Genomic DNA, 72,089 nt, shown 5'->3' with positions numbered 1-72,089 from the left:
GAGGGTGTATGTTCTAAGACCCGAAACACCCAGTGACTCCTGGAAACAACACTGATGATGTGTCCAAGGTTGTGCATCAGAGGATGTTTCTGTAAACTGATTTTATATTTAGGCATATACAAAAGCAGATTGCCGTTTTTGCTGCATTTGAATATATGATAAAGTATTTCTATGAAATATGAGACATTGTCTGTTCCTGAAACTCCTGTTTAAATGGGAGAAAAATGATGTGGAATATCTCGTGCTTTTCCGAATTAGCCATCAAAGCATTCCCGGTTTGTTAATAATAGCCTCTGCTACTTTATTTAACTTTAATAATACACCGCACATAACTTCCTAAATCAGCCATAGCTATAATCAAATGTGGACACAATGAAAGCTTTATGCAAATATTCAATTACAAGCTACCCTAAAAAATGAGATTTAAGGTAAGATTTAAAAATGCTAAGAGATTTGTGACAAGTGCTGAATATATAGACATTCAATAGGCCTACTATTCAATATTCAGTCAAATACTATACTTGCAGTGCATACAGAATACAATATGTTCACCTTATCAGTTGCAATTACTAGACTTTTTATTTAATTGCAAAAAAATTTGTTTACTGCATACAATATTATTGTTTTCTGTAATGTTCTGGATGCTGTTTTCTAATCTGTTGTCTAATGGATAATCTGTGGTGCTTATTTTATTGACTGGTGTGTGTATGATCTGAAAGCATTGAGTCATTGGTTTTGTGAGTTTAGTTGAACATTTGGATTTGTGGTTACAGTTTTCCTGAATTGCTAAAACACTAAATCCCATTTCTCTGAACCAGGAATCTGTTACTTTCACTGACATCTTTTTCTATTGGCTTATTATTCAGGTTATCTCCTCCAGGGAACAGAACGATGCAGAACTGAGCAGCTCTTGGACTAAAGATCTTCTTTATCAGATCTACTGTGTCCATCTTCTCTCTTGTACATCTCCCCAAACTCAACACAATGATGAACACATGAGGTCCAGGTGACAACATGGAAATACATTTCAATATTTATTTATTATTTATACAAACTCATCTCTTCCCAGAATACTGTTTCCTGTGGCACTCTTCCCACTTCCTGTCTTCCCGATCAGAGCAATCCTCAGACACTCCTGATCATCTCGTTCATCTTCAGCAAACGGTAGAAAGAAAACTTGTGAAATGAAGTAGAGATGTTCCGATACCCTTTTTCCCTTCCCGATACCGGGACTCTGGGTACCGGCCGATACCGAGTACTGATCCGATACCTGGGTGTGTATCTATACAGCTGCAATTCATACTAGCCCTGTATGAATTTATATAATTGTTTTATGGTGTGCTTCAGACTTATCCCTTAATAAAACATGAACAAATACATACAGTGAACTAGGGTATTTTTATTATCTGACATACATATCACAGCAATATATTATTAATTTTTCTTAAGTGAAAAAGAACTTCGTCAGGGTGTCCAGTGCCACCCCGGACACTCATCTGGCAAGAAATAAACTACAATTAAAGCTGCAGATTCAACATTAATCAAAGAAAATGTACTAGATGGTGCATTTAGACTGAGCATTCAGACGAAAATCCTACGATCCTTTTAAAATAATTTCTGTCCGATTCTCTGAAGAATGTGGACATTGAGGAGGCTGTGGGTTTGGGAGGCCCTAGGAGAGAGTTCCTCAGCTTGCTCATGGAAGCGATTGAAAAATCTGCACTGCTCCGGTGGAAGGGAAAACCTTGCTCTGGACTCCATTTAATTTGACGTTTTTCAATCACACATTTGTTTTTACAACCTTGTAATAATTGTCACTTTTCCACTCCAGCTTTCAGAGAAGACAGATACTAACTTGTTACCCACTGCGCAATGTGGCGTCGGAGTGACGTCTTTTCTATGACATTTTTGGACGTCCAGTTTCGGCCCACATTTATATTCCTATCAGGACTTGCTTTCCCTGGGAATCGAACCCATGATCTTGCGTTGCAAGCAACGATGCTCTACTGTTTGAGCCACAGGAAAACTATATTAAACTGCATCTCCAGTGAGACAATCAAAATTTTTTTGGAAAACGATCTTAAATAATTATTAATAATCTGTATTCATATGTATTAATCATGTTGATAACAACAATGTTGATATTTGTAAATAAAAAATATTATATATTAATCATGTAAATTTCCTGCACCTGTCATAGACGTCCAAAAAATGACCCATTTCAAAGGTCAAATGTTGAATGTCAATATGACGTCCAAGTTGGGTCATGGTTGGACGTCCAAACTGTGGACCTAGTTGGACGTTAAATAAATGTCCAGAATTGGTCATGGACCGACGGACCCAATATAGACATGATCTGCACGTCTATGTTTAGTGGGCTAGATCATGTCAATTTCCTGCACCTGTCTTAGACGTCCACATAACATCTTTTTCTTCATTCTTTTCATCAACTTTATTCGATTGCATCTGTAATGGGAATGTCACCAACCATAGATGATGTGGATTTGCAAGCTAAAATCCAAAAGGTATTTTTTGTATAAGCAACTAATTAAACCGTTAACTTTACACCTATCATATTCAATCATGTTTTGAGTAAGCAATAAATTATCAAATAGATAAAGCATTAAAGGTTGCATGGTGAATAAGTCCATGTTATAAAAGCCAAAAATATATATCAATCCTACTTTCATAAAGTAAATCAATAAATGCCTTCTTTCTGCAGGGAAAATAGTTCTTATGTTTTTCATCAAATAAGAATAAACATATGTTTGTTGCTACGGGTGTTACGCAGTAATACACAGAACCGTTGGGTGAAGGGGTTATAGTTGTGCTTTATCGTGAATAAAACCGCTATTGACCAATCAGAATCTAGGACAGGAGCTAACAGTTTTATTATATTTATACAAGTTACTTCTGGTCATCGAATCTCATTGGCTGAGCGGTCTTTCCAGCCATGCGATGTTCTACCAGTATAGAGAGCCTAAGTCCCGCCCCTCCACTTCCGGCTCATGGGACCTTATTTCGGAAAAAATATGTATGGTAGTCAATGGCGATAATCATATAATATTATAGTATTTATTAATGTGATTAATTAACTTTTATGTTAATAGTTTTCAAGCAAAATAAAACAGAGTGGTATGCATTCGGCCTCCTTAGACTGCTTGGTTTAGTTCTTGTAACAGAAACTGTTGATGTAACTGGACCAATCAGAATCACCATTGACTAACAGTAGGCCACACCCACCCAACTGTAGACCACACCCACCCAACTGTAGACCACACCCACCCAACTGTAGACCACACCCACCCAACTGTAGACCACACCCACCCAACTGTAGACCACACCCACCCAACTGTAGACCCCTTTCAGATGCATTATGGGAAGAGAGTATTTAAAGAATCATGCAATGTGATTTACTAAGGTTTGCGCTGATCAATTTACTGGTATTTGCACCATTATTTACTGCCCCCAAAAAAGCATATCTTAAACCAAGAGCAGCTCAAACTAGCGTCTGGTTTATTGCGTTGGTCATTATGAAAATTATAGTAGGTCATGCACAGATCTTTCCACTCCAATCTTTTAGGAATTGCGCTCTCACGCTATAATCTGCCTGGTTGAGTAAATCTGGCCCATAAATTTCTGCAATTATTTAAGACCCGTTCACACCAAGAATGATAACTATAATGGTAAGTTCTGTCATTTGTCGCTTTAAATCCTCATGCTTTGTAAAGTCGGGTGGATTCTGATTGGCTGTCAATGTTTTCATTGTTCATCAGCTAAATCTTTGTGATTCCAATGATATCGTTCCTCGTAATGATATCGATTCCATCTCTATACGTAGTTTATCATTATCATACACATATATCATATATATCCAGTGTTGGGCAAGCTACTTGAAAAGTTTAGTGAGCTAAGCTAGCAGTTACTCTACATTAAATTCAGCTTCACTACACTGAAGCTAACGTTACCTCCCTGGGAAATGTAGCAAGCTAAGCTACAGCAATATGGCAAAAGTAGCTTACTACATCTAAGCTATTTATTTATTTATTCATTTGTATCATTTCTAAACATCATGTCAGTCAAACAGATAGGCAGGCATAATTTATCAGTTCAATTGTTTATTCACAAACTGTTCCAAACCAATTTGTAAAAAAAAGAAAAGAAAAAAACATAACTATATATATAACTATATAAAACTATAACAAAACCAGGTGTCGAGAGTGTGTGCGTCTTTCCATTAAGCAAATTTCTCACGTCAAGGATTGAGATTGGTACGTGAGGTCCACATCCGGAGCAGAATGTGCTGGTAATGCACCTAAAAGCTGGTTGTAGGGCCCTATGATATTTTTTTTTTTTCACATTCCAAATTATTATTAGGGCCCAAGCCTTGAAAAGGCGAAGGCCCTATTGTTTTCCTAAGGATTATTTATTAGGGCCCAAGCCCTAAAAGGGCGCAGAGCCCTATTGTTCTTCTAAGGATTATTAGGGCCCAAGCCTTGAAAAGGCGAAGGCCCTATTGTTTTCCTTAGGATTATTATTATTATTATTATTAGGGCCCAAGCCTTGAAAAGGCGAAGGCCCTATTGTTTTCCTTAGGATTATTAGGGCCCAAGCCTTGAAAAGGCGAAGGCCCTATTGTTTTCCTAAGGATTATTAGGGCCCAAGCCTTGAAAAGGCGAAGGCCCTATTGTTTTCCTTAGGATTATTATTATTATTAGGGCCCAAGCCTTGAAAAGGCGAAGGCCCTATTGTTTTCCTAAGGATTATTTATTATTAGGGCCCAAGCCTTGAAAAGGCGAAGGCCCTATTGTTTTCCTTAGGATTATTCTTACGACTTATTATTATTTTACTACCTTTTGGGCACTTTTGGGGCACTTAACGTGCTCGAAAACTCTTGAAACTTTGCACACTGGTCAGAACCCGTGGCCATCAGAGCCGGGCTGAAGCTGGTACCCGGGCGTGGCAGGGGGGCTCGACAGCGCCCCCTGGAATGGGGTTTGAACACTTTGTCCATAAATCAAACACGCTTGCATGTAATAATATGAAACTCGGTACACATATAGATCTCATCGGTTCATATATCCTTCATGCTCTTACTTTTTACCCCAGCCCAACAGGAAGTCGTCTATTTAGGGTTGTTTGGAAAACGCATGTAATGGTATTTGAAATACTCCTCCTAGAGAATTCAAACACACGGTACGAAACTTGGTCAGCATGAAGTCAAGACACTGAGGATGAAAAATTGCCAGGGGATTTTTGATATCTCGAACGGTTTGGCCGTGGCGAGGAAACGAATTTATGGCGAGAAACGTGAAACAGGAAGTGTGTTATAACTTCTGCATACATTAACTGATCTTGATGAAACTTCAGCAGTGTGTTCGCTGTAAGAGGCCGATCACATGGATGTGACTATTGTGAGTCAAAGTTATAGCGCCACCAACTGGCAGCAGGAAGTGAGTCACTTTCAAAATGCTTTGAAATCACCCTCTTGTTTTTACCCGATTTGCTTCAAACTTCATTTGTATAATGTAAACACACGGCAGATGTAGACCTGTGAAAGGATTATTGATATCTTAGAAACTGTTGCCGTGGCAACGCATCAAACTTTAATATTCTTTGTTGATGCTTTTGAGACTCTTAACATACTTGAAATTGCATGAAACTCGACAGACACATCACATTTATTAGCCAGTAGACATGTGCAAAGTTTCAGAAACGGGCGTGGTGCAGGGGCTCAGTAGCGCCACCTTTTGACAAAAGTGGGGGTGTTAGTTTTATAGTTTTACCTACAATCATAAAACTCGGTACGCATATTGTTCAGATCAAGCTGGACAACTTTCTAATTTACAGTCATTAGCTCAGACCAAGAGGAAGTCAGATATTTTGGTTTGAATATGGTCATTTTCTCTCTCTCTCTCTATCCCTGAGCGTACTGTGTCTGTGTGTGTGTGTGTGTATAAGTTCTGTGAGTGTGGGGAGGGGGAGGGGGGCTAGATTAACCATTTCACTGCTGTGTGGTTTGGCCTGCATTAAAAAGGAAAATAAATGTCTTAAGCCTTGTATTTATTAAATAAGTATGGTGAGGGATTAAAGTAATGTCAAAAAAAGAATCAGGAAACCTCTCATATCTTTCTAAAATGTAATTATACACCATTTATTTTTATATAAAATTATACAAATATTAGAACTCCTTTTTTTCAATTAAAGAATTATGTTTAAGTTTAAAAACAGCCAGAATGGTTGTTTAGTCAAAAAACATTTTTTTTTCCCAAATCATACATAGTGCTATACTGCCCTCTTGTGTTCAAAATGATACCAACGTAGTACATAAAACTTTTTTTTTTATCAGGTATGCCTATTGTATTTATATATATATATATATATTAGGTATGTGGCTGTGAGGATATTTTCCCACCGGTTAATCGATGTGTGACACTAGCGAGGGCTTTTAAATTGCTAACATATAAGTGAAAGTAAAGTGCAGACATCCGCACGGACATTGATAATGGTGGCGCTCGGAGAGCGCTCGAATGAATTCCTGTGGAAGTAGAAATTTACTAACTGTTTGTTTAGCTCTGCTCGCTCCTCGCCATGGACGCGCACTGTTATGAATGCCAGTGCAGCCGCATACTTTTTAGTGTCACTTTAAAATTAGTGCAATATCGGGGGTCGATTGCTTGAATTGTGAGTTCAATAGTCTATTATTTTTCACGGAAAACACAACAACAAAAGAGTACAATGACAGATTCGCTTAAATAGGCGCTTTTACATAAAATAGCCTATTCCGTCATCATCTTTTGAGTCAGCTCTTCACTCTCATGATTAATGAAATTTGACTCCTGTTGCTGATCTTTTCTGCAACGTTCAGCTCACAATTTAGTAAGCAAACACGTTTCAAATGTGTTTTTATTTTTGTAAATATATATATATATATATATCTTATGTTTCAAATATGAGTTAATTAACAATCGTTGGAAAGAATGATACTTTTAAACATAACACTAAATCGTCATTAGGTGTCGCCAGGCGACCGTCTTAACGAGCGAGTCATTGATTCATTCGTTCAAACGATTCGTTCGAATGACTGAGTCATTCATGAATGAGACAGATGTTTATGGATTGTTCATTGAATCTTTGAGTCAACCGATTCGTTCAAAATGCTGAATCATTCAGTAATGAGAAAACGCGTTGCTGTGAGATGCGCGATGGTTCTGCTGTGATCTTTGTTTAACTATTTTCGCTGCTGAAACAGAAAAAAAAAGTCAATATTGCATCTAAAATGTAAGTGATTTGACTTGTGTCTGTGTGTATGTGTGTTTGTGTGTGTGATTGTGTCTGTTACAGTGATAAGAGTTTAAACCTTGTTAAAGTTTAGGCCTTGTCTTTTTGGATATATATCTTGTTTTTATATTAAAAAATAGGCATACAACCCATATATTTTAGATGTATTTTTTGCTTTAAATTACATTAAGATTGTATGTTTGGTAATTGAACCTGAATGAATTTAAAATGAATGTGCTATATTTCAGATCATATTTGTTTTCCTTAAAATTTGAACTAACACTAACTTTATTCTCATCTGAATTATAGATTATTTATTTCTGTATTAAATAAAAATTAGGGCTGGGAAAAAATTAATCGTGATTAATCGCATCCAAAATAAAAGTTTTGTTTACATAATATATGTGTGTGTAGTGTGTAGAATTATTTTGTATATATAAATACACACATATGCATGTATATATTTAAGAAATATTTGCATGTATATACTGTATATATATTTATACATCATTTATATTATATATAAATATACATATTTTTTATATTAATAACACATTTTTCTTAAATATATACATGCATGTGTGTGTATTGATATATACAAAATAATTATACACACTACACACACATATTTTATGTAAACAAAACTTTTATTTTGGATGCGATTAATCACGATTAATTTTTTCCCAGCCCTAATAAAAATACATTTGATTTTTCTTTTTTAATCAATGTAGAATGTGTAATTTAAAAATAAACAGATTAGGGCTCTGTTCAAGGACAATCCTGTGTGGGGAGGTGGCAGGGGGATTTCTCTTTTGGGTGAGATTTAATTTAAATTATTGTTTTTCAAGGTAGCATTCTAATCAGGTAAAGCAAGTAATATTCTCTGGATCTTTATGTAAATATACACACATATATATATATATATATATATATATATTTATAAATAAAGGTGACTATAAATAAAGGTGACTATATGTGTGTATGTGTATATATATATATATATATTTATAGCTACAAGCAGCGATTACGGGCCCAAGCCGGTGGCACCGCAACACCCCCGGTTATAGCGCCACCAACTGGCAGCAGGAAGTGTGTCACTTTCAAAATGATTTGAAATCACCCTCTTATTTTTACCTGATTTGCTTCAAACTTCACTACTATAATGTAAACACACGGCAGATGTAGACCTGGATGTAGACCTGACCTTTCAGAAGGTTGCTCACGTATACTTTGTGATTGATATGTGCCCTCGATGTGCACTTTTGCAGCGCCCACACCAATGCAAGCTCTACAGCACACGTCTTTTCGACAGTCAAAGCAGGGTTACATTTTTGCACGTCGTGCACAATAACCCTAAAGGCACCAGGGTGGCGGTGCCACCGGCTTTATATATATATATATATATATATATATAAATATAGCTGCGAGCAGCGATGAAGGGCCAAAGGCGGCGGTACCGCCACCCCGGTGCCTTTAGGTAACTAAGGCACCGGGGTTGCGGTGCCACCGGCTTGGGCCCGTAATCGCTGCTCGCAGCTATATTTATATATATATATATATATATATTTATTATTCTTTTTCTATCAACCTTTCGGGCACTTTTGGGGCCCTTAACGTGCTCGAAAACTCTTGAAACTTTGCACACGGGTCAGAACCCGCGGCCATCAGGGCCGGGCTGAAGCTGGTACCCGGGCGTGGCAGGGGGGCTCGACAGCGCCCCCTTGAACAGTCCGAAAACTGCTCCGAAAACTGGGTCTATAAATCAAACACGCTTGCATGTAATAATTTGAAACTCGGTACACATATAGATCTCATCGGTTCATATATCCTTCGTGCATTTACTTTTTACGCCAGCCCAACAGGAAGTCGGATATTTAGGGTTGTTTGGAAACGCATGATCTGGCATTTGAAACACTTCTCCTAGGGAATTCATTCAATCATCGCCAAACTCGGTGTGCATGCAGTCAAGACATTGAGGATCCCAAATTGCGAACGGATTTTTGATATCTCGAACGGTGTGGCCGTGGCGAAGGAAACGAATTTATGGCGAATAATGGAAACAGGAAGTGTGTTATAACTTCAGCATACATTGACTGATCTTGATGAAACTTCAGCAGTGTGTTCGCTGTAAGAGGCCGATCACATGGATGTGACTATTGTGAGTCAAAGTTATAGCGCCACCAACTGGCAGCAGGAAGTGTGTCACTTTCAAAATGCTTTGAAAGCACCCTCTTATTTTTACCTGATCTGCTTCAAACTTCACTACTATAATGTAAACACACGCCAAATGTAGACCTGTGAATGGATTCTTGATATCTTAGATACTGTTGCCATGGCAACGCATCAAACTTTAATATTCTTTTTTTATGCTTTTGAGACTCTTAGCATGCCTGAAATTGCTTGAAATTGCATGAAACTCGACAGACAGATCACATTTATTAGCCAGTAGACATGTGCAAAGTTTCAGAAACGGGCGTGGTGCAGGGACTCAGTAGCGCCACCTTTTGACAAAAGTGGGGGGGTTAGTTTTATAGTTTTACCTACAATCATAAAAATCGGTAGGTAAATTGTTCGGATCAAGCCGAACAACTTTCTAATTTACAGTCATTAGCTTGGACCAACACGAAGTCAGATATTTTAGTTTGAATGTGGTTGTTTTCTCTCCCTCTGTCTCTCTCTGACAGAGAGAATGCACCCACAAAATCATACATAGGGGCATACTGCCCTCTTGTGTCCAAAATTATATTTATATATACATATATTTGGTATGTGACTGAGGACCTACAGCTTTTAAATACGGACGTCCACATTGATAATGGTGGCACTTGCAGAGCGCTCGAATGAATTCCTATGGAAGTAGAAATTAACTAAACTTTCGCTCAGCTCTGCTCGCTCGTCGCCATGGACGCGCACCGTTATGAATGCCAGTGCAGCCGCATACTTTTTAGTGTCACTTTAAAATTAGTGCAATAACGGGGCCGATTGCTTGAATTGTGAGTTCAATAGTCTATTATTTTTCACGGAAAACACAACAACAAAAGAGTACAATGATAGATTCGCTTAAATAGGGGCTTTTACATAAAATAGCCTATTCCGTCATCATCTTTTCAGTCAGCTCTTCACTCTCGTGATTAATGAAATTTGACTCCTGTTGCTGATATTTGCTGCAACTTTCGTTCCGCTCACAATTTAGTAAGCAAACACGCTTCAAATGTGTTTTATTTTTGTGTATATATATGTGTATATATATATATATATATATATATATATATATATATAGCTTATGTTTCAAATATGAGTTAATTAACAATCGTTGGAAAGAATGATACTTTTAATATCACTAAACCGTCATTAGGTGCCGCCAGCCGACCGTCTTAATGAGCGAGTCATTGATTCATTCGTTCAAACGATTCGTTCGAACGGCTGAGTCATTCATGAATGAGACAGATTATGGATTGGTCGTTGAATCTTTGAGTCAACCGATTCGTTCAAAATGCTGAATCATTCAGTAATGAGAACGCGTTGCTGTGAGATGCTCGATGGTTCTGCTGTGATCTTTGTTTAACTATTTTTGCTGCTGAAACAGAAAAAAAGTCAATATTGCATCTAAAATGTAAGTGATTTGACGTGTGTGTGTGTGTGTGTGTGTGTGTGTGTGATTGTGTCTGTTACAGTGATTGTTTAACCCTTGTTAAAGTTTAGGCCTTGTCTTTTTGGATATATATCTTTTTATATTAAAAACATAGCATACAACCCATATACCGTAATTCCTCAAATAAAGACCGGTATTCAAATAAACGCCGGGCCTCTGATAGTGGCCGGGGGCGTGGTCAACGCGGACAAATAAAGGCCGGTCTCAAATTAAGGCCGGGGAAAAAATAGTGTGAATAGGTACACTTTAAATGAGTGTACACTCAAAGACGGACGCGCTCAGCGCTTGTCATATATCACAACTATTCAGTGTTTTTAACCACATGTTTATTTTAGGTTTCAGATATTTAAATAGATATGATTTATAGCAAAACAATAAATTTATAGTTTGTAAAATACACAATGGTGTCTATGGAAGCAGCAATAACAATCCATTCAAATATATTTGGCGACGTGTTTTATTCATATCAGATACACAGTGTAAGTAACTATAAAGTTTACTCTATTCTTCTCCCAGTTCACCGGCCACTTACTTTCATGTATTTCGGGAGAAACTGAAGAATTCACGCGCTGTAACTTAACAAATACAACAGGAATCTCCGAACTGCGGTGCTTATCTCAAGTTACAGATCAAGATCCTTTATAAAGGGTTTTAAACGACAAAACAAACTCACTTACACGGATTTGAGAGTCAGAATAGAAGATAGTTGATGACATGGTAAGCAAGTTTGTTAATATTTAGAAATAAAAGCGCTACATCTGTTATACAGCGCTATTTTGGCTGTGGTGAACACGTGCCAAGCATGACGCGTCACCATGGAAACTTGGCTGGCGGGCGGGCGGGGATCGCGAATTAGAAATAAAGGCCTGCCTCTAATAAAAGCCTGCTTCAAATAAAAGCCGGCTACCATCTGCAGTTCAGGTAAATAAAGGCCCCGGCCTTTATTTGAGGAATTACGGTATTTTAAATGTATTGTTTGCTTTAAATTACATTGAGATTTGTATGTTTGGTAATTGAACCTGAATGAATTATAAATGAATGTGCTATATTTCAGATCATATATTTGTTTTCCTTAAAATTTGAACTAACACTAACTTTATTCTCATCTGAATGATAGATTATTTATTTATGTATAAAATAAAAACACATTTGATTTTTCTTTTTTAATCAATGTAGAATGTGTAACTGAAAAAATAAACAGATTAGGGCTCTGAGGACAATAAATGAAAACCAATGCAATATGATGAATGTCCAAAAGATTTGTTTTGCTTTTAAACTATGGGTGTGTGTGTGTGTGTGTGTGTGTGTGTAAGATATTTTGGTTGGGTGACAGTTGTAGTTTATAGTTTGACAAAAGCACAATGTTGTGTTTTATTGCGATTGTACACAAATATAAGTAAACACTTTGCAGTTTGAATAATGTCCTGTATGAACAAAAGGACGGAGTATGTTTTTATGTCTACATTGTTCAATCACGCCTCACACACACACACACACACACACACACACACACACACACACACACACACACACACACACACCAACTATATTTCTAATCAGATCAGGCAAATATTCTGTCTTTGCACACTTTATATGACTTTCAAACTTGTGTACTTATTTCATGTGTCCATTAAGTCCATGAGACCGTAGGGTGTCTCATTTTTGATTTTAGGTTTCAGAAGGTTGCTCACGCATACTTTGTGGTTGATATGTGCCCTCAATGCACACTTTTGCAGAGCCCACACCAATGCAAGCTCTACAGCACACATCTTCTCAAAGGTCAAAGCGGAGTTACGATATTGCCCGTCATGCACAGTAACCCTAAAGGCACCGGGGTGGCGGTGCCACCGGCTTGTTTATATATATATATATATATATATAAAGGCACCGGGGTGGCGGTGCCACCGGCTTGTTTATATATATATATATATATATATATATATAAATATAGCTGCGAGCAGCGATGAAGGGCCAAAGCCGGCGGCACCGCCACTCCGGTGCCTTTAGGTAACTAAAGGCACCGGGGTTGCGGTGCCACCGGCTTGGGCCCGTAATCGCTGCTCGCAGCTATATTTATATATATATATATATATATTTATTATTATTATTCTAACGACTATTCGGGCACTTTTGGGGCTCTTAACGTGCACGAAAACTCTTGAAACTTTGCACACGGGTCAGAACCCGCGGCCATCAGGGGCGGGCTGAAGATGGTACCGGGGCGTGGCAGGGGGGCTCGACAGCGCCCCCTGGAACGGGGTGCGAAAACTTGGTCCATAAATCAAACACGCTTGCATGTAATAATATGAAACTCGGTAGACATATAGATCTCATCGGTTCATATATCCTTTGTACTTTTACTTTTTACCCCAGCCCAACAGGAAGTCGGCTATTATGGTTTGTTTGGAAGCGTATGCCCCTGGAATTCGATATACTCCTCCTAGAGAATTCAACCAATCGCAACGAAACTCGGTGTGCATGATGTCAAGACATTGAGGATGAAAAATTGCCAGGGGATTTTTGATATCTCGAACGGTTTGGCCGTGGCGAGGAAACGAAATTATGGCGAGAAACGTGAAACAGGAAGTGTGTTATAACTTCTGCATACATTAACTGATCTTGATGAAACTTCAGCAGTGTGTTCGCTGTAAGAGGCCGATCACATGGATGTGACTTTTGTGAGTCAAAGTTATAGCGCCACCAACTGGCAGCAGGAAGTGTGTCACTTTCAAAATGCTTCGAAATCACCCTCTTATTTTAACCCAATTTGCTTCAAACTTCATCTGTATAATGTAAACATACGCCATATGTAGACCTGTGAATGGATTCTTGATATCTTTGATACTGTTGCCGTGGCAACACATCAAACTTTAAAATTCTTTTTTGATGCTTTTGAGACTCTTAGCATGCTTGAAATTGCATGAAACTCGGCAGACATGTCACATATATTAGCCAGTAGACATGTGCAAAGTTTCAGGAACGGGCGTGGTGCAGGGACTCAGTAGCGCCACCTTTTGACAAAAGTGAGAGGGTTAGTTTCATAGTTTTACCTGCAATCTTAAAACTCGGTAGGCATATTGTTCAGATCAAGCCGGACAACTTTCTAATTTACAGATTTTTGTTCCGAACAACAGGAAGTCAGATATTTTGGTTTGAATGGGATGTTTTGGAGTAATCTCTGTCCCTCTCTCTGCATACCTCTGTGTCTGTGGGGGGAGGGGGATGTGTCTGTTTGAGTGACAAAGCTTTTAATTATTGTTGATCAAGGTTTTGGGGGCTTTTGGGGCCCTTAACATCCTCTAAAACTCTTGAAACTTTGCACACGGGTCAGAACCCGTGGCCATCAGGGCCGGACTGAAGCTGGTACCCGGGCGTGGCAGGGCGGACCGACAGCACCCCCTGGACTGGGATTCGAACACTTGTCCATAAATCAAAGACACTTGCATGTAATAATATGAAACTCGGTACACTTATAGATCTCATTGGGTTGAACAACTTTCGTGCTCTAAGTTTTACGACATCCCAACAGGAAGCCGGCTATCATGGTTTGTTTGGAAACGCATACCCATGAAATTCTATTTAATTCTCCTTGGGAATTGATCGGATTTCAAGCAAACTCGGTCAGCATGACATCAAGACATTGATGATGCTAAATTCCGGAGGGATTTTTGATATATCGAACGGTTTGGCCGTGGCGAGGAAATTAATTTTATGACTAAAAAAGGACACATAAAGTGTGTTATAACTTTGCTCGTTTTACCTACAGTTACAAAACTTGCCACGCATATTGTTCTCATCAAGCCAATCGACTTTCTAATTTAAAGTCATTAGCTCAGAGCAACAGAAAGTCAGATATTGTAGTTTGAATGGATTTCTTGTCCCCCTGCCATTCTGTTTGTGTGTGTGTGTGTGTGTGTCTGTGTGGGGAGGGGAGGAGGGGAGGGGGGGGGGGGGCTCTTTGAGTGATAGTTTAGTTTAAACACCAACTCATACATAGGGCCATACTGCCCTCTTGTGTTCAAAATTATATACATATTTGGTATGTGACTGAGGATCGAGAGCTTTTAAATACGGACGTCCACATTGATAATGGTGGCTCTTGCAGAGCGCTCGAATGAATAAATTAACTAAACGTTCGCTCAGCTCTGCTCGCTCGTCGCCATGGACGCGCACCGTTATGAATGCCCAGTGTTTCCCCTAGGATTTTTTTCAGGGAGGGAGGGGGGGGGGGAACTGCTAGTGTTGCGGAGCGGGTGTATTACGAATACGTGGTGTAAATTTTTTAGCAATCAAAAAGCATGTCTAATTAATTGAAATAGTGTATTATGAATCATTAAACGTATACAACATTTAAAAAAAAATATGAAAAAAAATGTCACACTAATTCTGTGTTGTGTTTTTTCTGGTAATAAAATGAAGACATAAAACACAAATTTGATCATTTATCATCAATTTTAATCATATGAAATTAAATAAACTTTTTGTCAAATAACATGCTGCACAATGAGCTTTACTGTTAAAGTCCCCATGAATTCAAAATTGACCATACTTACTTTGTTTGCTTAAATTGATCGTTTTGTGGTGAACAATTCATCCATGCAAGTCAATCCACACAAAAAAATTGTTTGGCTTCGTAATCTTTAATCAAAATCTGAAATTTCCCCTCCCCTCTGCGTTGGAGGACCTTGCCTGATGACGTAGGTTTCACGGTTTGGGCGTCTTCTTAACATCCGTAATCACGCCCCTCCAACTGACAGTAGACAGGCTGAATGAAAACACCTACTTTTCTAGATCCAATCAGGTGCTAGTTGGGGAAAAAGCCACGCCCACCATTTTGCCTCATTTAGTATTCCGTTTCTCTCGGAAATACGTCACAACACTGGAGAAAAGTCGTTTGCAACTTCCGGTTCACAGGGACTTTAAAATTAAAACATGGATTATTCCTTAAATTCAGTTTTGATGATAATTTATTTGGATTAGTGTTAGTATTATTACATTGGGACATATCTAAATTCTACTGTACAACGGTAATATATTTCTGTCAAGTTAAACCGAACTTTTATTTTGACGGGTTGCCGTGAAGACCTTTTGAGTTTGTTTGTTTATGTCATAATGATAGTTTTTCTCAAATGAACCGGTTAAATGATCACGAAGTGACTTTCGGAGTGGATCTAGAGCCTAAATACTAGTATCTATTAATAGGTACTAGTATCTAAAAGGTAATTTTCTCTCTCTCTCTCTCTCTCTCTCTATCTCTGAGCCAATATGGCAAGCCGTTTTAACATTTAATCATTTTAACCTACTAGTCTCTATTTTCATGCTACTAGTACTTATTTTTTAGATACTAGTATCTATTCCATTAAGTACTAGTACTTATACATTTGCGACTAGTGCTTATTCTGTTTAGAATATTCAAAGTGCTTATTCAATTTTTAAGCTTATTTATATTTTCAGAGCAGAAAATCAGATTTTTCTGCTTATTCAATATTGCATCTAAAATGTAAGTGACTTGACGTGTGTTTGTGTGTGTGTGTGTGTGTGTGTGTGTGTGTGAGAGAGAGATTGTGTCTGTTACAGTGACAAGAGTTTAACCCTTTAAGGCCTTGTCTTTTTGGATATATATCTTTTTTTTTTATAAAAAAAAAAAGTGCATACAAGCCATATATTTTAAATGTATTGTTTGCTTTAAATTAAATTAAGATTGTATGTTTGGTAATTGAACCTAAATAAATTTAAAACTAATGTGCTATATTTCAGATAAATATATTTGTTTTCCTTCATTTTAATCAACACTAACTTTATTCTCATCTGAATTATAAATAACTTATTTCTATATAAAATACAAAATCCCGAATAATCCAGACCAACCAGAGCGCACTATTTCTACAACATCATCAGTGTTGAAGCAGAACTACCAGAGCCGTTCGGCAGATAGCGAGCAGATATTTTGTGTCACGTCGTGCACAATAACCCTAAAGGCACCAGGGTGGCGGTGCCACCGGCTTTATATATATATATATATATATAAATATAGCTGCGAGCAGCGATGAAGGGCCAAAGCCGGCGGCACCGCCACCCCGGTGCCTTTAAGTAACTAAAGGCACCGGGGTTGCGGTGCCACCGGCTTGGGCCCGTAATCGCTGCTCGCAGCTATATTTATATTTATTCTTCCGACTTATTATTATTATTATTTTACTACCTTTTGGGCACTTTTGGGGCCCTTAACGTGCTCGAAAACTCTTGAAACTTTGCACACGGGTCAGAACCCGCAGCCATCAGGGCTGGGCTGAAGCTGGTACCCGGGCGTGGCAGGGGGGCTCGACAGCGCCCCCTGGAACGAGATTCGAAAACATGTCCATATATCAAACACGCTTGCATGTAATAATCTGAAACTGGCTATAGACCTATAGTAAACCTATAGACATCATCGGGCCGAACAACTTTCGTGCTCTAAGTTTTACGGCAGCCCAACAGGAAGTCAGTTATTATGGGTTGTTTGGAAACGCATGCTCAGGAATTTGAAACACTTCTCCTAGGGGATTAATCCGTTCGTCAGCAAACTCGGTGTGCATGAAGTCAAGACATTGAGGATGAAAAATTGCCAGGGGATTTTTGATATCTCGAACGGTTTGGCCGTGGCGAGGAAACAAATTTATGGCGAATAATGGAAACAGGAAGTGTGTTATAACTTCTGCATACATTAACTGATCTTGATGAAACTTCAGCAGTGTGTTCGTTGTAAGAGGCCGATCACATGGATGTAACTATTGTGAGTCAAAGTTATAGCGCCACCAACTGGCAGCAGGAAGTGTGTCACTTTCAAAATGCTTTGAAATCACCCTCTTATTTTTACCCGATTTGCTTCAAACTTCATCTGTATAATGTAAATACACGCCAGATGTAGACCTGTGAAAGGATTATTGATATCTTAAATACTGTTGCCATGGCAACGCATTCAACTTTAATATTCTTTTTGAATGCTTTTGAGGCTCTTAACATTCTTCAAATTGCATAAAACTCGACAGACACATTACATTTATTAGCTAGTAGACATGTGCAAAGTTTCAGAAACGGGCGTGGTGAGGGGCTCAGTAGCGCCACCTTTAGTCAAAAATGGGGTATTAGTTTTACCTACAGTAACAAAAAAAGGGAAGGAAAATTGTTCTCCTCGAGCCGGACAACTTTCTAATTTACACTCACTAGCTCGGATCAACAGGAAGTCAGATATTTTGGTTTGAATGTGATTTTCAGGAGAATTTTCTCCCTCCCTCTCTCTCTGTCTCTGCGTCTATGTGTGTGTGTGTGGGTTGAGGGGATTGTCTGTTGAGTGAATTGCTTTTAAAATTGTTTTTCAAGGTTTTGGGGCCCTTAACGTGCTCGAAAACGCTTGAAACTTTGCACACAGGTCAGAACCCACAGCCATCAGGGCCGGGCTGAAGCTGGTACCCGGGCGTGGCAGGGGGGCTCAACAGCGCCCCCTTGAACGGGGTCCGACAATTTAGTCCATATATCCAACACGCTTGCATGAATTAATATGAAACTCAGTACACATATAGATCTCATCGGGCCGAACAACTTACCCTCGGTCAAGTTTTACGCCAGCCCAACAGGAAGTCGGCTATTATGGGTTGTTTGGAGAACGCTTGCTCAGGAATTTGAAGTACTTCTCCTAGAGATTGCATCCGTTTACCGCCAAACTCGGTCAGCTTGAGGTCAACACATTGAAGATGCTAAATTGCGGACGGATTTTTGATATCTCGAACGGTTTGGCCGTGGCGAGGAAACGAATTTATGGCGAGAAAAGAGAAACACGAAGTGTTATAACTTCTGCATACATTAACTGATCTTGATGAAACTTCAGCAGTGTGTTCGTGGTAAGAGGTAGATTTGATAGATGTAACTATTGTGAGTCAACGTTATGGCGCCACCAACTGGCAGCAGGAAGTGTGTCACTTTCTAAATGCTTTTGACAAAAGTGGGGGGGTTAGTTTTATCTACAGTAACAAAACTCGATATGTATATTGTACTCTTCGAGCCGGACAACTTTCTAATTTACCGTAATTAGCTCAGACCAAGAGGAAGTCAGATATTTTGGTTTGAATATGGTGAGCCTCTCTCTGTCTCTCTCTGAGCCAATATGGCAAGCCATTTTAACATTTAATCATTTTAACCTACTAGTCTCTATTTTCATGCTACTAGTACTTATTTTTTAGATACTAGAATCTATTCCATTAAGTACTAGTACTTATTCATTAGCGACTAGTGCTTATTCTTTAGTACTAGTGTCTATTCTTTAGATACTAGTGCTTATTCTTTAGATATTCTTTTGAATACGTATTAGTAGCTAATGAATAAGTACTGGTATCTATTTAATAGATACTAGTATCTAATGACTTAGTACTAGTATTTATTGAATAAATACTAGTATCTATTAATAGGTACTAGTATCTAAAAGGTCATTTTCTCTTTCTCTCTCTCTCTGAGCCAATAAGGCAAGCCGTTTTAACATTTAATCATTTTAACCTACTAGTCTCTATTTTCATGCTACTAGTACTTATTTTTTAGATACTAGAATCTATTCCATTAAGTACTAGTACTTATTCATTAGCGACTAGTGCTTATTCTTTAGTACTAGTGTCTATTCTTTAGATACTAGTGCTTATTCTTTAGATATTCTTTTGAATACGTATTAGTAGCTAATGAATAAGTACTGGTATCTATTTAATAGATACTAGTATCTAATGACTTAGTACTAGTATTTATTGAATAAATACTAGTATCTATTAATAGGTACTAGTATCTAAAAGGTCATTTTCTCTTTCTCTCTCTCTCTGAGCCAATAAGGCAAGCCGTTTTAACATTTAATCATTTTAACCTACTAGTCTCTATTTTCATGCTACTAGTACTTATTTTTTAGATACTAGTATCTATTCCATTAATTACTAGTACTTATTCATTAGCGACTAGTGCTTATTCTTTAGTACTAGTGCCTATTCTTTAGATATTCTTTTGAATACGTATTAGTAGCTAACGAATAAGTACTGGTATCTATTTAATAGATACTAGTATCTAATGACTTAGTACTAGTATTTATTGAATAAATACTAGTATCGATTAATAGGTACTAGTATCTAAAAGGTCATTTTCTCTTTCTCTCTCTCTGAGCCAATATGGCAAGCCGTTTTAACATTTAATCATTTTAACCTACAAGTCTCTATTTTCATGCTATTAGTACTTATTTTTTAGATACTAGTATCTATTCCATTAAGTACTAGTACTTATTCATTAGCGACTAGTGTTTATTCTGTTTAGAATATTCAAAGTGCTTATTCAATTTTTATGCTTATTTATATTTTCAGAGCAGAAAATCCGATTTTTCTGCTTATTCAATATTGCATCTAAAATGTAAGTGACTTGACGTGTGTGTGTGTGTGTGTGTGTGTGTGTGTGTGTGAGAGAGAGATTGTGTCTGTTACAGTGACAAGAGTTTAACCCTTTAAGGCCTTGTCTTTTTGGATATATATCTTTTTTTATTAAAAAAAATGTGCATACAACCCATATATTTTAAATGTATTGTTTGCTTTAAATTAAATTAAGATTGTATGTTTGGTAATTGAACCTAAATAAATTTTAAATTAATGTGCTATATTTCATTAATCAACACTAACTTTATTCTCATCTGAATTATAAAGAATTTATTTCTGTATAAAATAAAAAATCCCGAATAATCCAGACCAACCAGAGCGCACTATTTCTACAACATCATCAGTGCTGAAGCGAAACTACCAGAGCCATTCGGCAGATAGCGAGCATATATTTTGTGTCACGTCGTGCACAATAACCCTAAAGGCACCAGGGTGGCGGTGCCACCGGCTTTATATATATATATATATATATATATATATATATATATATATATATATATATATAATATAGCTGCGAGCAGCGATGAAGGGCCAAAGCCGGCGGCACCGCCACCCTGGTGCCTTTAGGTAACTAAAGGCACCGGGGTTGCGTTGCCACCGGCTTGGGCCCGTAATCGCTGCTCGCAGCTATATTTTATTATTATTATTCTTTTTCTGTCAACCTTTCGGGCACTTTTGGGGCTCTTAACGTGCTCGAAAACTCTTGAAACTTTGCACACGGCTCAGAACCCGCGGCCATCAGGGCCGGGCTGAAGCTGGTACCCGGGCGTGGCAGGGGGGCTCGACAGCGCCCCTTTGAACAGTCCGAAAACTGCTCCGAAAACTGGGTCTATAAATCAAACACGCTTGCATGTAATAATTTGAAACTCGGTACACATATAGATCTCATCGGTTCATATATCCTTCGTGCATTTACTTTTTACGCCAACCCAACAGGAAGTCGGCTATTTAGGGTTGTTTGGAAACGTATGATCTGGCATTTGAAACACTTCTCCTAGGGAATTCATTCAATCATCGCCAAACTCGGTGTGCATGTAGTCAAGACATTGAGGATCCCAAATTGCGAACGGATTTTTGATATCTCGAACGGTGTGGCCGTGGCGAGGAAACGAATTTATGGCGAATAATGGAAACAGGAAGTGGGTTATAACTTCTGCATATATTAACTAATCTTGATGAAACTTCAGCAGTGTGTTCGCTGTAAGAGGCCGATCACATGGATGTGACTATTGTGAGTCAAAGTTATAGCGCCACCAACTGGCAGCAGGAAGTGTGTCACTTTCAAAATGCTTTGAAAGCACCCTCTTATTTTTACCCGATTTGCTTCAAACTTCACTACTATAATGTAAACACACGCCAGATGTAGACCTGTGAATGGATTCTTGATATCTTAGATACTGTTGCCATGGCAACGCATCAAACTTTAATATTTTTTTTTATGCTTTTGAGACTCTTAGCATGCCTGAAATTGCTTGGAATTGCATGAAACTCGACAGACAGATCACATTTATTAGCCAGTAGACATGTGCAAAGTTTCAGAAACGGGCGTGGTGCAGGGACTCAGTAGCGCCACCTTTTGACAAAAGTGGGGGGGTTAGTTTTATAGTTTTACCTACAATCATAAAAATTGGTACGTAAATTGTTCGGATCAAGCCGAACAACTTTCTAATTTACAGTAATTAGCTTGGACCAACACAAAGTCAGATATTTTAGTTTGAATGTGGTTGTTTTCGAGCATTTTCTCTCCCTCTGTCTCACAGAGAGAATGCACCCACAAAATTATACATAGGGCCATACTGCCCTCTTGTGTCCAAAATTATATTTATATATACATATATATGGTATGTGACTGAGGACCTAAAGCTTTTAAATACGGACGTCCACATTGATAATGGTGGCGCTTGCAGAGCGCTCGAATGAATTCCTATGGAAGTAGAAATTAACTAACCGTTCGCTCAGCTCTGCTCGCTCGTCGCCATGGACGCGCACCGTTATGAATGCCAGTGCAGCCGCATACTTTTTAGTGTCACTTTAAAATTAGTGCAATATCGGGGGCCGATTGCTTGAATTGTGAGTTCAATAGTCTATTATTTTTCACGGAAAACACAACAACAAAAGAGTACAATGATAGATTCGCTTAAATAGGGGCTTTTACATAAAATAGCCTATTCCGTCATCATCTTTTCAGTCAGCTCTTCACTCTCGTGATTAATGAAATTTGACTCCTGTTGCTGATATTTGCTGCAACTTTCGTTCAGCTCACAATTTAGTAAGCAAACACGCTTCAAATGTGTTTTTATTTTATTTTTGTGTATGTGTGTGTATATGTATGTATATATATAAATATAGCTTATGTTTCAAATATGAGTTAAACAATCGTTGGAAAGAATGATACTTTTAAACATAACACTAAACCGTCATTAGGTGTCGCCAGGCGACCGTCTTAATGAGCGAGTCATTGATTCATTCGTTTGAACGACTGAGTCATTCATGAATGAGATAGATGTTTATGGATTGATTGGTCATTGAATCTTTGAGTCAACCGATTTGTTCAAAATGCTGAATCATTCAGTAATGAGAACGCGTTGCTGTGAGATGCGCTATGGTTCTGCTGTGATCTTTGTTGAACTATTTTCGCTGCTGAAACAGAAAAAAAAGTCAATATTGCATCTAAAATGTAAGTGATTTGACTTGTGTGTGTGTGTGTGTGTGATTGTGTGTGTGATTGTGTCTGTTACAGTGATAAGAGTTTAACCCTTGTTAAACTTTAGGCCTTGTCTTTTTGGATATATATCTTTTTATATTAAAAAATAGTCATACAACCCATATATTTTAAATGTATTGTTTGCTTTAAATTACATTAAGATTGTATGTTTGGTAATTGAACCTGAATGAATTTTAAATGAATGTGCTATATTTCAGATCATATATTTGTTTTCCTTAAAATTTGAACTAACACTAACTTTATTCTCATCTGAATGATAGATTATTTATTTCTGTATTAAATAAAAACACATTTGATTTTTCTTTTTTAATCAATGTAGAATGTGTAACTGAAAAAATAAACAGATTAGGGCTCTGTTTGATGACAAGAAATGAAAACCAATGCGATATGATGAATGTCCAAAAGATGGCTCCCACAGACTGTTTTTAAATAGGATTGTTTGATATTTTTTGCTGTTAAACTGTGTGTGTGTGTGTGTAAGAGATTTTGGTTGGGTGACAGTTGTAGTTTACAGTTTGTTAGAGTTTATAGTTTGACAAAAGCACAATGTTGTGTTTTATTGCGAGTGTACACAAATATAAGTAAACACTTTGCAGTTTGAATAATGTCCTGTATGAACAAAAGGACGGAGTATGTCTTTATGTCTACATTGTTCAATTACGCCACACACACACACACACACACACACAAACACTATTTTTCTAATCAGATCAGGCAAGTAATATTCTGTCTTGTCTCTTAAAAAAACAATATATATATATTTATGTATATATATATATATATATATATATGTGTGTGTGTGTGTGTGTGTGTGTATATATATATATATATATAAATATAGCTGCGAGCAGCGATGAAAGGGCCAAAGCCGGTGGCACCGCCACCCCGGTTATAGCGCCACCAACTGGCAGCAGGAAGTCTGTCACTTTCAAAAAGCTTTGAAATCACCTGATTGCTTCAAACTTCACTACTATGATGTAAACACACGGCAGATGTAGACCTGGATGTAGACCTGACCTTTCAGAAGGTTGCTCTCGCATACTTTGTGGTTGACATGTGCCCTCAATGCACACTTTTGCAGAGCCCACACTGATACAAGCTCTAGAGCACACTTCTTTTCGACAGTCAAAGCAGGGTTACGTTTTTGCACGTCGTGCACAATAACCCTAAAGGCACCAGGGTGGCGGTGCTACCGGCTTTATATATATATATATAAATAAATATAGTTGCGAGCAGCGATGAAGGGCCAAAGCCGGTGGTACCGCCACCCCGGTGCCTTTAGGTAACTAAAGGCACCGGGGTTGCGGTGCCACCGGCTTGGGCCCGTAATCGCTGCTCGCAGCTATATTTATTATTATTATTATTAGGGCCCAAGCCTTGAAAAGGCGAAGGCCCTATTGTTTTCCTAAGGATTATTATTATTATGCCCTATTGTTTTCCTTAGGATTATTAGGGCCCAAGCCTTGAAAAGGCGAAGGCCCTATTGTTTTCCTTAGGATTTTTTTCTTTTTTAGGGCCCAAGCCTTGAAAAGGCGAAGGCCCTATTGTTTTCCTAAGGATTATTAGGGCCCAAGCCTTGAAAAGGCGAAGGCCCTATTGTTTTCCTAAGGATTATTTATTATTATTATTCTTTTTCTGTCAACCTTTCGGGCACTTTTGGGGCTCTTAACGTGCTCGAAAACTCTTGAAACTTTGCACACGGGTCAGAACCCGCGGCCATCAGGGCCGGGCTGAAGCTGGTACCCGGGCGTGGCAGGGGGGCTCGACAGCGCCCCCTGGAACAGTCCGAAAACTGCTCCGAAAACTGGGTCTATAAATCAAACACGCTTGCATGTAATAATTTGAAACTCGGTACACATATAGATCTCATCGGTTCATATATCCTTCGTGCATTTACTTTTTACGCCAACCCAACAGGAAGTCGGCTATTTAGGGTTGTTTGGAAACGCATGATCTGGCATTTGAAACACTTCTCCTAGGGAATTCATTCAATCATCGCCAAACTCGGTGTGCATGAAGTCAAGACATTGAGGATCCCCAATTGCGAACGGATTTTTGATATCTCAAACGGTGTGGCCGTGGCGAGGAAACAAATTTATGGCGAGAAACGTGAAACAGGAAGTGTGTTATAACTTCAGCATACATTAACTGATCTTGATGAAACTTCAGCAGTGTGTTCGCTGTAAGAGGCCGATCACATGGATGTGACTATTGTGAGTCAAAGTTATAGCGCCACCAACTGGCAGCAGGAAGTGTGTCACTTTCAAAATGCTTTGAAAGCACCCTCTTATTTTTACCTGATTTGCTTCAAACTTCACTACTATAATGTAAACACACGCCAAATGTAGACCTGTGAATGGATTCTTGATATCTTAGATACTGTTGCCATGGCAACGCATCATACTTTAATATTCTTTTTTTATGCTTTTGAGACTCTTAGCATGCCTGAAATTGCTTGAAATTGCATGAAACTCGACAGACAGATCACATTTATTAGCCAGTAGACATGTGCAAAGTTTCAGAAACGGGCGTGGTGCAGGGACTCAGTAGCGCCACCTTTTGACAAAAGTGGGGGGGTTAGTTTTATAGTTTTACCTACAATCATAAAAATCGGTACGCAAATTGTTCGGATCAAGCCGAACAACTTTCTAATTTACAGTCATTAGCTTGGACCAACACAAAGTCAGATATTTTAGTTTGAATGTGGTTGTTTTCTCTCCCTCTGTCTCTCTCTGACAGAGAGAATGCACCCACAAAATCATACATAGGGGCATACTGCCCTCTTGTGTCCAAAATTATATTTATATATACATATATTTGGTATGTGATTGAGGACCTACAGCTTTTAAATACGGACGTCCACATTGATAATGGTGGCACTTGCAGAGCGCTCGAATGAATTCCTATGGAAGTAGAAATTAACTAAACGTTCGCTCAGCTCTGCTCGCTCGTCACCATGGACGCGCACCGTTATGAATGCCAGTGCAGCCGTATACTTTTTAGTGTCACTTTAAAATTAGTGCAATAACGGGGCCGATTGCTTGAATTGTGAGTTCAATAGTCTATTATTTTTCACGGAAAACACAACAACAAAAGAGTACAATGATAGATTCGCTTAAATAGGGGCTTTTACATAAAATAGCCTATTCCGTCATCATCTTTTCAGTCAGCTCTTCACTCTCGTGATTAATGAAATTTGACTCCTGTTGCTGATATTTGCTGCAACTTTCGTTCCGCTCACAATTTAGTAAGCAAACACGCTTCAAATGTGTTTTTATTTTATTTTTGTGTATATATATATGTGTGTGTATATATATATATATATATAGCTTATGTTTCAAATATGAGTTAATTAACAATCGTTGGAAAGAATGATACTTTTAATATCACTAAACCGTCATTAGGTGTCGCCAGGCGACCGTCTTCATGAGCGAGTCATTGATTCATTCGTTCAAACGATTCGTTCGAACGGCTGAGTCATTCATGAATGAGACAGATTATGGATTGGTCGTTGAATCTTTGAGTCAACCGATTCGTTCAAAATGCTGAATCATTCAGTAATGAGAACGCGTTGCTGTGAGATGCTCGATGGTTCTGCTGTGATCTTTGTTTAACTATTTTCGCTGCTGAAACAGAAAAAAAGTCAATATTGCATCTAAAATGTAAGTGATTTGACGTGTGTGTGTGTGTGTGTGTGTGTGTGTGTGTGTGTGTGTGTGTGTGTGTGTGTGTGTGTGTGTGTGTGTGTGTGTGTGTGTGTGTGTGTGTGTGTGTGTGTGTGTGTGTGTGTGTGTGTGTGTGATTGTGTCTGTTACAGTGATTGTTTAACCCTTGTTAAAGTTTAGGCCTTGTCTGTTTGGATATATATCTTTTTATATAAAAAAATAGCATACAACACATATATTTTAAATGTATTGTTTGCTTTAAATTACATTGAGATTTGTATGTTTGGTAATTGAACCTGAATGAATTTTAAATGAATGTGCTATATTTCAGATCATATATTTGTTTTCCTAAAAATTTGAACTAACACTAACTTTATTCTCATCTGAATGATAGATTATTTATTTATGTATAAAATAAAAACACATTTGATTTTTCTTTTTTAATCAATGTAGAATGTGTAACTGAAAAAATAAACAGATTAGGGCTCTGTTCGAGGACAAGAAATGAAAACCAATGCAATATGATGAATGTCCAAAAGATTTTTTTGCTTTTAAACTATGTGTGTGTGTGTGTGTGTGTGTAAGAGATTTTGGTTGGGTGACAGTTGTAGTTTAGCAGTACAGTTTGACAAAAGCACAATGTTGTGTTTTATTGCGATTGTACACAAATATAAGTAAACACTTTGCTGTTTGAATAATGTCCTGTATGAACAAAAGGACGGAGTATGTTTTTATGTCTACATTGTTCAATCACGCCTCACACACACATACACACACACACAAACTATTTTTCTAATCAGATCAGGCAAATATTCTGTCTTGGCACACTTCATATAACTTTCAAACTTGTGTACTTATTTCATGTGTCCATTAAGTCCATGAGACCGTAGGGTGTCTAATTTTTCATTTTAGGTTTCAGAAGGTTGCTCACGCATACTTTGTGGTTGATATGTGCCCTCAATGCACACTTTTGCAGAGCCCACACCAATGCAAGCTCTACAGCACACATCTTCTCAAAGGTCAAAGCGGGGTTACGTTATTGCCCGTCATGCACAGTAACCCCAAAGGCACCGGGGTGGCGGTTTGTTTATATATATATATATATATATATATATATATATATATATATATATATATAAATATAGCTGCGAGCAGCGATGAAGGGCCAAAGCCGTGGCCTTAACGTGCTCGAAAACTCTTGAAACTTTGCACACGGGTCAGAACCCGCGGCCATCAGGGCCGGGCTGAAGCTGGTACCTGGGCGTGGCAGGGGGGCTCGACAGCGCCCCCTTGAACAGTCCGAAAACTGCTCCGAAAACTGGGTCTATAAATCAAACACGCTTGCATGTAATAATTTGAAACTCGGTACACATATAGATCTCATCGGTTCATATATCCTTCGTGCATTTACTTTTTACGCCAACCCAACAGGAAGTCGGCTATTTAGGGTTGTTTGGAAACGCATGATCTGGCATTTGAAACACTTCTCCTAGGGAATTCATTCAATCATCACCAAACTCGGTGTGCATGAAGTCAAGACATTGAGGATCCCAAATTGCGAACGGATTTTTGATATCTCAAACGGTGTGGCCGTGGCGAAGGAAACGAATTTATGGCGAATAATGGAAACAGGAAGTGTGTTATAACTTCAGCATACATTAACTGATCTTGATGAAACTTCAGCAGTATGTTCGCTGTAAGAGGCCGATCACATGGATGTGACTATTGAGAGTCAAAGTTATAGCGCCACCAACTGGCAGCAGGAAGTGTGTCACTTTCAAAATGCTTTGAAAGCACCCTCTTATTTTTACCTGATTTGCTTCAAACTTCACTACTATAATGTAAACACACGCCAGATGTAAACCGGTGAATGGATTCTTGATATCTTAGATACTGTTGCCATGGCAACGCATCAAACTTTAATATTCTTTTTTTATGCTTTTGAGACTCTTAGCATGCCTGAAATTGCTTGAAATTGCATGAAACTCGACAGACAGATCACATTTATTAGCCAGTAGACATGTGCAAAGTTTCAGAAACGGGCGTGGTGCAGGGACTCAGTAGCGCCACCTTTTGACAAAAGTGGGGGGGTTAGTTTTATAGTTTTACCTACAATCATAAAAATCGGTACGTAAATTGTTCGGATCAAGCCGAACAACTTTCTAATTTACAGTCATTAGCTTGGACCAACACGAAGTCAGATATTTTAGTTTGAATGTGGTTGTTTTCTCTCCCTCTGTCTCTCTCTGACAGAGAGAATGCACCCATAAAATCATACATAGGGGCATACTGCCCTCTTGTGTCCAAAATTATAGTTATATATACATATATTTGGTATGTGACTGAGGACCTACAGCTTTTAAATACGGACGTCCACATTGATAATGGTGGCACTTGCAGAGCGCTCGAATGAATTCCTATGGAAGTAGAAATTAACTAAACGTTCGCTCAGCTCTGCTCGCTCGTCGCCATGGACGTGCACCATTATGAATGCCAGTGCAGCCGCATACTTTTTAGTGTCACTTTAAAATTAGTGCAATAACGGGGCCGATTGCTTGAATTGTGAGTTCAATAGTCTATTATTTTTCACGGAAAACACAACAACAAAAAAGTACAATGATAGATTCCCTTAAATAAGGGGCTTTTACATAAAATAGCCTATTCCGTCATCATCTTTTCAGTCAGCTCTTCACTCTCGTGATTAATGAAATTTGACTCCTGTTGCTGATATTTGCTGCAACTTTCGTTCCGCTCACAATTTAGTAAGCAAACACGCTTCAAATGTGTTTTTATTTTATTTATGTGTATATATATGTGTGTATATATATAGCTTATGTTTCAAATATGAGTTAATTAACAATCGTTGGAAAGAATGATACTTTTAATATCACTAAACCGTCATTAGGTGCCGCCAGGCGACCGTCTTAATGAGCGAGTCATTGATTCATTCGTTCAAACGATTCGTTCGAACGGCTGAGTCATTCATGAATGAGACAGATTATGGATTGGTCGTTGAATCTTTGAGTCAACCGATTCGTTCAAAATGCTGAATCATTCAGTAATGAGAACGCGTTGCTGTGAGATGCTCGATGGTTCTGCTGTGATCTTTGTTTAACTATTTTCGCTGCTGAAACAGAAAAAAAAGTCAATATTGCATCTAAAATGTAAGTGATTTGACGTGTGTGTGTGTGATTGTGTCTGTTACAGTGATTGTTTAACCCTTGTTAAAGTTTAGGCCTTGTCTTTTTGGATATATATCTTTTTATATAAAAAAATAGGCATACAACCCATATATTTTAAATGTATTGTTTGCTTTAAATTACATTAAGATTTGTATGTTTGGTAATTGAACCTGAATTAATTTTAAATGAATGTGCTATATATCAGATCATATATTTGTTTTCCTTAAAATTTAAACTAACACTAACTTTATTCTCATCTGAATGATAGATTATTTATTTCTGTATATAATAAAAACACATTTGATTTTTCTTTTTTAATCAATGTAGAATGTGTAACTGAAAAAATAAACAGATTAGGGCTCTGTTCGAGAACAAGAAATGAAAACCAATGCAATATGATGAATGTCCAAAAGATTTTTTTTGCTTTTAAACTACGTGTGTGTGTGTGTGTGTGTGTGTGTGTGTGTGTGTGTGTGTGTGTGTGTGTGTGTGTGTGTGTGTGTGTGTGTGTGTGTGTGTAAGAGATTTTGGTTGGGTGACATTTGTAGTTTACAGTTTGACAAAAGCACAATGTTGTGTTTTATTGCGATTGTACACAAATATAAGTAAACACTTTGCAGTTTGAATAATGTCCTGTATGAACAAAAGGACGGAGTATGTTTTTATGTCTACATTGTTCAATCACGTCTCACACACACACACACACAAACTATTTTTCTAATCAGATCAGGCAAATATTCTGTCTTGGCACACTTCATATAACTTTCAAACTTGTGTACTTATTTCATGTGTCCATTAAGTCCATGAGACCGTAGAGTGTCTCATTTTTCATTTTAGCTTTCAGAAGGTTGCTCACGCATACTTTGTGGTTGATATGTGCCCTCAATGCACACTTTTGCAGAGCCCACACCAATGCAAGCTCTACAGCACACATCTTCTCAAAGGTCAAAGCGGGGTTACGTTATTGCCCGTCATGCACAGTAACCCCAAAGGCACCGGGGTGGCGGTGCCACCGGCTTGTTTATATATATATATATATATATATATATATATACATATATATAAATATAGCTGCGAGCAGCGATGAAGGGCCAAAGCCGGTGGCACCGCCACTCCGGTGCCTTTAGGTAACTAAAGGCACCGGGGTTGCGGTGCCACCGGCTTGGGCCCGTAATCGCTGCTCGCAGCTATATTTATATTTATTATTATTCTTTTTCTGTCAACCTTTCGGGCACTTTTGGGGCTCTTAACGTGCTCGAAAACTCTTGAAACTTTGCACACGGGTCAGAACCCGCGGCCATCAGGGCCGGGCTGAAGCTGGTACCCGGGCGTGGCAGGGGGGCTCGACAGCGCCCCCTGGAACAGTCCGAAAACTGCTCCGAAAACTGGGTCTATAAATCAAACACGCTTGCATGTAATAATTTGAAACTCGGTACACATATAGATCTCATCGGTTCATATATCCTTCGTGCATTTACTTTTTACGCCAACCCAACAGGAAGTCGGCTATTTAGGGTTGTTTGGAAACGCATGATCTGGCATTTGAAACACTTCTCCTAGGGAATTCATTCAATCATCGCCAAACTCAGTGTGCATGAAGTCAAGACATTGAGGATCCCAAATTGCGAACGGATTTTTGATATCTCAAACGGTGTGGCCGTGGCGAGGAAACGAATTTATGGCGAATAATGGAAACAGGAAGTGTGTTATAACTTCAGCATACATTGACTGATCTTGATGAAACTTCAGCAGTGTGTTCGTTGTAAAAGGCCGATCACATGGATGTGACTATTGAGAGTCAAAGTTATAGCGCCACCAACTGGCAGCAGGAAGTGTGTCACTTTCAAAATGCTTTGAAAGCACCCTCTTATTTTTACCCGATTTGCTTCAAACTTCACTACTATAATGTAAACACTCGCCAGATGTAGACCTGTGAATGGATTCTTGATATCTTAGATACTGTTGCCATGGCAACGCATCAAACTTTAATATTCTTTTTTTATGCTTTTGAGACTCTTAGCATGCCTGAAATTGGTTGAAATTGCATGAAACTCGACAGACAGATCACATTTATTAGCCAGTAGACATGTGCAAAGTTTCAGAAACGGGCGTGGTGCAGGGACTCAGTAGCGCCACCTTTTGTCAAAAGTGGGAGGTTAGTTTTATAGTTTTACCTACAATCATAAAAATGGGTACGTAAATTGTTCGGATCAAGCCAAACAACTTTCTAATTTACAGTCATTAGCTTGGACCAACACGAAGTCAGATATTTTAGTTTGAATGTGGTTGTTTTCGAGCATTTTCTCTCCCACAAAATCATACATAGGGGCATACTGCCCTCTTGTGTCCAAAATTATATTTATATATACATATATTTGGTATGTGACTGAGGACCTACAGCTTTTAAATACGGACGTCCACATTGATAATGGGGGCGATTGCAGAGCGCTCGAATGAATTCCTATGGAAGTAGAAATTAACTAAACGTTCGCTCAGCTCTGCTCGCTCGTCACCATGGACGCGCACCGTTATGAATGCCAGTGCAGCCGCATACTTTTTAGTGTCACTTTAAAATTAGTGCAATAACGGGGCCGATTGCTTGAATTGTGAGTTCAATAGTCTATTATTTTTCACGGAAAACACAACAACAAAAGAGTACAATGATAGATTCGCCTAAATAGGGGCTTTTACATAAAATAGCCTATTCCGTCATCTTTTCAGTCAGCTCTTCACTCTCGTGATTAATGAAATTTGACTCCTGTTGCTGATATCTGCTGCAACTTTCGTTCAGCTCACAATTTAGTAAGCAAACACGCTTCAAATGTGTTTTTATTTTATTTTTGTGTATATATATGTGTGTATATATATATATATATAGCTTATGTTTCAAATATGAGTTAATTAACAATCGTTGGAAACAATGATACTTTTAATATCACTAAACCGTCATTAGGTGTCGCCAGGCGACTGTCTTAATGAGCGAGTCATTGATTCATTCGTTCAAACGATTCGTTCGAACGGCTGAGTCATTCATGAATGAGACAGATTATGGATTGGTCGTTGAATCTTTGAGTCAACCGATTCGTTCAAAATGCTGAATCATTCAGTAATGAGAACGCGTTGCTGTGAGATGCTCGATGGTTCTGCTGTGATCTTTGTTTAACTATTTTCGCTACTGAAACAGAAAAAAAAGTCAATATTGCATCTAAAATGTAAGTGATTTGACGTGTGTGTGTGTGTGTGTGTGTGTGTGTGTGTGATTGTGTCTGTTACAGTGATTGTTTAACCCTTGTTAAAGTTTAGGCCTTGTCTTTTTGGATATATATCTTTTTATATTAAAAAAATAGCATACAACCCATTTATTTTAAATGTAGTGTTTGCTTTAAATTACATTGAGATTTGTATGTTTGGTAATTGAACCTGAATTAATTTTAAATGAATGTGCTATATTTCAGATCATATATTTGTTTTCCTTAAATTTGAACTAACACTAACTTTATTCTCATCTGAATGATAGATTATTTATTTATGTATAAAATAAAAACACATTTGATTTTTCTTTTTTAATCAATGTAGAATGTGTAACTGAAAAAATAAACAGATTAGGGCTCCTAACCAATGCAATATGATGAATGTCCAAAAGATTTTTTTGCTTTTAAACTATGTGTGTGTGTGTGTGTGTGTGTGTGTGTGTAAGAGATTTTGGTTGGGTGACAGTTGTAGTTTACAGTTTGACAAAAGCACAATGTTGTGTTTTATTGCGATTGTACACAAATATAAGTAAACACTTTGCAGTTTGAATAATGTCCTGTATGAACAAAAGGACGGAGTATGTTTTTATGTCTACATTGTTCAATCACGCCTCACACACACAAACACTATTTTTCTAATCAGATCAGGCAAGTAATATTCTGTCTTGTCTCTTAAAAAAACAATATATATATATTTATGTATATATATATTTATGTGTATATATATATATATATATATATATATATATATATATGTGTGTGTATATATATATATATGTGTGTGTATATATATATATATATGTGTGTGTGTGTGTATATATGTGTGTATATATATATATATATATATATATATAAATATAGCTGCGAGCAGCGATGAAAGGGCCAAAGCCGGCGGCACCGCCACCCCGGTGCCTTTAGGTAACTAAAGGCACCGGGGTTGCGGTGCCACCGGCTTGGGCCCGTCATCGCTGCTCGCAGCTATATTTATTTTTAATTTTTCTGTATTCTGTTTTTTTACGGTTTAATATTTTTGGACTTCCATTTTAATGGATACATTCAATTTTTGTAATAAAAAAGTATTAATAGACATTTTTAATTAATTCATGTCTAATTAATTGAAACCATGAAACTTATAAAATTTTAAAATTCATCTATTAAAATTAATTAAATTTAGGGAACTATGATTAAAAAAAAAAAATTTACCAAATTTTCTTTTCTTTTTGTTTTCTTGATTCCATTTTAATGGTTTAATTTCATTGTAATAACCAATGATTTAAAATGTAATGATTTAAGCAAAACTTTCTTCAAAGGTTAAACCAACCTTTTATTTTGACGGGTTGCCGTGTAGACCTTTGAGTCTCTGTGTTTTTATGATTTGACGATAGTTTTTCTCAAATCAAGCTAAAATGCTGCTGAAGTGACTCTCAGAGCGGCTGTGTGGATAAAGTTCATGCATCAATGTCCTCATATAGGCTGAAAACATCGCGAGCGTCATGCATGCCTCAGTGTGTGTGTGAGTGTGTGGTAAATGAAACCACGTGTTCATTCAGAGACACGCAGAACATGATTCCTCTTTATGCGAATATTCACATACACTAGTCTATATCGCGATTTTATTTAAATTTACTGACCTACTTTTCATCCAAGATATGACAATTCCGTGAATTTCCGCGTTGTACAGTAAATTCCGTTTTTATGCCTGGATTCCGCGAATGAGGCTGAATCCAGTTATCTATTCGTTTGTTACTTATTGACGCGCGGACCTCCCCTTTAAATGACGCGACGCTTCATTTAAACGACGCTGTTAGAAAAGAATGAACAAATTCTGCATTTCTCAGCCACATGTAAGGGTGCGTTAAATCAGACTAAACGTATTAATAGAGCATATATTGATCTAGTGGAAAACGAATCCGCCTATTGCATTTTCTGCACATTTCGCGGCGCTCTTTCTCTGCAGCCTCAGAGGGTGCGTTAAAGTGGGCATTATCCCGTTATAGCACAGCTACTACTCTAACGAAATCCACATTTTAAGCAGTTTTTACTGTGGAATAATTGTTTTATGAAGCTTTGAACTTGGCACATTACACAAAGCACAAAGATCCGCCTATTGCATTTTCCGCCCATTTCGCGGCGCTGTTTCTCACCCGCCTCAGAGGGTGCGTTAAAATGGACATTATACCGTTATAGGACAGCTGTTCCTCTAATGAAATCCAAATTTTGAGCAGTTTTTACTGTAGAATTATTGTTTTATGAAGCTTTGACTTTTTTTTACTATTTTTTGACAAATTTTGACACTTTAAAATCACACCGCTCCGCTCCTGACCCAGGATCTTGGTGTGTGTGAGAGAGAGATTGTGTGTGTGTGTGTGTGAGTGAGATTGAGTGAGTGTGTGAGAATGAGTGAGCGTGTGTGTGTGTGTGTGTGTGTGTGTGTCAAGTCCTACTCTTTTTCGACTTCCAAAGGACACAAGGACAACTCAAATTTCCAACTCAATCACTTTTCTTTTTCTTTTGGTTTGTCAGTTGATTGTGCTGTTCAGCAAATTAGGTTGTAAACCTTTAAAGACAGAGAACAAAAGTTACAATTTTATTCAAACATTAATGCATTTTAAATTAATTAACCACTTAAGCCTTTTAGATGGAATAAAGAAATGATTTCATTAATCTTCCAAATATGTTTGTAAAGTTAACATTTTACCACTTTTAACTTTATACCATCCCTATTTATCTTATGCTCTTAATTTTTTCAAACTCAATCTAATATTATTTTAGCACAAACACAAAATAAACGAAGGAAATGCTGCAATGTGTTACTTAACATCTACACAGCAGTTAACCCTCTGGGGACCAGAGTGTTTTTGGGGCCCTTTGGATGTTTTGACATGCACTGACATTTGTGCTTTTTTCAGTTATTTATAAACATGTTAATGGCAAAGGTGTAAATTCACTCTATATATCACAAACGGGGCTACCATAATATGTGAGCAACATCTATGTACATATTTGTTTTTTTTAAGAGAATAATGTTTATGCGTGGTTATTGAAAAAAATAAAAATGAAAGTTGCTGAAATAAAACCACAAAACACATACTAAATATGTGTCCACAAGACTTTTGACTAATGGATGTTGTCGCTTCGAGTTCTGGCTTCAAAATGATGTGAAAATCACCCTGCCTGATCGTTCACATAACACAATAACATTCATTTATACTTTGTATGACAGTTTTTTGGTCAGAAGAGGTTTATGCGTGGGAGTGGTAATGGCCTATCAATATTAATGAGATTCAGACCAGGGGTGTGACAGACACTCTCCCAATGGCTAATGGCCCATCAAGTGAGGCAGCCTGAACAAAGAATGAGAGGAGATTCAAAGGTTTTCAATCTGTTTTATTGTAATTCCTCTATGTGGAGAAACTAAATGTTCTAAATTTGCTCTAAGCAAATCAAATGTGAGTAAAATAAATAAATAATCAGTCGGCTATAAACAAAGCAATTGTGAGCGATAAATAAACAAAACTAAAGGCAGGTATCTCACAGTAAATGCATATACCCCATTGATGCGGGCTCTGAGGAAATCAAATGTGAGTAAAATAAACAAAACTAAAGGCAGGTATCTCACAGTAAATGCTTATGCCCCATTGATGCGGGCTCTAAGCAAATCAAATGTGAGTAAAATAAACAAAACTAAAGGCAGGTATCTCACAGTAAATGCTTATGCCCCATTGATGCGGGCTCTAAGCAAATCAAATGTGAGTAAAATAAACAAAACTAAAGACAGGTATCTCACAGTAAATGCTTATGCCCCATTGATGCGGGCTCTAAGCAAATCAAATGTGAGTAAAGGCAAGGCACAAGTAAAGGCAGATCGCTATCCTCGCAGACCACGCCTGCTATGCTAGTGGGCTAAGGCTAGTAGCGGAAGTTCGGAAAGGTGGATTTAAGTAGTGAAATCAAAGCAATCCAATTGTTTTGAGAATACAGTTACATGTCTTGGTGCCATTTTTGAAAACAGTTCCTGTTCAACTGAAGACACAAGTGAACATTACATGCCTGGCATTTCCAAGGTGTGTCCTGCCTTTTACCAAGCTGTCCTTTGCAAAGCACACAGATCTTGCGACCAACTGTGCAAATGTTCGTTGCATCTGAGCTCAGCTCAGCGCCTGGAACCGGCACATGGTCACTACTGGTTTGTTTTGGTGCTACTTTCTGTGACACACCACAGAGCTCTGCAATAAGCTGTTCCATGAACTGTTTATGGGTCATGTTACCACATAACTCTTTGTGGATTAGGAAAGCATTGGTGGCAGCAATGTCCAAGAAGTGTAGAAAGATCTTTCTGTACCACTTCATTGTTTTGTGTTGTGCAGTGTAGTACTGTAAGAGTTGATCGGACAGGTCAACACCACCCATATGTTTGTTGTAGGCAGTCACAGGTGCAGGACATGGAAATGTCATTGTCCTCCATGTATCTTGCGTTTTCACCCTCCTCTGCACAGTCTCACCAGTATAAGCAGACTGAATGGTGGAACAGACAGATACCTCACGTGTGTCCATCCACTTCACAAATACAAGAGGTCCATCCCGAATCCACCTGATGGATCCCCTGGCAGATTTTTTTGAGAGTGAATTAGTTGTATCACGTGGGCAGTCCTTCCTGTTGTCCCTGTAAGTACCACATGCACCAAACTTCATTGCAAACAAGTCTTTTAGGAGCTTTGGGCTTGTGTAAAAATTGTCCATGTACACATGGTACCCAGAGCCTAAAACTTTACAGTCTAAAAGAGATGTTACAGCATCATATGACAGTCCATGGCCTGTGGGAAAGTTGTTCTTTCCTGTGTACACAGAAAAGTCCAAAGTGTATCCATTCGAGGAGTCTGCAAGAACAAACAACTTGAAAACCCATCTGGTTGGCTTAGCTTTCATGTACTGTGTCATGCCTGTGTGTGCTTTGCATGCCACCATTCTTTCATCCACAGCTAAGTTTCTTCTAGGATGATAAATGGCTTTACAAGCATGACGGATAGTGTCCATGAGAGGTTTGACCCTGAAAAGACGGTCATGTTCAGGTGTGCCCCTCTTTCTGTCATTCTCCTTATCTGCATCTGGGTGACTCATGTGCACATTCCATGAAATGGTGCGGTATCTCTCTCTTGTCATGATTGTGGCAGGAAAAGGCAAAGAGAAAAGACTGTCTTGCCGCCAGTAGTCCTTGATGGAGCTCATCTTCACCATGGCCATGTAAAACACCAGCCCAATGTAGCGGTACATCTCACTGATGCTGACATCAGTCCATTTAAATTTGCGGCCCTTTTCAATTGCACCAGCAGCCTGAGCATTGGTGTTGTGGCACAGATTTGACACTGCATTCTCAGAAAAAAACACTTTGAAGAGACTCTGAGGAGTGTGTGTGTCAGCAGGTCTCAGTTGTGGTCCAGGTTCCTGTGCTGGCAGGAATCTCAGAGTCTGTGGAACCAGATCAATGTCAGTCTCTGTTTTCCATGACAGAGTGGACTGCTTGTTGCTTGTTTGAATGTTTGTCTTGGCCCTCTTTGCAACAGGTGTCTGATGATCACCATCATCTTTATAGCTGTAAAACAAACAAACAACTGTGAGCATGTTTATTACACAAAAAACTGTATTTCAATCACTAAAAGTAATATTGCCCAGACAAAACCGGAATATGTAAACAGAATTATACTAATATCTGAAAGAAAGGGAATACGTGTACTTACTTGTCATTTTCAATTGTTCTCAAAACTGAACGACACCGGTTGCGTGCCCTCCTCCCAGTGTGAGTTGCAGGTGAAGGTGAGAGTGATGCTACCACATTCCTATAAAAATAATAATATTAATAAAGGTTTAACAAAGTACTATGCCAGCACATGCATAACTGATGGACAATCAGCATGTTGATAAAATAAAAAAAAAAGCTTTTATATTAACATTACCAATCACTAATTGTAATATTAGCATGCATAACAACAACAACACAATTTTTGCAAAGCCACACAGGCACATATGCATATTGTATCGTCACTAAGTAGGCCTATATAAACAAAATTGAACTAACATCTGTAAAATAGTGGGTATATGTACTTACTCTTTCTGATTTCCGTCTGTGTTGTTGCGTGCCCTCCTAGTGCGAGTTCCAGTTGATGGTGAGAGTGAGCAAGCTACATTCCTTTCAAAAAAAGTTGAAAACTTATTATCATAATTTACAGAGTAGGCCTACTATTCCAGCACATGCATAACTGATAGGTATTAGCATGCTGATAAATAAAACATATGTAACATTATCAACCAACCTCCAAATATAAATAAATATATTATCACTAAGTAGCCTATATAAACAAAATTGAACTAACATCTGTAAAATAGTGGGTAAATATCTACTTACTCTTTCTGATTTTCGACTGTGTTGCGCGCCCTCCGAGTGGCAGGTGAAGGTAGTGATGCTGCAACTACATTCCTTTAAAAAAAGTTGAAAACTATTATTACATAAATATTTCAAAGTATAGTACCATTGGCCTATAGTATGAATAACTGATGTGAAAAATGGTAGACGCATGCTGTATATGCGTGTCAATGTGCCATTACCGGAGATAGCACTAACATTAAACATTAACACATTTGCGCACTTCATCAACTGGGCATATTTACACATTTCAGCACATTTACAACAGATATTTGCGAGGCAATGCAAGCACACGCTTAGTTGATGATAATGAGGCAGCATAAACACTATAGCCTAGTCAAAATATAATCTAAACATAGATAATATTTTTTAAATATCATTTTACATATCATACAGCATTTAGCCTATAGGCTAGACAATTTAAATGGAAGTAAAACCTGCCTATTAAGTTATATTTTAAATTTCAATACTCTGAATAGGCTACTGGATGGCAAGTCTGGAAATAGTCCAACCAGTAAAATATGTACATGTTTATATAAAATAGCTTGTCAACTAATGTAAGTTCAACTAAAAGACTTACTCATCCGAAATTGTATCCATGGCTGGATCAAGTCGCTCTTCAAAATACAAACGCTCATCGTCGGAGTCCCGCTCTTCTTCTGAGGAAAATGTGAACTCTTCGTCACTGTCCAGGACGAGCTGAAGAGCTTCCGCGCCGGTGTATCGTGTCATCTTCCAAATGCGCAGGAAAGTGAGTGAATCTTATTATGAAACTTGCTGCTTTTAAGGCATTTGCCTGGGGGCGTTTCTATTTTGCATATGGCCTCAACACATTATCTTATGAATAGCGCGCTCTGCGAGTGGGTGTGAACAAATTAACGATAATGAGCTGAGACCGGAGAAACTGTACTTCTCTTTAGTTTTATACAGTTTACATTGCAGGAGAATATTTGTTTTAAATGTGAATTGTTTTATTTAAAAGTAGAAATTTAAAGCGTTCTTTAGAGGTATGTTTCATGTTTGTGTGATAAGTATTGGCTGAGTTTCCGTTAATTTTCCAGACATGTTTCAGAAAGATTTTTGCAGAGACAGAGTGAGCTAAAAGCGCACCCTGTTTATTTTATTTATTTAAAATAAAACACACGGTTTTGATGTTAATGTGAGTGTACACAAAAAAAGAAGACCCTCTATAGTTTATAATCATGTATTGATTTTATTTATATGACCATAAATGACGGAGTATTTTAAGTCTATGTTGCTGCTATGTGAAAAAAAAACAGCAAAACGCGCGGGCGCGTTTCTGGTCCCCAGAGGGTTAAACATAGCTCAAACATATTAAGCACAAACACCATGAAAGTAAATAAACATATTACAGACCATTGGCGTCTTTGGACTGAACCTACGAGTGAACTTGGAGCCTCTTCTCTCTGAAGTTTGTTTTTTTCTGACTGACTGAGAACCTCCATGCTTTTTCAGGTGCTCCAAATCAGTGACAATTATAATCAGGTGACAAGCAGCCGGTTTGCTGCTGGTGCACTCTGGGAAGTGAAGTTCTTTCATAGTCACTCCTGAGATTCAGCTCAACACCTCCCACTTGAGCTCCTGGTTTTTTCAAATCCAGAGGTCACACAAGCCCTTCACACCTCTGCTTGTTCTTCAGTGGGAAGTAGAATGACAAGGCGTCTGACATCCCTATGAAGAATTGTGGCTGGGATTTTGGTTTGAAGCTTCTTAGTTCTTTCACTGTTAGCTCTTGTGATGTGAACAGGATAGCTAGGAAAAGTTTTTACAAATGCATCTCTTACAATGCCTTTGCTGTCAGCATTTACACTGACCACTCTAGCCAGCTTGTACTGTCCCCTCAGGGCGTTTTGATCAGCCACCCAGACCACATCTCCAACAGCAACATTTCGCTCTTTGGTGTGCCATTTGCTTCTTATGAACAGATTAGGTCCAGCCAATTGGCTCCACTTCTTCCAGAAATTGCTTACCTCTGCTTGAATATGTTTAAGCCTTTTGTAAGGGTAGCCATTAAACTGGAAATCTCCAGGGTCTCCCTTTGCATTGGCACGTCCTAAAAGCAGAGAATTTGGGGTGATGTACTCTACACAGTCTTCTCTGCTTTGAGTTCTTGCATCGATGGGTCTCTCATTTGCAAGGTTGGCTGCCATGAAGAGAAAAGTTTGAAATTCTCCCCATGTGAAAACAGCATCTCCACCAAGGTTGCTCAACGCCTGCTTCACTACTTTGACTGCTGCCTCTGCTGCACCATTCCTATGGGGAGAGTCTGCAGGGTGGATCTTCCACGACCATTCTGTACCATGCTTGGCAGCTGTATCTTCAAGTTCAGACTTGTCTAGTCGGTTTAGGAATCTATGAAGCTTCTCCAGTGCAGGTCTGGCTCCCACAAAGTTAGTGCCAGGGTCTGACCAGAGTTTCCTGGGGTGTCCTCTCAGTGAAGTGAACCTTTGATAGGCTAGCAGGAATCCTTCAGATGACATGTCACTCACCACTTCAGTGTGTATGGCTCGGGAAGCCATGCAGCAGAAGACTATTCCCCATACTCTGAGTCTAGTTCTCTTCTTGACCTCATCTTTCACTTCATAAGGGCCGAACAAGTCCATGGTGGTGAATTCAAAAGGTGCAGCTGGGCCTGTTCGCTCTAGAGGCAGGTCAGCCATGATTTGTTGACACTGTTTTGCCTTGTTTTTCCTGCAGACCACACAGCTGTCAACCATTTTCTTTGCAAGTCTACGGCCTTTTATTACCCAGGCTTTCTTCCTCATCCGGAGAAGGGTTCCTGCCACTCCCTCGTGGTTTGCTTTGTGGGATTCTTGTGCCAGCAGTGTGGACACCCATGCTTCAAATGGTAAAACTGGCACTGCTGTCTTATCTTCATTGAACGTCTGAATTCTGCCTCCACAAACTAGCAGTCCAGAGTTCACATCTTTGTATACTACCAGTCTGTTCAGAGTTGTGTCTGAAAAAACTGTACCTTTTTGAGCTGCGAGGAAGAGGTCTTTGAGCGCATCTTCGTGTTCTTTGATAGTCAGCACAGCTTGCTTGGGTGATTTTACCTCCCACTTTAACTGTTTAAGGGCCCGGCACTTCCTCTTCAGCCACTGCTTGGCAGCTAGACAAACCCAGGCAACGACTCTCACCAGTTTGAACAGGCTACTGAATCTTCTTACTTCCACAAGGTCTTTAACCCAGCCAGTGGGCTTCCTTCCTAGAAGAAGAGTTGGGTTTACCACAGGTATTCCCTCTTGAGCTTCACTCTTTGGACTTTCCTGGGTGCCTTGTAGGTCTTCTTTCTGCTGACTCCTTGCTTGAGCTCTTGTTAATGCACCTGTGAATGCCTTCCTCTGGAGCTTGTTTACACTTTCTCCGGCTTGAGCTGCAACCTCTCCAGCTGATTTTATAGGCCATTTCTCCACGGGCCACTTCAGGAACTCTGGTCCATTTTGCCATATGGAATTCTCCTTCAAATCTCCAGGAGCGCCCCCTCTTGTTATGATGTCAGCTATGTTTAGATCTCCACGGATCCACCACCAGTCTTGCACAAGTCCAGCCTTCTGGATTTCACCCACTCTATTTGCAAAGAAGGTTTTGTACCCATAACTGGCTCTTTGAATGGCTCCCAAGACTGTTTGACTGTCAAGTAGATGGAACCATCTCTCGATCTTCATTCGTGCATGCTTTTCCACATACTTCCTGATCCTGGCTGCAAAAACAGCACCACAGATCTCAGCTTTTACAGCTTCTCCCTTTTGATCCAGGGGTGTCAGTTTGGCTTTTGATTCAACGAATCGAACTACAGTGCCTTGACTTGTCTCCCATCTTAAGTACATCACAGCTCCATAGGTTTTGTCACTTCCATCAGAGAATGTGATGCCCCAAGGTTTCCCTTTCCAGCCAGCTGGTGTGAGGCTCCTGTGGAATCTCATCTGTCCAAGCTGCACATATTCTTCAAAAAGTTGTATGGCTTCTTCTCTGAGGCTTTCTGAGAGAGGTTGGTCCCAGGTATCTTGGGTTAGTTTCCCACCCCCTCCCTCTTGGAATGCTTTTCTAACAAGAATTGCTCCCTTCTGTTTGGCAGGTGTAACTAAGCCAATTGGGTCGTACAGTCCAGCCACTTGGCTTAAGAGAGCCCTCCTAGTCAGAGGATTAGGTGTCCCAGTTCTCACCTCCTCCTTGAGAAGATCTTTTCCAACTCTCATTTTCTTCTTCCTTTTGGAAAAGTTAACTGAGGTTAACATGTAGAGCTTGTCTTCATCCATTTGGTAGCCAATACCCAAGGCTTTGTTGTCTTCGTCCTTCATTTGATTTGGAAGAATTAAGGTTTTACATTGTGTCTCTGTTAGAACCTCAGTCTCCATTCCTTGCCTCCCACTTTGCCCTGACCGGACCCATGGTTTGAGGAAGAAACCTCCAGCTTTCAAGATCTCTTCAACATTTGCTGTGATTTTGTCAAGTTTATTTAGGTCATTTTGGGAGGTTAAGAGGTCATCCACATAACTGTCCTCTTCAATGACTCTGCGCTCTTCCTCCAAGTGAAGAAAGTTGGGCAGGCGTGCTGTTTCCCTCATAGCCAGCTGAGCAATGCAACCAGCAGGTCTGTCCCCAATGTTGACTCTGGTAACTGCATATTCACTTATCTCTTCATCTGGGCTGTCCCTCCAGAGGAACCTGTGAAGATGCATCTCACGCTCCTCCAACCATACAGAGTTGTACATCTTTCTGATGTCTCCTAGAGATGCATACGTCCCTTCTCTGAACCTCAGCAGGACAGCTCTGATAGGGTTGAGAACGTCTGGTCCCTTCAGAAGAAGATCATTCATACTCACGCCTTTGTATTTCTGGCTACTATTCCATACAATACGAACTGGTGTTGTCACCGAATGAGGGTTTGGCGCCACCAGGTGGCTTACGTACCACACTGGTCCGTTCCACTCGTCCATGATTTTGTTGGTGAGTTTTATGGCTGCGCCTCGTTCGACCATTTCATGGATCTGGGTAGCATATGCGACTTTCCAGTCTGGCTCTCTGCTTAGTTGCTTTTCCATCCTTAAGAAACAAGCCTGGACTGCACCTTTGTTGTTTGGGAGAGAGGCTGGATCTACTGTCCAAGGATACTTTGCATCCCAATGTGGAGCTGGTGTGTGAGAATCCCCCTTCTTATAGGTGAGACCTCCTTCAATGATCTCCAGCTCCCTCTCTTCTGCCAGGGTCATTTCTTTTCCTCCTGGTGGACAGTTTCCACATCGGCATCCTCCACATCTTGGCTCACATGCAGCCCCGATGCTGTCCCAGTGCCACCACTCAAGGAACTCACGGTTACTGGCAGCTGTAAATTTGGTCTGAGCCACATCCTCCTGCTGTAACTGGGCTGTGTCCATTGTTGGACTTGTGATTTCTTGATATTTAACTGCTGCTGTCCTCATGGAAGTGTGTTTTGGACTCATATACTGCAACCTCCACTTCTTCAAATAAGTCGGGATGTGCTCCACCCACTGTCTTCCCCAATGGTCCCTCCCACAAGACGAGGTCTCCGATGATTTTTATCCTCTGAGGAGCGAGTCTTCCCTCTCGGTGGCTAATGAGAAGTTCAACCTCTTCTGGCCTTTCCAATTCTTTAAGTTTGACTTCTGGGAAGAATTTTCTCAACTTCTCAGGTTCAATTACTCGATGCACTCTGGCAATTTCGTCCAAGCCGTAGCAGACCATTTCATGAGCTCTCTCCGTTCCTTTAGGTGTTTTGACTCTGACTTTGAGTAGATACCTTTGTGTGTTCACCTCCATGGTCATACCACCAACCCCATGCACAACTAAAGTTATCTTCTCATGTCTTAACCTCAGTCTTTCAGCAGCCTTATGGGTAATGTAGTTTGTGTCTGAAGCAAGGTCAATTAAAGTCCCAATCTTCTGCCCTGCGTTTGCAGTGACTTGCATCAGCATCATGATGACAGGAAGTTCAGAGAGCCTATTCCTCTGCAGTAGCTCAGACTGGTCTGAAGCATCGAGTGTCACTGCGGTTTTGTTGGTGTTGGTGAAAGCCTTTCTGCATCGATCTGCCATTTCTGGGGAGAGTTCAGACAAGATTTCCTCCTGTTCCTCTGTTAGTTTGCTTTTACCTTTGCGGTCTCTTCCACTCATTCTCTCTTCCCCTCTTTTGACTTCTTTTGGGCAGAGGAAAAAATGGTGGTCTGGGGCACCACCTTCCCTTTTACAGTCTTTATTTCTGCATAGGAAAGTGTCTCTGCAGTAACCATCCTTCTCATGGCATCCGAGACATTTTCTGCATGCTCCCAGCTTTCTCAATACAGCTGTCTTTTCAGGTAGCTTAAGTTTTTTTAACTTTCTACAGAAGAAGATTTTGTTGTTGTGCCCACTATCACCACAGACACCACATACCTCATCAAGCTCTTCTTTCTTTGTGGTTTTTGTTGAGGCAATCCTTCTGTCATACCTCTTTTCTGATCGATCTGATTTTTCCACCTTCTTCACAGTTCTGAGCTGTTCAAGTCTCTCTAGTATCTCTTCTTGGCTTTTCAGGAACTTCAAGAGCATGATAAAGTGGTTGTCTGGTGTGACATTGTTTCTGGGCTCAACCATGAACATCACCCAATCTCTCTTAATAAAGTCAGGCAACTTGCTTTCAATGGTTTTAATTACCAGTGGGTTATTTATGGCTCCAGAGTTTCCTAACTCTGTGAGATCCGCTAGGGCCTTCTCTACTGACTGTATGAGGTCAATTACCTTTCTTGGCTGGTTCCCTTTCACATGTGGCATCTTCTCCAGCTCTTCAAGGATTTCCACTGTGATAGTTGACTTATTTCCATATCTGTTCTCCAGGACTCTGAACATGTCATTGGCAGTGGTGTAGGTTGAAAGTCTGAGATCTTTTGAGATTTTGTCATCCACACTCTCCAAGAGTTGAATTTTCTTAACTTCAGTTGAACCGGATGGCTCTCCCTGCTTTTGCAGGCTTTCCCAGTCTTTCCTCCATCTGTGATATTCTCTCTTGCTTCCATTGAAGATAGGTAGAGAGGTTGGCTTGATTCTCACTATTGGTGTGGATGTTGCCGGTTGGGGTAGTCTCGCTCCTGTGCCTTGCCCATTGATCGTCCGTACAGTGGCAAATTCAGCTTTCCTTAACTCAAGCCTGTAGTAAGATGCTCTTACGTCCTTGACTCTTCCATCTAATTCATCCTTTAATTCTACAGGGATCCATCTCTCCCATGTTGACATTGCTGAGATGGCCTCTTTTATTCTCTTGTCCAAGAGAGCGAGGTGCACTTCATAGCCCTCTAAATTGGCACTTTCCACAGGTACATCAGCTGCTTTATCATTGGCTTTCTCTGCTTCCAGGATTGCCTCAAGAAGTTCATTCCTTCCATACCTCGACCACAGGTTTGTTTGAACAATGCCTCTTACTTCCATCAACTTTGTCTCACCTTCAATTACAGATTTGTCAATGTCAGCCTCTTGCTGTTCATCAAGACTTGCTTCCTTATCCTCAATCTTAATGTCAGCCTCCAGTCCAATCCTGTAGTCATCATTGGCATCGAGCATCTTTCTGAAACAGTCTGAAAGCTTTGTGAATTCCTCTTTTAACTCCATTTGAAGCATCCTGCTTGCTCCTCTTGAAATGAAGTTGGCTTGTCTGGTGAAGCTGCTTTTTGCAGTGGTCCTCTCCTTTTTGAGTTGCTGGACCGACTTCCCCAGGACATCTTCCGCCATCTTGACTTCCTCTGCATCAACAGCTTATTTCTGGACCTGAAGCCGTTTATCCTCAGGGCCAGGCCGCTCCGCGTGGTTTACAACTGTCAAGTCCTACTCTTTTTCGACTTCCAAAGGACACAAGGACAACTCAAATTTCCAACTCAATCACTTTTCTTTTTCTTTTGGTTTGTCAGTTGATTGTGCTGTTCAGCAAATTAGGTTGTAAACCTTTAAAGACAGAGAACAAAAGTTACAATTTTATTCAAACATTAATGCATTTTAAATTAATTAACCACTTAAGCCTTTTAGATGGAATAAAGAAATGATTTCATTAATCTTCCAAATATGTTTGTAAAGTTAACATTTTACCACTTTTAACTTTATACCATCCCTATTTATCTTATGCTCTTAATTTTTTCAAACTCAATCTAATATTATTTTAGCACAAACACAAAATAAATGAAGGAAATGCTGCAATGTGTTACTTAACATCTACACAGCAGTTAAACATAGCTCAAACATATTAAGCACAAACACCATGAAAGTAAATAAACATTACAGACCATTGGCGTCTTTGGACTGAACCTACGAGTGAACTTGGAGCCTCTTCTCTCTGAAGTTTGTTTTTTTCTGACTGACTGAGAACCTCCATGCTTTTTCAGGTGCTCCAAATCAGTGACAATTATAATCAGGTGACAAGTAGCCGGTTTGCTGCTGGTGCACTCTGGGAAGTGAAGTTCTTTCATAGTCACTCCTGAGATTCAGCTCAACAGTGTGTGTGTCTGTGTGTGTGAGAGATTGTGTGTGTGTAAGTGAGATTGAGTGAGTGTGTGAGAATGAGTGAGCGTGTGTGTGTGTGTGTGTGTGTGTGTGTGTGTCTGTGTGTGTGAGAGATTGTGTGTGTGTGAGTGAGATTGTGTGTGTGTGAGTGAGATTGAGTGAGTGTGTGAGAATGAGTGAGCGTGTGTGTGTGTGTCTGTGTGTGAGAGATTGTGAGTGAGAGAGAGAGAGAGAGAGAGAGTGAAAGAGAGTGTGTGTGTGTTTGTGAGTGAGATTGAGTGTGTGTGTGTGAGAGAGAGAGAGATTGTGTGTGTGAGAGAGTGAAAGAGAGAGAGTGTGTGTGTGTGTGTGTGTGTGTGTGTGTGTGTGTGTGTGTGTGTGTGTGTGTGTGTGTGTGTGTGTGTGTGTGTGTGTGTGTGTGTGATACAGATTGTATCAAAGCAGCTTCACAGTGATAACATGATAATAATATATAGAATATTTATTTAGTTCCATCTGGTTGGAAGTCGGAGTCATCACGCCGGTATGGAGACGGGTTTGTTGAGGATCAGTGCCAATGGCTGTCGTGTCGATGAGGCCTTCACAGGGCGGATGAGGGATGCGTCATGGATGGGTCCAGGTGCAGGTCCACCATCTGATCTGGATCCGGCGGACTTCAGGAACAGGGAAGAGGACTGGCAGACACTTCAGGACTGCGGTGTCGTCGTCGTGTCCAGGCGCAGGTCCATCATCAGATCTGGATACGGCCTGGATCCGGCGGACTGTGACAAACGTCAGATAAACAGAGAGACTAATATTAGCGTAGACGCCATCCTTCTTATAATGTAACGAGTACATCAGGATTTATGTGGAGTGTTCCCAGTTCCGGCTGAACTAAACTATGCAGCCAAAATTGAATAATAGAAGTCTATAATGTATTATGTGTATGCTAGGTCAAAGAGATGTGTTTTTAGTCTAGATTTAAACTGACAGAGTGTGTCTGCTTCCCGGACAATGGTAGGAAGACTGTTCCAGAGTTTTGCTGCTAAATAGGAAAAGGATCTACCGCCTGCAGTCGATTTAGATATTCTAGGTATTATCAACTGGCCGGAGTTTTGAGATCGCAATAGACGTGAAGGACTATAATGCGTTAAGAGCTCGCTCAAGTACTGCGGAGCTAAACCATTTAGTGCTTTATAAGTAATTAGCAATATTTTAAAAATCTATCTATCTATCTATCTATCTATCTATCTATCTATCTATCTAATCTTTCTAACTATCTATCTGTTAATAAATATATATATATATTTCTTTCTTTCTAACTAATCTTTTTTCTTTCTTTCTAACTAATCTATCTTTCTAATTAATCTTTCTTTATTTTAACTAATCTTTCTTTCTTTTAACTAATCTTTCTTTCTTTCTAACTAATCTTTCTTTCTAACTAATCTTTCTTTCAAACTAATCTTTCTTTCTTTCTAACTAATCTTTCTTTCTTTCTAACTAATCTTTCTTTCTAACTAATCTTTCTTTCAAACTAATCTTTCTTTCTTTCTAACTAATCTTTCTTTCTTTCTAACTAATCTTTATTTCTATCTAATCTATCTTTCTTTCTTTTAACTAATCTTTCTTTTTTTCTTTCTAACGAATCTTTCTTTTAACTAATCTTTCTTTTTTCTTTCTAACAAATCTTTTTTCTTTCTTTCTGACTAATCCTTTTTTGTTTCTAACTAATCTTTCTTTCTTTTTAACTAATCTTTCTTTCTTTCAAACTAATCTTTCTTTCTTCCTAACTCAATCTTTCTTTCTTTCTTTCTGACTAATCCTTTTTTGTTTCTAACTAATCTTTCTTTCTTTTTAACTAATCTTTCTTTCTTTCAAACTAATCTTTCTTTCTTTCTAACTCAATCTTTCTTTCTTTCTAACTAATCTGTCTTTCTTTCTTTCTAACTAATCTGTCTTTCTTAATTTCTTTCTAACTAATCTTTCTTTCTAATTAATGCATCTTTCTTTGTTTTTTAACTAATCTATATTTCTTTCTAACTAACTAATCTATCTTTCTTTCTTTCTAACAAATCTATCTTTCTTTTTTTAACTAATCTATCTTTCTTTATTCTTTCTTTCTTTCTAACTAACTACTCTTTCTTTCTTTCTAACTAATCTTTCTTCCTTTCTAACTAATATATCTTTCTTTCTAACTAATCTATCTTTCTTTCTTTCTAACTAAGATAGATAGATATTTCTTTCAAACTAATCTTCCTTTTTTCTTTCTTACTAATCTTTCTTTCTTTGTATTCATTCTTTCTTTCTTTCTTTCTCTTTCTTTCTACCTACTCTTTCTTTCTTTTTTCTAACTAATCTTTCTTTCTTTCTAACTAATCTTCATTCTTTCTAACTAATCTTTCTTTTTTCTAACTAATCTTTCTTTCTAACTAATCTTTCTTTCTAACAAATCTTTTTTCTTTCTAACAAATCTTTTTTCTTTCTAACTAATCTTTCTTTCTTTCTTTCTAACTAATCTTTCTTTCTTTCTTTCTCTCTTTCTTTCTTTCTTTCTTTCTTTCTTTCTAACTAATCTTTCTTTCTTTCTTTCTAACTAATCTTCGTTCTTTCTAACTAATCTTTCTTTCTTTCTTTCTTTCTTTCTTTCTTTCTAACTAATCTTTCTTTCTAACAAATCTTTTTTCTTTCTAACTAATCTTTCTTTTTTTCTACCTAATCTTTCTTTCTTTCTAACTAATCTTTCTTTCTTTCTGTCTTTCTTTTTTTCTAACTAATCTTTCTTTCTGTCTAACTAATATTTCTTTCTTTCTAACTAATCTTTCTTTCTTTCTTTTGATCTAATCTATCTTTCTTTCTTTTAACTAATCTTTCTTTTTTTCTTTCTAACGAATCTTTCTTTCTAACTAATCTATCTTTCTAACTAATCTTTCTTTTAACTAATCTTTCTTTTTTCTTTCTAACAAATCTTTCTTTCTTTCTTTCTAACTAATCTTTTTTCTTTCTTTCTGACCAATCCTTTTTTGTTTCTAACTAATCTTTCTTTCTTTTTAACTAATCTTTCTTTCTTTCTTTTTAACTAATCTTTCTTTCTTTCAAACTAATCTATCTTTCTTTCTTTCTAACTAATCTATCTTTCTTTCTTTCTAATTAATCTTTCTTTCTTTCTTTCTAACTAATCTTTCTTTCTTTCTAACTAATCTGTCTTTCTTTCTTTCTAACTAATCTTTCTTTCTTTCTTTCTTTTCTTTCTAACTAATCTTTTTTCTTCTAACTAATCTTTCTTTCTTTCTAACTAATCTTTCTTTCTTTCTTTCTAACTAATCTTTCTTTCTAACTTATCTCTCTTTCTTTCTAACTAATCTCTCTTTCTTTCTACCTAATATGTCTTTCTATTTTTTCTTTCTTTCTTACTAATCTTTCTTTTTTCTTTCATTCTATCTTTCTAGTCTTTCTTTCTTTCTTACTAATCTTTCTTTCTTTTTTCTTTCTTACTAATCTTTCGTTCTTTCTTTCTTTCTTACTAATCTTTCTTTCTTTCTAACTAATCTTTCTTTCTTTCTTTCTAACTAATTAATCTTTCTTTCTTTCTAACAAATCTTTCTTTGTTTTCTCTTTCTTTCTTACTAATCTTTCTTTCTTTCTACCTTTCTAAATAATCTTTCTTTCTTTTTTCCTTACTAATCTTTCTTTCGTCCTAACTAATATATCTTTCTTTCTTTTCTTTCTAACTAATCTTTTTTTCTTCTAACTAATCTTTTTTTCTTCTAACTAATCTTTTTTCTTTTTAACTAATCTTTCTTTCTAACTAATCTTTCTTTCTTTCTAACTAATTTTTCTTTCTTTTGTTCTATCTTTCTCTCTTTCTTTCTTTCTTTCTTTCTTTCTAACTAATCTCTCTTTCTTTCTACCAAATCTTTCTTTTTTCTTTCTTTCTAATCTTTCTTTCTTTTTTCTTTCTTTCTTTCTAACTAATCTTTCTTTCTAACTAATATATCTTTCTTTCTTTCTAACTAATCTGTCTTTCTTTCTTTCTTTCTAACTAATATATCTTTCTTTCTAACTAATCTATCTTTCTTTCTAACAAATCTTTCTTTCTTTCTTTCTAACTAATTTCTTTCTTTCGTTCTAGCTTTCTCTCTTTCTTTCTAACTAATCTCTCTTTCTTTCTACCTAATCTTTTTTTTCTTTCTTTCTAATCTTTCTTTTTTCTTTCTTTCTTTCTAACTAATCTTTCTTTCAAACTAATCTATCTTTCTTTCTTACTAATCTTTTTTCTTCTAACTAATCTTTCTTTCTAGCTAATCTGTCTTTCTTTCTAACTAATATATCTTTATTTCTTTCTTTTCTTTCTAACTAATCTTTTTTTCTTCTAACTAATCTTTTTTTCTTCTAACTAATCTTTCTTTCTTACTAACTAATCTATCTTTCTTTCTAACTAATCTATCTTTCTTTCTAACTAATCTTTCTTTCTTTCTTTCTTTCTAACTAATTTCTTTCTTTCGTTCTAGCTTTCTCTCTTTCTTTCTTTCTAACTAATCTTTCTTTCTTTCTTTCTAACTAATCTCTCTTTCTTTCTACCTAATCTTTTTTTTTCTTTCTTTCTAATCTTTCTTTTTTCTTTCTTTCTAACTAATCTTTCTTTCAAACTAATCTATCTTTCTTTCTTTCTAACTAATCTTTTTTCTTCTAACTAATTTTTCTTTCTAACTAATCTGTCTTTCTTTCTAACTAATATATCTTTATTTCTTTCTTTTCTTTCTAACTAATCTTTTTTTCTTCTAACTAATCTTTTTTTCTTCTAACTAATCTTTCTTTCTTACTAACTAATCTATCTTTCTTTCTAATTAATCTGTCTTTCTTTCTAACTAACAACATTTTCTTTCTTTCTAACAAATCTTTCTTTCTTTTTTCTTTCTTTCTAGCTAATCTTTCTTTCTTTCTACCTTTCTAAATAATGTTTCTTTCTTTCTTTCTAACATTTCTTTCTTTCTAATCTTTCTTTTTTTCTTACTAATCTTTCTTTCTTTCTTACTAATCTTTCGTTCTTTCTTTCTTACTAATCTTTCTTTCTACCTAATCTATCTTTCTTTCTTTCTTTCTACCTAATCAATCTTTCTTTCTTTCTTTCTTTCTTACTAATCTTTCTTTCTACCTAATCTATCTTTCTTTCTTTCTTTCTAACTAATCTTTCTTTCTTTCTTTCTAATCTTTCTTTCATTGAAACTAATCTTTCTATCTATCTATTATTTATCTATCTTTCTAACTAATCGTTTTCTTTCTTTCTAAATATTCTTTCTTTCTAGCTAATCCATCTATCAAACTTCAAACTACTTTAAACTTGTTTAAACTCTCTGGTTCGTCTTTTACAAGCCAACTTAAAGTTTGTCTCATCAATTTTTTTTTCTAGTTTGTATTATATCTGTTTTCTATTTGTTGAACATCAATTACATTTTTACCCTTAGATGGGTTTGGAATTTTTTGTATTACCTAATTCGGGAAACAGACACAGTCTCTATATGATGATATCTAGGTGAAAGAGTCTCTATGTGATGGGATTTATCTGACCTGGGTGACGTGAGGCCGCTAGCAGACGGTCGGTTTAGCCAGTCTGTCTGCTTCCTGACCTGAGCCCCAGATTGTCATGGTTGAGCTCTAAGAATATATGCCATATTACTAGAGAGAAGAGCAGCACCATCCCAGGAGGGATGAATACCATCTCTTTTCAACAGGTCAGGTCTGCCCCAAAAACTTTTCCAATTGTCTATGAATTCTATATTATTTTGCGGACACCACTTAGACAGCCAGCCATTGAGTGAACACAATCTACTAACCATCTCATCACTCCTGCCAACAGGAAGGGGGCCAGAGCAAATTACAGTGCCTGACATCGTACTTGCGAGTTCACACACCTCTTTAACATTAATTTTAGTGATCTCCGACTGGCGGAGTCGAAACATCATTAGTGCCGACGTGAATAATAATCTTAGAGTATTTAAGTTTAGCATTAGCCAGCACTTTTAAATTTGCTTTGATGTCTGGCGCTCTGGCTCCCGGCAAATATGTGACTATGGTGGCTGGTGTCTCTATTTTCACGTTCCGTGTAATAGAATCAACAATAACTAGGGCACATTCAACAGGATTCTCAGTGGGTGTTTCACTGAGTGGGGAGAATTTATTTGTTGTGGTAATCAGAACAGAAGAGCGGTGTTTTGTCCCGCGACTATAGCATCTCACGGACACCCAGTTGCCCTGCTGCACGGGCTCTACTTCAGCCGGAACCGAACAATGTACAGTGTTCACTAAACTAGTCGCATCCAAAGCCGTATCTAAAGCCCTTGCACTTTCACTATCCTCAATTAAAGTTTGGATGCGTGTCTCTAGTTCTGAAATCTTCTCCGTCAGCCTGACTATCTCCCTGCATTTATCACATGTAAATCCTGTGCTGACAGAGAAAGCTATGCTATACATGTTACATGAAGTGCAAGTGACAATAAGAGGAGGAGACATGACTTACCGTGTTTGCTGACTGATCACTACTTACCACAGCTTTGATGGATTTGTAAAAGGCGCGAGCGAAATAAATAAATAAAGAGCACACGGATGGCATGGCACAGCTTACAGGCTAGCGAATTAATAGCGTGTTGTACTAGTAACGATTTAGATTGAAGCTAGCGATGTCAGGTTAATATGTGATGAGTAAGTTATATTTTAGCAGTATAAACAACAGGAAATGATAGTAAATAATGATTCAAGAACGGAAAGATATACGAAGCTACAGACGCAAATCAACTCAGCAGAGCAGCGTGGCAGACAGGATCAATCGAGATCGGCCCGAGTGAGTGTGTGTGTGAGAGAGATTGCGTAAGTGTGTGTGTGTGTAAGATTGAGTGAGTTTGTGTGTGTGTGCGTGTGTGTGTGAGAGAGATTGTGTGTGTGTGTGTGTGTGTGTTTGATTGAATGTGTGTGTGTGTGTGTGTGTGTGTGTGTGTGTGTGTGTGTGTGTGTGTGTGTGTATATAATTCAACTAGGCTGCATAGTTTAGTTCAGCCAGAACCGGGAACACTCCCCATAAATCCTGATGTACTCGTTACATCATAAGGAGGATGGCGCCTACGCTACTACTACGCGCCTACGCTAATATTAGTCGCTCTGGTTATCCGAGGTTTGCCGCAGTCCGCCGGATCCAGGCCGCATCCAGATTTGATGAAGGACCAGCGCCCGGACAAGACGACGACACCGCAGTCCTGAAGTGTCCAACAGTCTCTCCCCTGTTCCTGAAGTCCGCCGGATCCCGGCCGTATCCAGATCTGATGGTGGACCTGCACCTGGACACGTATTACAACAACAACTTTATAATATTTGAATGATATAGTACGCCTCACTTATTTCTGGTTATGTTTAGTTTCAATGTACTGTGGTCAATGAGATGTCAGTGTTTGTTGTGCAAGTAGTCCATTGTAAAAATAATGCAGTTCATTTCAATTATTCAGCCTTTATGAGCAAGAAACTAATGATTTCAGTTTTGATTTCAGCATAACAGTTTGAGCGAATGCAGTGATTAATATTCATGAACCCGGCAGCTCCTCAATCCTTAGTGCGGTTTATATTCTTATTAGCAGCAGAATGCGTAGTAGTATTATTATCTTATCAGTGTTATTGTACGTTTTTTTTTCCACAGAAACACTGACCGACAATGTCCTAATTTCAGTTAAAATGGCAAATCTGCATTCTTACGTTCTCATTCAGACTGTTACCAAGCTTGAGTTGAGTGAGAAGCCCCCCAGTAATCGTGTCCCACTGTTATTTCTGCACATGAGAGTTTTGGTTTGTATTAATGTCCTCAGACAGCATCTGCTGGGCTGAGCGTAATCCAACATCGGCTCCATGTTGCCTATTGTTTGAGTCTCGAGATTGCGTTTGTAAACTGTATCTCACTACTGTGTCTATAGACTGCGTGTTTGCATGAACTGATGATTGCTGGACTGACCTGCTCTCACACACTGCGCTCTCCCCGCCGGTGACGCCACGAACATGAACAGCTCCTCATTCACTGCTCCCCCCCATCAAGCGGACGGCACAGGCTGTGAGGATGAGAGAATGGGACGCAGATTAGCAGTATTGCGCTGCCTTCTGTGATGATGAAAGAGCGTTGTTTGAGAGACAACAGGAATGTATTGAAAGCACATGTTGAGTAAGAAAAATAGGATAAAAGTGGGAAAGGAAAGGGAGAAGAAGATAATTAAGTGCCTTACAGGTGTCCTTGCTCGGTGGAGTCTTTACCCGAGTCGGTCTTCACACGAGGAGGCTGAACACGAGGAGGCTGAACACGAGGAAGCTGAACACAAGGAGGCTGAACACGAGGAGGCTGAACACGAGGAGGCTGAACACGAGTCGGTCTTCACACGAGTCGGTCTTCACACGAGTCGGTCTTCACACGAGGAAGCTGAACACGAGGAGGCTGAACACGAGGAGGCTGAACACGAGGAGGCTGAACACGAGGAGGCTGAACACGAGGAGGCTGAACAAGAGGAAGCTGAACACGAGGAGGCTGAACACGAGGAAGCTGAACTCGAGAGCTGAACGCTCTTTCTTTCATTTGTTGTATGTATGTGTATTGGAGTGCTTTTCCTTCTTCTTTAGCTTTTTGAGCTTGAAGTTTTTGCTTCTCCATGAAGATTTGATCTGCTTCCTTGTTTGCATTCAGCATCTCCAGAGCTTCCTGTTTTTCTTTCTCTGCCTTTCGTTCCAGCTCTTGCCTCTGATATAGAGTTGAGAAAAATGTTTATTTCAATAAATGCATTTCAAATTCTATATATAAACCGTGTGATGCTCATAAACCCAGCATCACTGTGGTAAAATTAAGCAATAAGCCCCGCGAAGCCGTGTTTTACAGTGGAACAGCTGAGGGCCGTTGTTAGGCATGACGCGGAGCGGAGATTTAAAAATGTTTACATGTCGTTAGTCTCATAGCATAAGTATAAAAACATTAGGAATAGGTAATTTACCCTGGATTCTCTGTGTGCAGAGATAGATTTTAACATGGCTGCATGTTTTTCTTCTTTCTCGCGCTGCACTCGGGCCCGTCTGGCCTCACGTTCAGCGACTGCTTTTGCAATGATATCTTCCTCATTGCTGATTTTTTCCTGCTTCTGCACGGCTAACTGCTGTATAACAGTCCCTCTAAGTCTTTGACGCTCTCTAAGGCAAAAATAAAGACAAATACAAGCCCAGTTCTGAGACAGTGGAAAGAATTATACTTTCTCCAGGCTTCCCACTCAGTGAACTTCCATTAATTCAATAACCTTCCCAGTTAGATGTGATTCATGAATGAGCAAGTTGTAAGAATGTGGATGTCAAATGGTATGTCAAAGTTCCCAAAATACCTTTCACAGACAAATTAAAGATTGGAACTGGTTTGCAAGCATGTTTGAATTTGAAACAAACACTTAGAGCAGTTTCTAGTTGATTAAATACACCCGAATAACTAAGTTAGCAAAACTCAAATAATTTGAGGTAATCAGTTACATCAAATTGTTTAAGTTAAGAAATTGAATGTGTAAGTAAGCAGAGCTTGCAGATTTTTGTTTTGTAATCATACATTTTAATTGCTTTTAACTTGAAATATTTGAGTAAGATAATTCATACACAACTTAAAATTCTCATGTAATCTCAACTTCAATATTTTTAGTAGTGGAAACTTGGCTGGATTTAACCAGCTAATTCAATAAGTGCTACCTATAGTATCAGCATATCATAGCCCTTGCGGAATCAGTACATCAACTTAAAACATTTAACACATACTGTTCTCAAACCAAACTCGTCACCGGCCATGATGGTAACTCCCCAAAAAACCCAACATAACAGAAACTCTTCTAAACTAGCATAACAAAACATTAAACACTACTAAATCTCCCACTTAACATTAATCTGGCACAAAAACCATTATATGACACTTAATTTTAGCATTTACTCTCCCTTTTGAGTGTCATTGCAAAGCATGCTGGGAAATAAAAATCCCAGCCCAGTTTCAGTTAAATTTAAGTTTGTCAAAATTAAAAGAAACAAGTTCATAGAACTTAAAACAACGAAACAATTCAACTTACTTAAAATGTGTCAGTTTTGTGAACTCAAAAGAAAAAATAAATGTTAAAATATTCATAAAATTGTAAGTATCGTATGTTAATTTGATGGAACTAATTTGTATAATGTGAGTTGGCCCTACTCAAAACAATGGATTATTTTGAGCGTTAGGGTTTACAGTGTTAGGAAGCTAAAAATACAAATATTAGATGAGAAACTTTAACCTTGAACTTAGAAATGTTGCCTTGGCAACTAATTGAAATAACATTTCACTTTGTAAGTTGAAGTACTAAAATTACTAAAACTGAAGTAAATATAAAATAAAACTCAAAAGAAATAAAATTAAAAAACGGGGAAAAATGACAAAAGCACACAATTCTGAAAATAATAATAAAAGGTCATTCAAAACATTGCTAAATACTGTATACTATAAATAATACTAAAATATCACTGGAAGCCCATGATCTCTAGAGATTCACAGTTTTAAAGTAACAAAAATGCCTAAAATGCGCCCAACGTTATTTTATCTGTTGTCTAAGCATTTAATATATAAATGTTAGTATGGGTTGGGTGTTTAACATAATTAATCAGCATGCTGTGTTTTTGATGCGTGTTAGCCCTCATAAATGTGCAAAAATGCTCCTGAAAATAAAGAAGTTAATTTCTGACACTAATGAGTGTGATTAATATCCACCACAGGACACATTTCCATTGTCTTATGTACAATACCTAAATGTACAATACCTAAATGTTTCCTCCTGTTTTTCTCTCCTCATTCTCGTCACTTTTTCGCTCTGGCTGGCGATCTGCTTTCTCTTCTCCTCCTCTTCCTCTTGCCTCCGAGCCTCCGCTGCTTTTGTCAGCTCTCTGTTGGTCAAATGGTCCTGATGGAAGACAGAAGAAGGGATTTCAAAACCGCATCTGATTCGATCTGCTTTTACAGTGTGAATGTTGTCCAACAACCGGCTTACACGAAAAGCATTCATTCTTTTTCTCTTCACTTCTCGATTCTGGCGCTCTTTGATGGCCTGTTCCCTCAGATGAAGATCTCGGAGTTGCTTCATCTCTTCAGCCTCCCTTCTCCTCTCCTGCCTCTCCTGCTCCTTCTTCATGTCATGCTCCTTAACCCTAATAAAGGAGGAAACGTCAGACACATTGACACATTAAGGTGATTCCCAGCTAACAGGGAATGTTCTCAGAACTTTAGATACGGTTCTCTCAAAGTTACGAACAAACGTTCTTCTAGTAACATTATGTTTGTTCAAAGTTATCTGGTCTTTAATCATGTTCTCAAAACATTAACACAAAACAGAACTTATACATAATTCGTGGAGTGTTTTTTTTTACAGAAAAAGTAACAACATTAACATAACACTACTTTCCATTAAACTAACTAAGTAATACAATTAGTTAATTTTAACGTAACACAATATTGTAATGTATTACTTTTAAAAGTAACTTTCCCCAACACTGTTCAAAAGTAACATTCCCACAGTGTTTGAAGAATAAAAATAAATAAAAACATTTTAAATGTTGTTGACACTTTGAACGTTAAGGGAACATTCAGAAATAACATTTATATCTTAATTGGAACGTTATCAAAAAGTCCTTAGAGCATATTTGTGTTAGCTGTGTATGCACTGAAGCATAAATGCACTTTAATTTCTCCTTACTGTAGTTTCAAGCACTCAGAAATGGCCAGTTGGTCTCGTTTTCTCTGCAGTGCTTTCTGTCGCTCCTGCTGGACCGCCTGCTCTTCTCTGCAAGCCATTCGGGCCAAGATCTCTCTGTCCACGGCTCTGCTGGCGTTCTGCCTCATGCGCTTGAGCTCGATCTGAGCCTCTCTTTCCTTCAGGACCTCCGCCAGCCTCAGAGCGCTCTAGAACAACAAGAGGATCGTTTCTACTAACATTTCACCACAGAAAAACACTTGTGGTCTAATAACGTAAGACACACACATGGAGGCCTTTGACTCGGTCCGTCTGGTGGTACTGCTGGGTTTTAGTTTTTTCAATTGTCTCCTTTCGTATCTGGGCCTGATATCTTGCTTCTTCTATGTCCAGAAGTTTTTTCTCCTCCTCTTCCATCGCCTCTCGAATTGTTTTCGCCTCCAGCTTTTTCCGTCGTTCTCCCTGTAAGGACAAAATCAGATTAGTTTGTTGTACTTTGTTACTGTAAACATCCAGTCTCATATTATAACCCTCAGAGACCCAGGTATTCTTTTATTTATTTATTTTTAATGAAGAAAAACTAAAATATCACATCAAGATGACATTCAAATTACAATTTAACATTATACCAAATTGTAACAAACTTAGTATTATAATAGGGGCACAGACACAAAAAGAAAATCAGACAGCGAGAAGTCTAAATAAGGCTATATAAAAACAATAAAAGTGTCTGACAGGTTCTATAGACAGACGTCTTTAATAATCATAATAATTTATAATTTAAATAAATTATTCTTATTTCTTAATAAAGACTCATTAAAAATGCCTATTTTCTTCCTTAAAAGTGATTAGGTCATTAAAAAGCATGATGTTTACGCATATATAGTTTTAGGAAGTACGGAGCCCCGCACAATAAGAGAGCTACAAATGCAGTAACTCCAGTGCGATGCTGTCACTCACAGCTATGGTGTTGGGCCAGTGTTTGACGAGCTCTTTAGAGCGCATGTGCAGCGCCTCCCGCTGTTCAGCCGCTGCGTTGGCACTTCTGCTGTGCCGATTGACTCGGTCCTGGACGCGCTGCCATTCAGACCTGGACAACACCAGGTCTGCTTCTGGTTTCTCCCAACTCCCAACTGTATGCATTAGACAACATATTTCCAAGTTATTATAAAAACATTCCACCGAAAGGGTGACATTTCTGTCCCCAGGTCATTATATGTATAAAATTGCATGAAAATTAACTCTAAAATACATTTTATTATTAAGCAAAATGTCCTGCACATTAAGCTAACTACAAATTTAAAATGTATAATTAAAAACATAAATAAAAACTACATAGAACACTAAAAAATAGCATTTTCTGCATGTCCCCACTCTCGATCTCTAAACTTTACCATGAAATATGATTAAAATCTATCAGAAATCAGATTTATTTTTTGCATTGTTGTTTGATTTTATATCCAATCTATGTTTTTAAATATTTTATCTAATATTTTAGATAAAATACATATTTTAGTCGTGTCCCCGGGTTTTCACTCAGTCCTGTTTTAAACCGAAATTTAAAAAGCAAACATAAGTTCACAATAAAACGAAATAAAGCCACAACACAACAGAAATAAGCCACAACACAACAGAAATAAGCCACAACACAACAGAAATTAGCCACAACACAACACAACAGAAATAAAGCCACAACACAACAGAAATAAGCCACAACACAACAGAAATAAAGCCACAACACAACAGAAATAAATGAGTTTCGGTAACAGGACTGAGAAAACATGCGTCCATCTTTTGCTTAGAAACCTTGTAAAAATTAAATAAAGTTGCCTGAGATTGAACAACAATACACATTTTGAATAGTTAAATATGCATAGTATTAGATTCAGTGTTGAAAAAAATAAAAAAGTTTCATTTTGAAAAGTTACAATAAGCAAATGGTACATTCATGTAATGGTTACACAGATATTTTGTTGTGTAGTATTTTCTTTAAATACCTTGTATCCTCGAGCCTGTTCTCCGGCCGTTCTGGACGACACCTGTTCTATCTGTTGCCATTTTTCAATAGATTCGTATTGGTATATTGAGAAGATGCTGTTGTGTGTTGGATCCTCAAGATGCTGTTCAACGTTGGACCAGACAGTGTATATAAGGCTTGGACTCGCTGTGTTCTGACTCAGGAACCCCGCCTGTGACGTCATAGAGCCTGTGCCTGCCTGTGACGTCGGGGGCGCGCAAGATGGCGTCGTGAGCACCAGGCAGTGAAGCCACCGGAAGTGTTCGAGCGGCCATCTTACGATTCCCTACCAGCAGAGGGCTCTGTAGCTCCGACCATAGACATAATAAATGTATTTATTATGTCTATGGCTCCGACGACCCGCTGTGCAGTATACAAGTGTAATACGACGTTCAAAAAAGGATGTAGAAAATTGCCGACAGGTTGTAATACAAGCCATATACATAGTAATTTACAGGCACAACTGTAGCTATTAGTCTTTTTGACATGGTGTTTGGCTTTTAAACATAACTTCTCTCCTCACTCCTTTTTTATTCGGAATAATAAGTATTACAGACCGAAGAAAAACATTATTTTTAAGGGATTGGTTTGAATCTGATATACTATTAGTTAGTCAGTTGTTGAATTCTGATGGTCAGTTTGAGTATTACTGAACTGTCTGAAATTTAAGTGTCATATTTCTGTTAAAGAATATTGTATTTTCATGAATTCTATTTCTGCCAAAATGGTATCTCTATTCAGAAACCAGGGCTCTAGGGGTTGTAACACTGCAAGTTAAGTCTCCAAACATTTGTTTTTAGATAAACTTGATTTTAATAATGACAAATGCAGTAACCAACAGATTAGATCTCTTTTTGTCAGTATCTCTTCTGCTCCATCTCTAAATTTGTTTGGGTTAATATGTTTCCCTCATTTGAGTGGGAGTATTTTTGGGGAGTTCTTAGTCGGTATTGTTGTATATCAAATAAAACCAAAGAAGTGTCTTTTAAAATTGCTCACAGAATATATCCTGTGAAAGACACAGAACGTTTTCATCTGGATATTGACTACAATTGCTGTTTTTGTAATTGTGAAAGAGTCTATTGTGCACTTATTTTTTTAATGTCCCTGTTCTTCAATCTTTTGGTATGAGTTGTCTCAATTTCTAGGTGTTAAAATGAACTGCAACCTAGTCTTAAATTTGTCCTCTGTCTTACTTCATACAAATGAATTTGACTTTTCTAAAATAAAAATGTATGTTATCGATTTGTTTATATTATTAGGAAAATGTCATATTCATCAAACTAAATGGAGTAACTCAAAACCCAACTTTGCTCATTTTAAAGCAGCCTTTAAAATGTATTTTGTGTCTGTAAAGTTATTAAAAAATCGAAAAGCCCAAAGATGTGTCTCTGCTAAATGAATTTAATATGTTTGTGATGCCCTTTATCCATTCCTTTGTTTGTTTCTTTTCTTTTCTCCAAATTATTGTTTCAAGTTATACTTACCAAATGTGTAAAAGAAATGTGTCAAGAACTTGATATCAAATTTTGTAAATTCAATAAAAAAAATACTGGTGCGGTCGAGCCGTGGGGCCGCCATCTTAGACCGGTCACCCGCTCCACTCAGTGTAATCTGTATGGCAGGTGCAATGAGCTATCAGCGCATTTAATTAATCATACCTCACTGAATACCAAACTGATTTTTCACGCGGGGTTTTTTTCTGCAAAGGTCATTCATGTAGCTATGATATAGTACAGGACACATGGTTCAGCGTATTTTAATATTCATAGTAGGCTTAACAAGTAATATAATATTCTGATATAAGATATAAAGTGACCAGACGTCCAAATCAAAATATGTGATGTAGGTATTTTATAAAATCACACACTATAAATATGCTAAAGAAGCAGAAACAGATAGTTGCAGTAAAGTAAGATATTTTAATAAGTTGAAAAAACAATAATGATTTGTGACACACACACACTCGATTTGCACATCGCCGTCATGTGTGTATTACACAGGTAAGTTAACGTTATTACATTGCTTCCTGATATCAAACACAAATAACCTATATTTATACTACAGGGCTGTTGAATGCTTGTATCTGATAACCGAGAAGCTCTTGTAATTATTACTTTACCCCACCTCTCCATGGCGGGTGAAAATTTCAAATGGCACTTAAGAGGCTTTTGCATCTGAACTCTTCATATATATATATATTATATGCAGTGCAAGATCCAGACTACATGGCTGTGCAAGTGAGCTTATAGTACCTGTGGTGTATTCTTTGAGTAATATTTGGCCACAAGCTCTGGAAGGCAAACTTTCTCAAAGAACTTTTGTGCATTCTGTAGACGTAGATCCCAGAATTCCTGGTCTGGAAAGACTCGTACAACAACAAAGTCCCCCAGAGTCCAAACAGCAAAGTCACAGTGGTTGGATCCAGTGACAAAGATTTGCGTCTGTGTCTGTGTGTAATAACTATGTGTTTTCTTAAGGGACAACTCGAGACAGAAGTCTTTGTCCTTTGTTTCTAAGGCCTGTTGGATGCTGCATGATCTATATTTGAAGGGACACTTAACTTCAAGGCAGCCTTTCCCACAGCAATCACACATTGTAAGTCCATCAGGAGAGGCTCCAACTTCTGGAAACCTGGGGTTAATTATAAAACCACACTCGGCGACTTTTAGGTTTGTGTGATGCGGGGCTCTGGTGGGAAGGTAGGTCTTTTGAGCATCAATCTCGTGCTCTATACCCCATCTGGTGTTGTGGGTTGCACACCTTTTTAACAACAGTCAGGGCTGGCTCTTCCATACTGGTGGCAAAGACTGCATATTCTTCCAGTCCGACTTGCATACCAAGCAGAAGATTTACGCTGTTGTCTTGTGCACATTTTAATAGCTGATGCCTGCTCATCAGTCACATTTGCAGCATCCCTGTATTTCTCGCAGTGTAGTTGGATAGATGAAAGGTCATGGGAATCTATTATTTTATCACACAGATATGTTGCAAGGGACTCGGGCATTCCAGAGCTGCTGTGTCTGTGTACAGTGTGTAATAGTTATTCATACCTGACAAACCAACAGCCTTCCTCAAGCAGGGGTGACAACTCATCAAGTTTAGCCTTTTTTTGGCACGACTCCTAATGCCTGGCGCAGTGGAGGGTGCAGTTATGCGCTGGTCAAGCATTTTTTTTTTGCCTAGCAGATGAGGTGTAGTCAATCTTGTATCCCACTTCAGCTGTGATCTTGCTCAAATTGCTGGGCAAAACCCAGTATGCTGGTACGTCTGTGACGGTTTTTCCCCACGAATCCGAAAAGTAGCCTCCACTTTAAATAACAGAGCACCTACATGGGTACATGTCTCTGCTACTCCTGCCATACATGTGCAGTGTGCACACTCCACCTTTCCACGGCTGCTGATGATCACCCATGGCTTTAAAGGCGGTTCATTCAGTCGCTGAGAGTGCATGACCTTAACAACAGACAAAGACAAAACAAATGTGAATATTGTAATGTTAATATCTCTCTGAATTTTGTTGTTTGTGGGTGGGGGTGGGGGGGCTTATCTTAGTATCACAGACGGACTTATCTTCAATGGAACCATTTATTTTCAAGTATTACGGCTGTATGTTAATGGCATCTTTTTATGAATGAAGGTCAGTATCACTGATATTAAAGGTTGTATCAGTGATTTCTGGCCCAAAAATAAATGTCTAATCTTTCCTAACGATCCGCTAGCTGCCCGCCCCATAAGCATGCCGTCCAAAAACCGCGTCTCTGTAGGCAGCGTAGGCTCTGAGATCTGCACACAAAAACAAATGGGTAGAACCACCACTCAAAACCAAAATAAACAGTGTTCCAACCAATCACTGACAGGGGCGGGTGTTGCTCCGATTTCGCGTCCAGCCGTGCACGAGCGCAAAACCTCACAACACCCGCCCCTGTCAGTGATTGGTTGGAACACTTTATTTTGGTTTTGAGTGGTGGTTGTACACATTTGTTTTTGTGTGCAGATCTCAGAGCCTAGGCTGCCTACAGAGACGCGGTTTTTGGACGGCATGCTTATGGGGCGGGCAGCTAGCGGATCGTTAGGAAAGATTAGACATTTATTTTTGGGCCTGAAATCACTGATACAACCTTTAATATAGCTACTGATTTTCCCACAAATTTTAAACATTTATTAGGCTTCAACTTTAAGGTTTTATTTATTTATTTGTATCGTTATACAAGCTTGTGCTGTACAATGACAAATAAACAACCTTGTTGTCGGTGTCGTAGTCTACAACTAACGTTATGCTAAAAGAACGAAAGCCGGTAAAGTTACCTTGATTTATTTATTTGTAATTATCGGTATACAACCGTCTTGTATAATGACAAATAAACAACCTTGTAGACCTAATATCATGATTGTAATGTTGCCGGTTATAGAAACATGCTAAAAAGAAAGAAAGCTGTTAACTTACCTTCGTTCGGACGGACGACAGTGTTTTCACCGTTGACAGGCTTGCAACTCTCCAGGTCATGTACCCAACCATTGGTAAACTGAACGTGGGCTTCCAGAGACTTATAATTACGAAATTGCTCAGCGGTATAGGCACTGACACCACAGACAAAATACGTAAATATTAGGGCCGGGACTTTAACGCGTTAATTAAGATTAATTAATTAAAGACTTTAACGCTTTAATAAATTACACAAATTATTTTAATCACACTTAGTTTTGCACCGCGGAACGTTTCTCACTGGATGAGTTTCGGCGGACCGATTATACTGGCGCACCAACTAGTGTTCATGACGAAGAAGCTGACGAGATCGCTTTGGTTGGCCGGTGGATGGGAAATTTTGTTATAAAAAGCGAATGGATGGACGCGTCGATAAGAGCATGGTTGTGTGCAAGCTATGCAACAAGGAATTCGCTATTGCTATTATGGTGTGTTCACACCGAACGCGAATAGAGCGTCAAATACGCGTCTATCGCGTCTAGTTAGACGCTTGAACATTCGCTCGAGTCCAAATTTTTCAACTTGCGCGGAAGACATTCGCGGCAAACGCGTCGCCCAATCCTTGTCATTCGAATGATGCGTCTATTCGCGTCTTTGCATTGACTTTGTATGTAATCTACTCGCGCAAATAATTAAATTCACGTTCGGTGTGAACACACCATTAGTGTAGTGTAGCAATATGCTATTGCTACACTTAATGGCAAAAAGTGCACTGGTCTGCTGGACTTGGTTGAACAAAAATAAACTATTTTGTTGCTTAAGCTTATGTATTCAGTCATTATTCAATAGTATACTAAAAATCCATGTGAAAAAAATTACTTCTCACTGTTCTCAGGTCAAATATTTATGCAATTAAAATGCGATTAATTTCGATTAATTAATTACAAAGCCTCTAATTAATTAGATTAATTTTTTTAATCGAGTCCCGGCCCTAGTAAATATATCAGGAAATGTGACGGGAGATAAGGCGTCAGGGTCGCGGATCCACTGGTCTTTTGGGACTTCATAAGGATCGACATTTCCAATAAAGTTGATTTTTTCAACATAGCGTTTCTTGGCGTCCGGTAGGAGTTTGTCTCTGTACAATCCAAATTGTTTTAAACTATTTTTAAGCATGCTCAAATGTATAATTCATACAACCAACACAGCTGTATATAGTGTTGCTTGGTTACCGGCTTGTTACCGGCTTTTTGTGGCCTCACAAAATGGCGGATACTCCCCACAATACATTGCGCGATGACGTCGCAGTGACGTCGGTTGCCATTCTCTATTGTAAGTCGATGTACCATCACAAGAGACTTGGAAATATATTATGAAGGTTGAAAAGTTACCTAGTGCTGCTTTAACTGCTGCAACGCAATGAAACTAGGAGTACGACCGGTTTAAGATGGCGGCCGTATTTCTCAGTGCCCAGCGGCCAATAGGGCATCTAGTCTCTCTATAGCTGAGGGACTGAAGACAGATTTGTACACGGATCGTGGACACTTCCAGAACACAGCCTTCCCAGAGCTCATCCACGCAATAAGAAAGCTCAAAACCAACAGCTAAACACACACGAAGAAATTGTGTGCATTTAAAATAAACTATTGATGTGCTATAAGTCATCGCTTTATCTCTCAGGGGCCACTTTTTTTTCTTCTTTTTTTTACTTTACAAGAAGTGAAGACCATTTATTATTGTGGCTGAATTGGGACACAGCCATTTTGATTTTCAGACACACACATCATCATGTGCACACAGTATCTCCGTTCTGGTTATTACAGTTATACTAACACACAAGGTTTATTCCTCATGTACAGGTAAAGTCCTATATTTGGACAGAAAAGATTACAGTTCTGGTTTTAATCAGTTATTATAGCACCCTTTGTTAAAAGTCCAAATAAATATTTAATTTGATTAAAATACACACCTTCTCTTATATTGTTGAGGAATGGTATGTCTTATTTTAAAAGTGGACAGAAATAAAGCATTAATTTTTTCTCAATCCAGTAACACTGACTTCTTGTAAACGACTATATTCTATAAAGTTCACCCAAAATAAAAATGATCACTTTACTCCTCCACATGTTATTAACGTGTCTTCCTGGGAACATCAAGTAGTTCACACTGTTCTTTATGACAACAATTATATTCTTCCTGTCATGCAAAGCAACTATACGGCTTCAGAAGACTTTTATGGTACTTTTTTAAAGCTCAAAATGGAAAACTGCATTTGTGTGTGTGTGTGTGTGTGTGTGTGTGTGTGTGTGTGTGTGTGTGTGTGTGTGTGTGTGTGTGTGTGTGTGTGTGTGTGTGTGTGTGTGTGTGTGTGTGTGTTCTACAGGGTTTGAAACAACATGGGTGAGTAAATGACAATTTTTAATAAAAAAGAAGAAACGGCAACATCTCTCATAAAACTGCTGTCATGAATCATATATTGATTATTCTATAAACCTGAGGTTGGACGTAAAGTGCATTTATCAAAACCAAACCATCATGTAAACCAGCCAAACTGCTCTCGTTATCTTCAGAGTAGGGCTGTAAACGATTAATTGAATCCAAAATAAAAGTTTTGTGTTTACATAATATATGTGTGTATTGTGTATAATTATTTTGTATATATAAACACACACACATGCATGTATATATTTAAGAAAAATGTGTTATTTAATATAGGCTAAATCATATAAAAATATATATGCAGTATATAAATGCAAATATATACATGCATGTGTGTGTATATATACAAAATAATTATACACAATACACACACATATTATGTAAACACAAACTTTTATTTTGGATTCGATTAATCGTTTACAGCCCTACTACAGAGACGTACAGCTATATGTTTTCAGCAGAGCAGTTCTCTATAACCTCACACGTTCATCAGAAACATTTCTTCTAGCAGCGAGTGTGTGTGATGCTCCCAGGCCACATCCACACGAAGCCAGAGCTTTCCCTATCCGATGTTTTTTCCCTCGTTCTGAAAAAAAAAATCCGTAAACACAGCGGCGTCTCAAGAAATATCTGCGTACACACGAAACCACTGAAACCGACTCAAACCGATGTACACTCACCGGCCACTTTATTAGGTACCCCATGCTAGTAACGGGTTGGACCCCCTTTTGCCTTCAGAACTGCCTCAATTCTTCGTGGCATAGATTCAACAAGGTGCTGGAAGCATTCCTCAGGGAGTTTGGTCCATATTGACATGATGGCATCACACAGTTGCCGCAGATTTGTCGGCTGCACATCCATGATGCGAATCTCCCGTTCCACCACATCCCAAAGATGCTCTATTGGGTTGAGATCTGGTGACTGTGGAGGCCATTTTAGTACAGTGAACTCATTGTCATGTTCAAGAAACCAATTTGAAATGATTAGAGCTTTGTGACATGGTGGAAGTAGCCATCAGAGGATGGGTACATGGTGGCCATAAAGGGATGGACATGGTCAGAAACAATGCTCAGGTAGGCCGTGGCATTTAAACGATGCCCAATTGGCACTAAGGGGCCTAAAGTGTGCCAGGAAAACATCCCCCACACCATTACACCACCACCACCAGCCTGCACAGTGGTAACAAGGCATGATGGTTCCATGTTCTCATTCTGTTTACGCCAAATTCTGACTCTAACATCTGAATGTCTCAACAGAAATCGAGACTCATCAGACCAGGCAACATTTTTCCAGTCTTCAACTGTTCAATTTTGGTGAGCTCTTGCAAATTGTAGCCTCTTTTTCCTATTTGTAGTGGAGATGAGTGGTACCCGGTGGAGTCTTCTGCTGTTGTAGCCCATCCGCCTCAAGGTTGTGCGTGTTGTGGCTTCACAAATGCTTTGCTGCATACCTCGGTTGTAACGAGTGGTTATTTCAGTCACTGTTGCCCTTCTATCAGCTCGAACCAGTCTGGCCATTCTCCTCTGACCTCTGGCATCAACAAGGCATTTCCGCCCACAGAACTGCCGCTCACTGGATGTTTTTTCTTTTTCGGACCATTCTCTGTAAACCCTAGAGATGGTTGTGCGTGAAAATCCCAGTAGATTAGCAGTTTCTGAAATACTCAGACCAGCCCTTCTGGCACCAACAATCATGCCATGTTCAAAGTCACTCAAATCACCTTTCTTCCCCATACTGATGCTCGGTTTGAACTGCAGGAGATTGTCTTGACCATGTCTACATGCCTAAATGCACTGAGTTGCCACCATGTGATTGGCTGCTTAGAAATTAAGTGTTAACGAGCAGTTGGACAGGTGTACCTAATAAAGTGGCCGGTGAGTGTATACATGCATGTGTGTGTATATATACAAAATAATTATACACAATACACACACATATTATGTAAACACAAACTTTTATTTTGGATTCGATTAATCGTTTACAGCCCTACTACAGAGACGTACAGCTATATGTTTTCAGCAGAGCAGTTCTCTATAACCTCACACGTTCATCAGAAACATTTCTTCTAGCAGCGAGTGTGTGTGATGCTCCCAGGCCACATCCACACGAAGCCAGAGCTTTCCCTATCCGATGTTTTTTTTCCCTCGTTCTGAAAAAAAAAAAATCCGTAAACACAGCGGCGTCTCAAGAAATATCTGCGTACACACGAAACCACTGAAACCGACTCAAACCGATGTAGTATATATGCCAGACCAGTACGAGGCTCTGTAATTCTGACACGGATAGCCTACACTAAAAACAGAGAAGAAGACTTGCGCATAAACCTTGCGCGCTGTATACAATAATATACAGTAATATTAGGCACAGTAGCTTCTTTTCTTTTTTACCAAGAACTTTATTGAACAATATGAAAAACCATAAATGGTACAAAATAGGGATGAGTCACGATATTCGATTAGTTAGCAGACGCATAAAGCTTGCCACAAAGAACCGGCAAATAGCCTAATCATTATAAATGTGTCAAATATAGCAAGGAGACATTTTAATTGTTTATTAATAAACTAGTGTTTTGTGTGACGATGCTGACTCGCCACCTTCGCAGTGTTGTGAAGGTGCCTATACAGAGAAATGCACACTTCATTATTAGAGTTGTCTGTTTCTTTTCGTTTTGAATTGTTTTGTTTAAAAGTAGACATTTCAAGCTTAGATATAGTTTCTGTTCATTTATGAGACAAGCTCCAGTTCACGTGCGATGCAAGTTATATCGCGTCGGCGCCTCCAGTCCTGATTATAGGCTATTGTCTGCTATATTTGCTTCTTATTTATTAAATGCAGGCAATTGTTCAATGAAACATTTATTAAAATTAAGATACAATTTATACAAAACGAAATTCACTTAAAAGAAAGGCTTTATACAAAACAAAACTTAATGAAGTGGTCAAAATGATGTGTCTCGATATTGCGCATCTTACTCATGCTGTTCACTTTTCATATAGCTAGGGCCTAATCAACATAGCCTATATGAAATGGAAAAAATAACATATTTAAACATAAATATGAAACTAACTTTTCTTTAATGGCTACAACATGTAGGCCTATAGTACAGAGAAATTTAATGTCGGAGCGAACGCCGTGTCACCGGTGAGCATGAGGGGCAGAGGTGCGTTTTTTAAATAATAATCAAATAATTCCCAGCGATCGTCGAATATTATTTTTGCTTGAAATGCCCATCCCTACAAAATACGAAATGTCTTAAAGGATAATTCCGGTATTTAACACTTTGAGTCTATTTTTTTGTTTGTTTTGGATGAACTAGAGTGGTGGACTTAGAAATTTTGACGATGGGTCCTGTCTCGACTTTTTAAATATTTTAG

General features: G+C 38.3%; 2 protein-coding genes across 2 annotated transcripts; both read right to left on the bottom strand.

The window, feature by feature from the left end:
* Nucleotides 1-36,511: 36,511 nt before the first annotated feature.
* On the bottom strand, nucleotides 36,512-40,331 carry LOC130102000 (piggyBac transposable element-derived protein 4-like). The gene is made up of 3 exons (XM_056267885.1): nucleotides 40,180-40,331; nucleotides 37,264-38,771; nucleotides 36,512-36,525 (listed from the first exon to the last, which is right to left on the bottom strand). Exons 1-3 carry the CDS (start codon nucleotides 40,329-40,331, stop codon nucleotides 36,512-36,514), a joined length of 1,674 nt encoding a protein of 557 aa, XP_056123860.1.
* Nucleotides 40,332-55,236: 14,905 nt separating this feature from the next.
* Nucleotides 55,237-62,125, bottom strand: LOC130101999 (cilia- and flagella- associated protein 210-like). The gene is made up of 10 exons (XM_056267884.1): nucleotides 61,975-62,125; nucleotides 60,794-60,966; nucleotides 60,122-60,295; nucleotides 59,837-60,042; nucleotides 59,135-59,291; nucleotides 58,908-59,047; nucleotides 57,089-57,281; nucleotides 56,488-56,841; nucleotides 56,336-56,403; nucleotides 55,237-55,402 (listed from the first exon to the last, which is right to left on the bottom strand). The coding sequence occupies exons 1-10, from the start codon at nucleotides 62,123-62,125 to the stop codon at nucleotides 55,237-55,239; spliced, it is 1,782 nt and encodes a 593-aa protein (XP_056123859.1).
* Nucleotides 62,126-72,089: the final 9,964 nt, after the last annotated feature.

The sequence above is a fragment of the Rhinichthys klamathensis genome, unplaced genomic scaffold (assembly GCF_029890125.1).
Source record: "Rhinichthys klamathensis goyatoka isolate OS25496 unplaced genomic scaffold, OSU_Roscu_1.1 h1tg000264l_1, whole genome shotgun sequence".
NCBI lineage: Eukaryota > Metazoa > Chordata > Actinopteri > Cypriniformes > Leuciscidae > Rhinichthys > Rhinichthys klamathensis.
The sequence above is the reverse complement of the archived record's forward strand: the minus strand, read 5'-3'. Positions and strand labels throughout refer to the sequence as shown.

Coding starts and splice junctions, on each gene's coding strand:
- LOC130102000 (XM_056267885.1), bottom strand. CDS start 40,331: ATGACACGATACACCGGCGCGGAAGCTCTTCAGCTCGTCCTGGACAGT. Junction 38,772..40,179: donor ATGGATACAATTTCGGATGA/GTAAGTCTTTTA, acceptor TTTGTTTTACAG/CTATAAAGATGATGGTGATC.
- LOC130101999 (XM_056267884.1), bottom strand. CDS start 62,125: ATGGCCGCTCGAACACTTCCGGTGGCTTCACTGCCTGGTGCTCACGAC. Junction 60,967..61,974: donor GTCCAAGCCTTATATACACT/GTCTGGTCCAAC, acceptor TAATGCATACAG/TTGGGAGTTGGGAGAAACCA. Junction 56,842..57,088: donor CTGCACACAGAGAATCCAGG/GTAAATTACCTA, acceptor ACTCTATATCAG/AGGCAAGAGCTGGAACGAAA.